Below are 72,089 nucleotides of genomic sequence, written 5' to 3' on the forward strand. Positions count from 1 at the left end.
TTAAATACTTCATTTTCAATCAACCATTTGTTTCTCGTTAAAATACTGAGTTGGATATTGAAAAGGGGAGAAGTTCGGTTTTTATTGCATATATCGACGTTTCAGTCGGATTATATCGGTTTTACGTGTACATCTTCCGTCGGTAATATAAACGGAAAATCAGGAACATTTTAGTTATTTCTAATGAAAACACATTAGTTTTATCATTTGTATTGGAAACAACATTGTCATATGTCTTTTCTTGGATCTAAATAATACGAAACCTCGCTCTATGATTTGAAGTTAAAATCCTCAAATATGGTAAAATAGTGACTTTTTTCACGTTTTTCATGTACTTTGATATTACGTATATATATTCATTTTTACCAATACTTCGATACTATTTCATGTAGTATCACGATATGTGATTTGGCCTTCAAATCTCAGAATTTCGCATAATATTGCATTTTAAGCAAGTTTTCTTGCATTTTGTTTCGTACGAAAAATCATCGAATTTAGCAATATTTTGACGTTTATCATCTCCTTTTCCTTTATGTGATTTAAACAAAATATCATCGAATTAGGCAATATTTTGCCGTTTTTCCACGTTTTTGTGAATTTTCTGTCTATGGGTATTAATTCATTATATATACGATAAAAATGATGCAAACACATAATTGATTAGATAATAACCTTAAATACTTCAGTTTCAATCATCTATTTGTTTCTCGTTAAAATACTGAGTAAGATATTGCAAAGGGGAGAAGTTCGGTTTTTATTGCATATATCGACGTTTCAGCCGGATTAGAGCGGTTTTACGTGTACATCTTCCATCGGTAATATAAACGGAAAATCAAGAACATTTTAGTTAATTCTAATGAAAACACTGTTTTTTATCATTTGTATTGGAAACAACATTGCCATATGTCTTTTCTTGGATCTAAATAATACGAAACCTAGCTCTATGATTTGAAGTTAAAATCCTCAAATATGATAAAATAGTGACTTTTTCACGTTAATCATGTAGTTTGATATTACGTAAATATATTCATTATTACCAATATTTCGATGCTATTTCATGAAGTATCACGATATATGATTTGGCCTTTAAATCTCAGAATGTCGCATTATATTGCATTTTAAGCAAGTTTTCTTGCATTTTGTTTCGTACGAAAAATCATCGAATTTAGCAATATTTTGACGTTTATCATCCCCTTTTCCTCTATGTGATTTAAACAAAATATCATCGAATTAGGCAATATTTCGCCGTTTTTCCACGTTTTTGTGAATTTTCAGTCTATGGGTATTAATTCATTATGTATACGATAAAAATGATGCAAACACATAATTGATTAGATAGTAACCTTAAATACTTCATTTTCAATCATCTATTTGTTTCTCGTTAAAATACTGAGTAAGATATTGAAAAGGGGAGAAGTTCGGTTTTTATTGCATATATCGACGTTTCAGCCGGATTAGAGCGGTTTTACGTGTACATCTTCCATCGGTAATATATAAACAGAAAATCAAAAACATTTTAGTTAATTCTAATGAAAACACATTTATTTTTATCGTTTGTATTTGAAACAACATTGTCATATGTCTTTTCTTGGATCTAAATAATACGAAACCTCGCTCTATGATTTGAAGTTAAATTCCTCAAATATTGTTAAATAGTGACTTTTTTCACGTTTTTCATGTAGTTTGATATTACGTAAATATATTCATTTTTACTAATATTTCGATACTATTTCAAGTAGTATCAAGATATGTGATTTCGCCTTCAAATCTCAGAATGTCGCATAATATTGCAATTTAAGCAAGTTTTCTTGCATTTTGTTTCGTACGAAAAATCGTCGAATTTAGCAATATTTTGACGTTTATCATCCCTTTTCCTTTATGTGATTTAAACAAAATATCATCGAATAAGGCAATATTTTGCCGTTTTTCCACGTTTTTGAGAATTTTCAGTTTATTGTTATTAATTCATTAAATATACGATAAAAATGATGCAAACACATAATTGATTAGAAATTTACCTTAAATACTTCATTTTCAATCAACCATTTGTTTCTCGTTAAAATACTGAGTTGGATATTGAAAAGGGGAGAAGTTCGGTTTTTATTGCATATATCGACGTTTCAGTCGGATTTTAGCGGTTTTACGTGTACATCTTCCATCGGTAATATAAACGGAAAATCAGGAACATTTTAATTAATTCTAATGAAAACACATTAGTTTTATCATTTGTATTGGAAACAACATTGTCATATGTCTTTTCTTGGATCTAAATAATAGGAAACCTCGCTCTATGATTTGAAGTTAAAATCCTCAAATATGGTAAAATAGTGACTTTTTTCACGTTTTTCATGTACTTTGATATTACGTATATATATTCATTTTTACCAATATTTCGATTCTATTTCATGTAGTATCACGATATGTGATTTGGCCTTCAAATCTCAGAATTTCGCATAATATTGCATTTTAAGCAAGTTTTCTTGCATTTTGTTTCGTACGAAAAATCATCGAATTTAGCAATATTTTGACGTTTATCATCTCCTTTTCCTTTATGTGATTTAAATAAAATATCATCTAATTAGGCAATATTTTGCCGTTTTTCCACGTTTTTGTGAATTTTCTGTCTATGGGTATAAATTCATTATATATACGATAAAAATGATGCAAACACATAATTGATTAGATAATAACCTTAAATACTTCATTTTCAATCAACCATTTGTTTCTCGTTAAAATACTGAGTTGGATATTGAAAAGGGGAGAAGTTCGGTTTTTATTGCATATATCGACGTTTCAGCCGGATTAGAGCGGTTTTACGTGTACATCTTCCATCGGTAATATAAACGGAAAATCAAGAACATTTTAGTTAATTCATGTTTGAAAACTGCAGAGAAGGTTTGGGCCAAATGTGATCCATCGCAGTTTCAGTAATTGGCATACTTTCGGTATAAAAAGTCCTAATTTCAAAATGCGAATACATGCAAAGAGCCAAAATTTGGCTCCAAAACATAGCTTAAGGATCGAATTTGGGATGTTTGAGATATTTTGGAGCGGCGATAGATCACATTTTGCCCAAACCCTCCCTGCAGGTTTCAGAGGCCTAAAAGGGTGATGACGAGGCTCAAGAGAGTGATGCAGACGCTCAAGAGAGGGATGCAGGAGCTCAAGAGAGTGATGCAGAGGCTCAAGAGAGTGATTCAGAGGCTTACGAGAGTGATGCAGAGGCTTAAGAGAGTGGTGCAGAGGCTTAAGAGAGGGATGCAGAGGATCAAGAGAGTGATGTAGAGGCTCAAGAGAGGGATGCAGAGGCTCAAGTGAGGGATGCAGAGGCACAAAAGAGTGATGCAGAGGTTTAAAAGAGGGATGCAGAGGCTCTTGAGAGTGATGCAGAGGCTCAAGAGAGGGATGCAGAGGCTCAAGAGAGGGATGCAGATGCACAAGAGAGGGATGCAGAGGCTCTTGAGAGTGATGCAGAGGCTCAAGAGAGGGATGCAGAGGCTCAAGAGAGTAATGCAGAGGCTCAAGAAAGTGATGCAGAGGCTCAACGGACTAAAGGACTAGCAACGGGAGGGAGGAAAAACAGAGGGAAGGGCGAGAGTGAGAAGCGGCGGAAGGAATGAGAACGAAGGGATGGATCTGCGGCGAGAGGGAAGACGATGGGAAGGGCGGGATGGGATAGGGGCGGGAGTGGGAAGGGCAGAAGGATGGAGGATGAGCAGGTTTATGAGAGGGAGGAAAAGGGAAGGAGAAGGTGCCAGAACGTATGGAGGGAGTTTGGTAGTAAAATAGGAGAGGGAGTGGGGAGGGTGTTGATAGATGGTTATGATAAATGGATAGATTAATGGAAAATTTATATAGGTAGATAGATGGATGGATACATTGATTGCTAAATATTGACGGATAGACGGATGCATAGATGAGTTGATGGACGGAAAGACAGATGACCATATGGATGGATAGAAAGATGAGTAAATGGTTGGTTTAATGGGAAGATAGATTGATGGATTGACAGATATAAGTAGATAGATAGATGGATACATTGATGGATACATTTGTGCTAGGTGAACAGTCGAATCAGGTTAAAGAATATCTTTTGATTTGCTATTGCATCAACCGGGATTCGATCGGGGACCATTAGGATTATAACCATCGAACTCTCTCCATTTAGACGCTAGGCCTCCAGTTTATGTGTGTGTGTGTGTGTGTGTGTGTGTGTGTGTGTGTGTGTGTGTGTGTGTGTGTGTATGTGTGTGTGTGTGTTTGTGTGTGTGTTAGTTAGAGAGAAATAGATGTAGTAGATATAAAAGAGGATAAATACATTTATTTGATAGGCGGGGTCCAAGAGCTAATAACTCGATTCTGCAGATACATATAGTAAATATAAGGATAAAACACACACACACACTCTCACACACACACACACACACACACACACACACACACACACACACACACACACACACACACACACACACACACACACACACGTGTCCTATTGTCATGACCGACAGACACGTGAAGCTGTATGTGTTTATGTGTACCTGTAATTAAACTGACATGTGTACGGTAACTATCTGTATGTGTCCATTTTAAAGGTACATATTTGTGAATGTTTATTTATGTAAATTGATTGACATATGTACGTATGCGCACGTTTAGTGTTACTGTAATTTATATGGTTAACATGTATACGTTTGAATGACATAGTTTCCCATTATTGTCACATTTTTTGTTACTGTTTCGCTGTTCACTCTCACTCTCTGACCCCCGTCGACTAATTGTGCTCACGTGTGTTTGTTCAAGGTACGGTAACCATTGGCTTTTTACCCAATAATTTGCAACTATTTGCAAACAAACATTTCTAAAGAATATCTATGTTTCTGATAAATATTCTTTTTCCTAACATACAAGTCAATCACACAGTACCTAACCTCAGTCAGAAACACTTTTCTTACTATCTCTCACAACGTCTTTTGCATATATATCCTATCTTAATCAATTTATAATTTAAATTCATAACTGGCAACCCTCTTCCAGCGCCTTAAAGGCCACCAAACATCATTCCTTTCCATTAACCTCTCCCAAATTATTTTTTGCACCAATACACACACTAGGGGGCTTTATAGCTGAGTGGACAGCGCTCTCGACTCGTAATCCTAGGGTCAAAGTTCGATCCCCCGGTGATGGCGCAAACGAAAATCAGCAGAGTTTCATTCATTCTGATGCTCCTCTTACCTAGCAGTACATAGGTACTTGGGCATTAGACACCTGTTATGGGCTGCTTTCTGGGTGTGTGTATGTGGAATTTTTTTTATTAGATAGTAAAAATTGATTGATTCACAGTTGAGAGGCGGGCTGAAAGAGCAGAGCTCAACCCTCGCCAGAACAACTAGGTGAACACAACTAGATAAATACTAACTAACCACGATCTCGTATAATCTACTATACACGCTACCACCTCCCCCCACTCCCTAAATCACTCTACATAAGTCATTAAAAATATAAAACAAATCAATTAATACACCAAAAATACCAACTATAAATAAAGGAACCAAATTTTAATGTTCGAACTTACTGAAACAATTGAAGATACTACTTCATCTTGTCTCTCTATTTGTGATTTGGCCTACAAATCTCAGAGTTTCACATAATATTGCGTTTTTAAGCAAGTTTTCTTGCATTATGCCTTGTACATAAAATCATCGAATTTAGCAATATTTTGAGGTTTTTCATCGTTGTTTTCTTTATGAGATTTCATCCAAATATCAACAATTTAGGTCATATTTGGTCGTTTTTCCACGTTTTCAAACATTTTCGGTTTATTGTCATTAATTCATTAAATTTACGATAAATATGATGCAAACACGTAATGAATTGCAAATTACCCTTAAATATTTGATTTTCAATCAACTATTTGTACCTCGTTAAAATAGTGAGTAAGATATTGATTAGGAGAGATTTTGTGTTTTTATTGTATATTTCGACGTTTCAGCCGGATTAAAGCGGTTTTACGAGTACCTCTTCTTTCGGTAATATAAACGGAAATTCAGGAACATTTTAGGTAATTCTAAAGAAAGCTCATTGATTTTTATCATTTGAATTGGAAACAATGTTTCCATATGCCTTTTTAATGATCAAAATAATTCGCAACCTCGCTCTATGATTTGATGTAAAAATCCTCAAATTTGGTATTATAGTGACTTTTTTCACGTTTCCACGTAGAGTGAATATAGGTAAAAATGTTCGAATTTATTAATAGTTTGATACTACTTCATTTTGTCTCTCTATTTGTGATTTGGACTACAAATATCAGAGTTTCACATAATATTGCGTTTTTAAGCAAGTATTCTTGCATTGTGCTTTGTATATAAAATCATCGAATTTACCTATACTTTGAGGTTTTTCATCGTTGTTTCCTTTATAAGATTTCATCCATACATCAACGATTTTGACAATATTTGGCCGTTTTTCCGCGTTTTCAATAATTTTCTTTTTTTTTGCCATTAATTCAATAAATTTACGACTTATATGATTCAAACACGTAAATAGTTGCAAATTAACCTTAAATACAAGATTTTCAATCAACTATTTGTACCTTGTTAAAATAGTGAGTTAGGTATTGATTAGGAGTGAAATTCTGTTTTATTGCATAATATCCCAAACATCGAAAATTCCATATATTGTAGCCAAATTCTGGTTCTCTGCACGTATTCGCAGTTTGAAATTAGGACTTTTATTCCGAATATATGCCAATTACTGAAAGCAGCGATGGATCACATTTTGCCCAAACCCTCCCTGCAGTTTTCAAAATATCCCAAACATCCCAAATTCGACGCTTGAGCCATATTTAGGAGCCAAATTCTGGCTCTCTGCAAATATCTGCTGTTTGAAATTACGGCTTTAATACCGAAAATATGTCAATTACTGAGAGCAGCGATAGGTCACATTTTGCCCAATCCCACCCTGCAGTTTTTAAAATACCAGAAACATCCCAAATTCGACGCTTGAGCCATATTTTGGAGCCAAATTCGGGTTCTCTGTACGTATTTGCAGTTTGAAATTACGTCTTTTTTTACCGAAAATATGTCAATTACTTAGAGCGGCGATGGTTCACATTTTACCCCCCCCCCTTAAGTTTTCAAAATATCGCAAACATCCAAAATTCGACGCTTGAGCCATAATTTATAGCCAAATTATTGCTCTCTGCACGCATTACCAGTTTGAAATTTCGACTTTTTATGCCGAAATAATACCAATTACTGTGAGCAGCGAAGGGTCACGTTTTAACCAAAACCCCCTTCAGCTTTCAATATATCCCAAACATCCCAAATTCGATGATTGAGCCTTATTTTAGAGCCAAATTCTAGCTCTCTGCACGTATTCGCAGTTTTAAATTACGAATTTTATTCAAAAAATATGCAAATTACTGAAAGCAGCGATAGATCACATTTTGCCCAAACCCTCCCTACAGTTTTCAAAATATCCCAAACAACCCAAATTGGACGCTTGAGCCACATTTTGGAGTCAAATTCTGGCTCTCTGCAAATATTTGCTGTTTGAAATTACGACTTTAATACCGAGAATATGTCAATTACTGAGAGCAGCGATAGGTCACATTTTGGCCAAACCCCCCCTGCAGTTTTTAAAATACCCGAAACATCCCAAATTCGGCGCTTGAGCCATATTTTGGAGCCAAATTCGGGTTCTCTGTACGTATTCGCAGTTTGAAATTACATCTTTTTTTACCGAAAATATGCCAATTACTGAGAACGGCGATGGATCACATTTTGCCCAAACCCTCCCTGCAGTTTCCAAAATATCCCAAACATCCCAAATTCGAATCTTGAGCAATATTGTGGAGCCAAATTCTGGCTCTCTGCACATATTCGCAGTTTGAAATTACGACTTTAATACCGAAAATAATTCAATTACTGAGAGCTGCGATATGTCACATTTTGCCCCTTCCCCCTGCAGTTTTTGAAAGATCTCGTCGTAACAACCACACTTTCCCATCCTCATCACTTTGTAATTTTCTAGCACTCCTTAGTACTTCTTCCATCTCCATGTGTGTGTGTGTGTGTGTGTGTGTGTGTGTGTGTGTGTGTGTGTGTGTGTGTGTGTGTGTGTGTGTGTGTGTGTGTGTGTGTGTGTGTGTGTGTGTGTGTGTGTGTGTGTGTGTGTGTGTGTGTGTGTGTGTGTGTGTGTGTGTGTGTGTGTGTGTGTGTGTGTGTGTGTGTGTGTGTGTGTTTGCGTGTGTGTTACCATCTGTGAAGAAAATGTCTGTAACCATTTGTCATTCCATTTTCTTTCTGCCTGCCTGCCTGCCTGCTAAAACTTACCCACTCAATATGCTGTTGAATATCAATCTCCAGTGCTCACTTACCGTTAATTCATTCAATATTAAACAAATGAAGTCATTAAAAAATCTTTAAACATTTCCAGCACCTACATTCTTTTTAACATGAATCACAGTAACTAATATACTCAACTCAGTCACAAATACTTTTCTTATTCCTTCCTAAACACCTCACCGTACATAACCTATCTCAAAAAATTAAGTTTTAATACCAAACTGCCAACCCTCCCTCCCTTCCCCCCCCCCCCCACCAACCCAGGATGACCCACGGTAGCTCCTCTGGACCCCGCCCTACCAACAACCTCCCCACAACGGTGGCCGCCATATCCCTACCCCCATTTCACCCCCAGTGTTACCCCCCCCCCTCTCCGTCAAACAGAGAAAATGGCGCCGATAACGCTATACAAACTCAGCCAAAACGTTCGCCTCATTTGGACATACAACACAAAATATTAATTAATACAAACGTTTAAACATTCACATGTCAGTAAGCTAGCCTAAATTCTCCTATATTCATTCATTCATGACACTGCTTCACTGGACTGCAACCTCATCGAATAACGCTGCCATTTATTTCTAACTGTCATCACAAACTCACAATTTCACATGTCAATCATTGCAATTGTTTATAAATAGACACTAACTAACCCTGCTTGCTCTGAGGTATAAATACAGGTGCCAAATTTTATTCACAAGGCAACTCCAGCGTGGCCTAGTCGGATAGAACATGTTCTTAATCCGGATAGACCTGCGTTCGAGCCTGTCGCAACGGATGCAACTACAGGGCACAGATAGATTTCTGTGATGTCCTCTCCTGTAGGAGCATCAGTTTCGATAGATTCTCTGGATAGCCGAAGATTGATTGACTGATCCCTTGGAATGTGGGGAAGGGTTGAAATCCGGGGGCCCACGGACGGATACCTGGATCCACTGACCTCGGGCAGGTCTTTCAATTCACCTGGATTTCAGGTGAGGAGAAGGGAGGCAATTTGGGTCGACACAAATGGCTTCCTGGACCCAGAACTCCATGGATACACGTGTCCGTGTATCCTTGGATACATGTCCGTGTATCACAGACAAGCATAGATAGTCACACGGGTTGATCACACGGATACATTTCCGTGTGATCCGTGAATCCGTGTGATACTTGATTCGAACCTAGGTGGGTGGGGGAGGTGATAAGGGAGGCAGTTTGAGGGGACACAAATAGCTTCCTGGACCCAGAACCCCATGGATAACTATAAACATAAACAGGTTACGAAATCCCATAAGATAAGATACACGGACATACATAATATACACGGAAATCCCTCGGATCGGATCGGATCGGATCGGATCGGATCGGATAGGTTCGTGTCACAGGTAACAGGGGCGACGGAAGGGAGGGAGGAAGAGAGGGAGGGTATAATTAAATTTCAATTATCAATTTTATTAATTACAATTAAATCAATTTAAATTAATTTAACTCAATTTAATTGGATTAACATCTAGTTAAATTTAGGATTTAAGTCTTAATTTAAATGAGTTTAAATCTAGGGAGGGAAGGAGGGAGGGAGGATTATTTTCTGTTGTTAGGTCAGCATAGGCCAACATATGCTAACCTAACCAACCTAAACTAACCTAACTAATATAACCACCCTTTTTTAAACCTTTTTATCCTGCTGGATCGAGCATTAATGTGCATTAAATTATAAAATTTAATTAAATTATTAAATTATTAAATTATTAGCATTAAAGCATGAATGGGATCTATGTGTGTGTACTCACACATAGGTGAGTACACATAAATGAATGGTTTATTCTTCCTTTTCCTTTTAAGTTCCTTCTCGTCTCACAATCGGGGATTCAAGGGTTCGAATCCTGGTCGGACAGGGTTGTAATTGTTGGTAGCGTTTCCTTTCACCCAATGCCGCTATTCACCTAGAAGTAAATAGTGAGTTACTTACATCCTGGTGAGTGAGTGAGGGTTAGTCACTAGTTGGACCTTGTTGTTATAAGCCTAACATATGTATATATAAACTGCTTGTTTCACGACTTTTACATGTGTTGACTAAATGAAGCCTAAGAGAGCATATCCAAGAACTAAAATTTGCCCATTTTAGTTTATTTTTACTTTTAAATTATTTGAATTTATGCTAAGGCCATTTATGCTTTGAAGAGATTTGCTTAGGTTCTTTAATTACCGGTAGGTTGGTGGCATTTATATGCAATTTGAGCGAGATCAATAGCATCCCAACATTTCCATTTTGGAGAAATACTCCATTTGTTGTTGGTTTGAGTAAATAGTTGCTATAAGCACTATCATTAATGGAGAATTGGCTGGTATGTGTGAGTAAACTCCATTATGCAGTTTTAGGTTAGTTTGGGATACAGGTTAAGTTAGGTTTTAGGTGACGGTGTTCAGGTTTGGTTAGGTGAAAGGTTGATGATTAGGTGACACACACAACCCTGTGCGTGTGTGTGTGTGTGTGTGTGTTTGTGTATGTGTGTGTGTGTGTGTGTGTGTGTATACTCACCTTGTTGTACTCACCTAGTTGTGCTTGCGGGGGTTGAGCTCTGGTTCTTTGGTCCCACCTCTCAACCGTCAATCAACAGGTGTACAGGTTCCTGAGCCTATTGGGCTCTATCATATCTACACTTGAAACTGTGTATGGAGTCAGCCTCCACCACAATACTTCCTAATGCATTCCATTTGCCAACCACTCTGACACTAAAAAAGTTCTTTCTAATATCTCTGTGGCTCATTTGGGCACTCAGTTTCCACCTGTGTCCCCTAGTGCGTGTGCCCCTTGTGTTAAATAGTCTGTCTTAATCAACCCTGTCGATTCCCTTGAGAATCTTGAATGTGGTGATCATGTCCCCCCTAACTCTTCGGTCTTCCAACGAAGTGAGGTTCAATTCCCGTAGTCTCTCCTCGCAGCTCATACTTCTCAGCTCGGGTACTAGTCTGGTGGCAAACCTTTGAACCTTTTCCAGTTTAGTCTTATGCTTGACTAGATATGGACTCCATGCTGGAGCCGCATACTCCAGGATTGGTCTGACATATGTGGTATATAATGTTCTGAAAGATTCCTTACACAAGTTTCTAAAGGCCGTGCTTATGTTAGCCAACTTGGCATATGCTGCTGATGTTATCCTCTGTATATGAGCTTTAGGGGACAGGTCTGGCGTGATATCAGCCCCCAGGTCTTTCTCTCTCTCTGACTCTTGAAGTATTTCATCTCCCAAGTGATACCTTGTATCTGGTCTCCTGCTTACTACCCCTATCTTCATTACATTACATTTGCTTGGGTTAAACTCTAACAGCCATTTGTTCGACCATTCCTGCAGCTGGTCCAGGTCTTCTTGAAGCCTCAAGCTGTCCTCCTCTGTCTTAGTCCTTCTCATAATTTTGGCGTCGTCAGCAAACATTGAGAGGAATGAGTCTATACCCTCTGGGAGATCATTTACGTATATCACAAACAAGATAGGTCCAAGCACAGAGCCCTGTGGGACTCCACTGGTGACTTCACGCTATTCTGAGGTCTCACCCCTCACTATAACTCTCTGCATCCTATTTCTTAGGTACTCCCTTATCCACTGGAGCGCCCTACCAGTTACTCCTGCCTGTTTCTCCAGCTTATGCATTAACCTTTTATGGGGTACTGTGTCAAAGGCTTTCCGACAGTCCAAAAAAATGCAGTCCGCCCATCCTTCTCTTTCTTGCTTAATCTTTGTCACCTGATCGTAGAATTCTATCAAGCCTGTAAGGCAAGATTTACCTTCCCTGAACCCATGTTGATGGGTTGTCACGAAGTCTCTTCTCTCCAGATGTGTTACTAGGTTTTTTCTCACAATCTTCTCCATCACCTTGCATGGTATACAAGTTAAGGACACTGGCCTGTAGTTCAGTGCCTCTTGTCTGTCACCCTTTTCAAATATTGCTACTACATTAGCAGTCTTCCATATTTCTGGTAGGTTTCCCGTTTCCAGTGACCTACTATACACTATGGAGAGTGGCAAGCAAAGTGCTCCTGCACACTCTTTCAATACCCATGGTGAGATTCCATCCGGCCCAACAGCTTTTCTCACATCCAGCTATAATAGGTGCTTCTTGACCTCATCTCTTGTAATTTCGAACCATTCCAAGGTCACCTGGTTTGCTGCCACCTCTCCTAGCGCCGTGACTTCTCCCTGTTCTATTGTAAAGACCTCCTGGAACCTTTTGTTGAGTTCTTCACACACCTCTTTGTCATTCTCTGTGTACCTGTCCTCGCCCACCCTAAGTTACATCACCTGTTCCTTCACTGTTGTCTTCCTCCTGATGTGACTGTGTAGTAGCTTTGGTTCGGTCTTGGCTTTATTAGCTATATCATTTTCATACCTTTTCTCAGCTGCTCTTCTCACACTAACATACTCGTTCCTGGTTCTCTGGTTTCTCTCTCTACTTTCTGGTGTTCTGTCATTACGGAAGTTCCTCCATGCCTTTTTGTTCAGCTCCTTTGCTTTCATACATTCCCTATTAAACCACGGATTCTTCCTTTGCTTCTCTGTTTTGTCCTGTTGGGCTGGGACAAACCTGCTTACAGCCTCCTGACATTTTTGGGTGACATAGTCATGTCTTGTACGGACTTGGTTCCGAGTTCTGTGTCCCAATGTATATCCCATAGGAATTTATTCATCTCCTCATAGTTTCCCTTTCGGTACGCCAGCCCTTTGTTTCCCAGTTCTTTTTTAGGGGTGATAATTCCTAGCTCAACCAGGTACTCAAAGCTCAATACACTGTGATCACTCATTCCCAAGGGGGCTTCCAACTTAACTTCCCTTATATCCAACTCATTTAGGGTAAATATCTGATCAAGCAAAGCTGGTTCATCCCCTCCTCTCGTTCTTGTCGGTCCCTTGACGTGTTGACTTAAAAAGTTTCTTGTTGCCACATCCAGCAGCTTAGCTTTCCATGTGTCTGGGCCTCCATGTGGGTCTCTGTTCCCCCAATCTATCTTTTCATGGTTGAAGTCTCCCATGATTAGTAACCTGGATCCGTTCCTGCAAGCCACAGAAGCTGCTCTCTCTATTATATTGATGGTGGCCAAGTTGTTTCTATCATATTCCTGTCTGGGTCTTCTGTCATTCGGTGGGGGGTTATATATGACTACTACTATAATTTGGTCAATGGGCAAATCAATCAAAAGCACAGATGGGCAAAATGGACCTATCGCCGCTCTCAGTAATTGGCATATTTTCAGTATAAAAGGACGTAATTTCAAACTGCGAATACGTACAGAGAGCCAGAATTTGGCTCCAAAATATGGCTCAAGGGTCAAATTTGGGATGTTTAGCTTATTTTGAAAACTGTAGAGAGGGTTTGCGCAAAATGTGACCCATCGCCTCTGTCAGTAATTGGCATATTTTCGGTATAAAAAGTCGTAATTTCAAACTGCGAATACATGCAGAAATCCAAAATGTGGCTCCAAAATATGGCTCAAGGGTCGAATTTGGGATGTTTGGGATATTTCGAAAACTGCTGGGAGTGTTTAGGGAAAATGTGATCCTTCGCCACTCTCAGTAATTGGCATATTTTCCGTATAAAAATTCGTAATTTTAAACTGCGAATACGTGCAGAGAGACAGAATTTGGCTCCAAAATATGGCTCAAGCTTCCAATTAGGGATGTTCGGGATATTTTGAAAACTGCTCGGAGGATTTGGGCAAAATGTGATCTATCGCTGCTTTCAGTAATTGGCATATTTTTGGTATCAAAATTCGAAATTTCAAACTGCGAATACGTGCAGAGAGCCAGAATTAGGCTCCAAAATATGGCTCAAGGGTCGAATTTGGGATTTTTGGGATATTTTGAAAACTGCAGTGGGGTTTGGGCAAAATGTGACCCATCGCCGCTCTCAGTAATTGGCATATTTTCGGTATAAAACGTTATAATTTCAAACTGCGAATACATGCAGAGTGCCAAAATTTGGCTCCAAAATATGGCTCAAGGGTCGAATTTGGGATTTTTGGGATATTTTGAAAACTGCAGTGGGGTTGGACAAAATGTGACCTATTGCCGCTCGCAGTAGTTGGCATATTTTCGGTATAAAAATTCGTAATTTCAAACTGCGAATACGTGCAGAGAGCCAGAATTTGGCTCCAAAATATGGCTCAAGCGTCCAATTTGGGATGTTTGGGATATTTTGAAAACTGTAGGGAGAGAGATGCAGAGGATCAAGAGAGGGATGCTGAGGCTCAAGTGAGGGATGGAGAGGCTTAGAAGAATGATGCAGAGGCTCAAGAGAGGGATGCAGAGTCTCAAGTGAGGGATGCAGAGGCACAGGAGAGGGATGCAGAGGCTCAAGAGAGTGATGCAGACGCTTAATAGAGGGATGCAGAGGTTCAAGAGAGTGATGCAGAGGCTTAAGAGAGTGACGCAGAGGCTGAAGAGAGTGATGCAGAGGCTCAAGAGAGTGATGAAGAGGCTTAAGAGAGGGTTGCAGAGGCTAAAGAGAGTGATGCAGAAGCTTAAGAGCGGGATGCATAGGCTCAAGAGAATGATGAAGAGGCTCAAGAGAGTGCTGCAGAGGCTCAAAAGAGGGATGCTGAGGCTCCAGAGAGGGATGCAGAGGCTCAAGAGAGTGATGCAGAGGCTCAAGAGAGAGACGCAGAAGGTTAAGAGAGTGATGCAGTGGATTAAGAAAGGGATGCAGGGGCTTAAGAGAGTGATGCAGAGGCTCAAGAGAGTAATGCAGAGGATCATGAGAATGATGCAGAGGCTCAAGAGAGAGATGCAGAGGATCAAGAGAGGGATGCTGAGGCTCAAGTGAGGGATGGAGAGGCTTAGAAGAATGATGCAGAGGCTCAAGAGAGGGATTCAGAGGCTCAAGAGAGTGATACAGAGGCTCAAGAGAGTTATGCATAGGCTCAAGAGAGTGATGCAGAGGCTCAAGAGACGGATGCAGAGGCTGAAGACAGTGATGCAGAGGCTCAAGAGAGTGATGCAGAGGCTAAAGAGAGTGATGCAGAGGCTTAAGAGAATGATGCAGAGGCTTAAGAGAGGGATGCAGAGGCTTAGGAGAGGGATGCAGAGGCTCAAGAGAGTGATGCAGAGGCTCAAGCGAGTGATGCAGATGCTTAGGAGAATGATGCAGAGGCTCAAGAGAGGGATGCAGAGGCTCAAGAGAGTGATGCAGAGGCTTACGTGAGTGATGCAGAGGCTTAAGAGAGGGATGCAGAGGCTCAAGAGAGTGATGTAGAGGCTCAAGAGAGTGATGCAGAGGCTCAAGAGAGTGATGCAGAGGATCATGAGAGTGATGCAGAGGCTCAAGAGAGTGATGCAGAGGATCAGGAGAGGGAAGCAGAGGTTTAAGAGAGTGATGCAGAGGCCGAATAGAGTGATGCAGAGGCTTAAGAGAGTGATGAAGAGGCTGAAGAGAGTGATGCAGAGGCTCAAAAGAGTTATTCAGAGGCTAAGGAGAGTGATGCAGAGGCCACAAGAGAGTGATGCAGAGGCTGAAAAGAGTGTTGCAGAGGCTCAAGAGAGTGATGCAGAGGCTCAAGAGAGGGATGCAGAGGCTCAAGAGAGGGATTCAGGAGCTCAAGAGAGTGATACAGAGGCTCAAAAGAGTGATGCATAGGCTCAAGAGAGTGATGCAGAGGCTGAAGAGAGGGATGCAGAGGCTGAAGAGAGTGATGCAGAGGCTCAAAAGAGTGATGCAGAGGGTAAAGAGATTGATGCAGAGGCTTAAGAGAGTGATGCAGAGGCTTAAGAGAGGGATGCAGAGGCTTAAGAGAGGGATGCAGAGGCTCAAGAGAGTGATGCAGAGGCTCAAGTGAGTGATGCAGATGCTTAGGAGAATGCTGCAGAGGCTCACGAGAGGGATGCAGAGGCTGAAGAGAGTGATGCAGAGGCTTAAGTGAGTGATGCAGAGGCTTAAGAGAGGGATGCAGAGGCTCAAGAGAGTGATGTAGAGGCTCAAAAGAGTGATGCAGAGGCTCAAGAGAGTGATGCAGAGGATCATGCGAGTGATGCAGAGGCTCAAGAGAGTGATGCAGAGGATCATGAGAGGGAAGCAGAGGCTTAAGAGAGTGATGCAGAGACCGAAGAGTGTGATGCAGAAGCTTAAGAGAGTGATGAAGAGGCTGAAGAGAATGATGCAGAGGCTTATGAGAGTGATGCAGAGGCTCAAGAGAGGGATGCAGAGGCTCAAGAGAGTGATGCTGACGCTTAATAGACGGATGCAGAGGCTCAAGAGAGTGATGCAGAGGCTTAAGAGAGGGATGCAGTGGCTCAAGAGAATGATGCAGAGGCTCAAGAGAGTGCTGCAAAAGGCTCAAGAGAGGGATGCTGATGCTCCAGAGAGGGATGCAGAGGCACAAGAGAGTGATGCAGAGGCTCAAGAGAGAAAGGCAGGGGCTTAAGAGAGTGATGCAGAGGTTCAAGAGAGAAAGGCAGAGGCTTAAGAGAGTGATGCAGAGGCTCAAGACAGTGATGCAGAGGATCAAGAGAATGATGCAGATGCTCAAGAGAGTGATGCAGAGGATCAAGAGAGTGATGCAGAGGCTCTAGAGAGTGATGCAGAGGCTTAAGAGAAGGATACAGAGGCTCAAGAGAGGGATGTAGACTCTCAAGAGAGTGATGCAGAGAATTAAGAGAGGGTTGCTGAGGCTCCAGAGAGGGATGCAGAGGATCAAGAGAGAAAGGCAGAGGCTTAAGTGAGTGATACAGAGGATCAAGAGAGGGAAGCAGAGGCTTAAATTAAGAGAGTGATGCAGAGGCCGAAGAGAGTGATGCAGAGGCTGAAGAGAGTGTTGCAGAGGCTTAAGAAAGTGATGCAGAGGCTCAAGAGAGGGATGCAGAGGCTCAAGAGAGTGATGCAGACGCTTAATAGAGAGATGCAGATGTTCAAGAGTGATGCAGAGGCTTACGAGAGGGATGCAGAGGCTCAAGAGAATGATGCAGAGGCTCAAGAGAGGGATGCAAAGGTTGAAGAGAGTGATTCAGAGGCTTATGAGAGTGATGCAAAGGATCAGGAGAGGGATGAAGAAGCTGAAAAGAGTGATGCAGAGGCTCAAGAGAGGGATGCAGAGGCTCAAGAGAGTGATTCAGAGGCTTACGAGAGTGATGCCGAGGCTTAAGAGAGTGAGGTTGAGGCTTAGGAGAGGGATGCAGAGGCTTAAGAGGGTGATGCAGAGGCTCAAGAGAGTGATGCAGAGGCTAAAGAGAGGGATGCAGAGGCTCAAGATAGTGATGCAGAGGCTCAAGAGAGTGATTCAGAGGCTTAAGAGCGTGATGCAGAGGCTTAAGAGAGTGATGCAGAGGCTTAAGAGAGGGAGGCAGAGGCTCAAGAGAGGGATGCAGAGGCTCAAGAGGGGGATGCAGAGGCTCAAGAGAGGGATGCAGAGGCTCAAGTGAGGGATGCAGAGGAACAAGAGAGGGATGCAGAGGCTCAAGAGAGTGATGCAGACGCTTAATAGAGTGATGCAGAGGCTTAAGAGAGTGACGCAGAGGCTGAAGAGAGTGATGCAGAGGCTCAAGAGAGTGATGAAGAGGCTTAAGAGAGGGTTGCAGAGGCTAAAGAGAGTGATGCAGAAGCTTAAGAGCGGGATGCATAGGCTCAAGAGAATGATGAAGAGGCTCAAGAGAATGCTGCAGAGGCTCAAAAGAGGGATGCTGAGGCTCCAGAGAGGGATGCAGAGGCTCAAGAGAGTGATGCAGAGGCTCAAGAGAGAGATGCAGAAGGTTAAGAGAGTGATACAGTGGATTAAGAAAGGGATGCAGGGGCTTAAGAGAGTGATGCAGAGGCTCAAGAGAGTAATGCAGAGGATCATGAGAATGATGCAGAGGCTCAAGAGAGAGATGCAGAGGATCAAGAGAGGGATGCTGAGGCTCAAATGAGGGATGGAGAGGCTTAGAAGAATGATGCAGAGGCTCAAGAGAGGGATTCAGAGGCTCAAGAGAGTGATACAGAGGCTCAAGAGAGTTATGCATAGGATCAAGAGAGTGATGCAGAGGCTCAAGAGACGGATGCAGAGGCTTAAGAGAATGATGCAGAGGCTTAAGAGAGGGATGCAGAGGCTTAGGAGAGGGATGCAGAGGCTCAAGAGAGTGATGCAGAGGCTCAAGCGAGTGATGCAGATGCAGAGGTTCGAGAGAGTGATGCAGAGGCTCGGGAGAGTTATGCAGAGGCCTCAAGAGAGGGATTCAGAGGCTTAAGAGAGGGATGCAGAGGCTGAAGAGTGTGTTGCAGAGACTCAAGAGAGGGATGCAGAGGCTCAAGAGAGGGATGCTGAGGCTCAAGTGAGTGATGCAGAGGCTCAAGAGAGTGATGCAGGGGATCAAGAGAAGAAAGCAGACGCTTACGAGAGTGATGCAGGAGTTCAAGAGAGGGATGCAGAGGCTCAGGAGAGTGATTCAGAGGCTGAAGAGAGGGATGCAGAGGCTTTAGAGAGGGATCCAGAGGCTAAGGAGAATGATGAATAGGCTCCAGAGAGAGATTCAGAGGCTCCAGAGAGTGATGTAGAGGCTTAAGAGAGGGATGCAGAGGTTCAAGAGAATGATGCAGAGGCTTAAGAGAGGGGGTAGGGACGCAGAGGCTCAAGAGAATGATGCAGAGGCTCAAGAAAGGGATGCTGAGGCTCCAGAGAGGAATGCAGAGGCTTAAGAGAGTGATGCAGAGGCTGAAGAGAGATATTGCTAAATTCGATGATTTTTAGTACGAAACAAAATGCAAGAAAACTTGCTTAGAGTGCAATATTATGCGAAATTTTGAGATTTGAAGGATAAATCACATATCGTGATACTACATGAAATAGTATCGAAATATTGGTAAAAAACGAATTAATTTACGTAATATTAAACTACATGAAAAACGTGAAAAAAGTCACTATTATACCAAATTTAAGGATTTTAACTTAGAATCATAGAGCGAGGTTTCGTATTATTTAGATCCAAGAAAAGACATATGACAATGTTGTTTCCAATACAAATGATTAAAATGAATGTGTTTTCATTAGAATTAACTAAAATGTTCCTGATTTTCCGTTTATATTACCGATGGAAGATCTACACGTATAACCGCTTTATTCCGGCAGAAACGTCGATATATGCATTAAAAACCGAACTTCTCCCCTTTTCAATACCTTAATCAGTATTTTAACGAGAAACAAAGAGTTGATTGAAAATGAGGTTTTTAAGGTTAATTTCTAATCAATTATGTGTTTGCATGATTTTTGTCATATATTTAATGAATTAATACTAATAAACTGAAAATTCACAAAAACGTGGAAAAACGGCAAAATATTACCTAATTCGATGATATTTTGATTAAATCACATAAAGGATGATAAATGATGATAAACGTCAAAATATTGCTAAATTCGATGATCTTTAGTACGAAACAAAACGCAAGAAAACTTGCTTAAAATGCAATATTATGCGAAATTCTGAGATATGAAGGCCATATCACATATCGTGATACTACATGAAATAGTATCGAAATATTAGTAAAATGAATATATTTACGTAATATCAAACTACATGAAAAACGTGAAAAAAGTCACTATTATACCAAATTTGTGGATTTTAACTTCGAATCATAAAGCGAGGTTTCGTATTATTTAGATCTAAGAAAAGACATATGACAATGTTGTTTCCAATACAAATGATAAAAATCAATATGTTTTCATTAGAATTAACTAAAATGTTCCTGATTTTCCGTTTATATTACCGATGGAAGATGTACGCGTAAAACCGCTCTAATCCGGCTGAAACGTCGATATATGCAATAAAAACAGAACTTCTCCCCTTTTCAATATCTTACTCAGTATTTTAACGAGAAACAATTAGTTGATTGAAAATGAAGTATTTAAGGTTAATTTCTAATCAATTACGTGTTTGCAGCATTTTTATCGTATATTTAATGAATTATTAACAATAAACGGAAAATTCACAAAAACGTGGAAAACGGTAAAATCTTGCCTAATTCGATGATATTTTGTTTAAATCACATAAAGGAAAAGGGGGATGATAAACGTGAAAATATTGCTAAATTCGATGATTTTTCGCACGAAACAAAACGCAAGAAAACTAGCTTAAAATGCAATATTATGCGAAATTCTGAGATTTGAAGGCTAAATCACATATCGTGATACAACATGAAATAGTATCGAAATATTGGTAAAAAAATTAATATATTTACGTAATATCAAACAAAATGATAAATGTGAAAAAGTCGCTATTATACCAAATTTGAGGATTTTAACTTCGAATCATATAGCGATAAAAATCAATGTGTTTCCATTAGAATTAACTAAAATGTTCATGATTTTCCGTTTAAATTACCGATGGAAGATTTACACGTATAACCGCTCTATTCCGGCTGAAACGTCGATATATGCAATAAAAACCGAACTTCTCCCCTTTTCTATACCTTAATCAGTATTTTAACGAGAAACAAATAGTTGATTGAAAATGAGGTATATAATGTTAATTTCTAATCAATTATGTGTTTGCATGATTTTTGTCATATATTTAATGAATTAATACTAATAAACTGAAAATTTACAAAAATGTGGAAAAAGGGCAAAATATTGCCTAATTCGATGATATTTTGATTAAATCACATAAAGGAAAAGGGGATGATTAACGTCAAAATATTGCTAAATTCGATGATTTTTAGTTCGAAACAAAATGGAAGAAAACTTGCTTAAAATGCAATATTATGCGAAATTCTGATATTTGAAGGCCAAATCACATATCGTGATACTACATGAAATAGTATCGAAATATTGGCAAAAATGAATATATTTACGTAATATCAAACTACATGAAAAACGTGAAAAAAGTAACTATTATACCAAATTTGAGGATTTTACCTTCGAATCAAAAGCGAGGTTTCGTATTATTTAGATCCAAGAAAAGACATATGACAGTGTTCTTTCCAATACAAATGATAAAAATCAATGTGTTTTCATTAGAATTAACTAAAATGTTCCTGATTTTTCGTTTATATTACCGATAGAAGATGTACACGTAAAACCGCTCTATTCCGGCTGAAAAGTCGATATATGGAATAAAAACCGAACTTCTCCCCTTTTTAATATCTTACTCAGTATTTTAACGAGAAACAAATAGTTGATTGAAAATGAAGTATTTAAGGTTAATTTCTAATCAATTATGTGTTTGCATCATTGTTATCGTATATTTAATGAATTAATAACAATAAACGGAAAATTCACAAAAAAGTGGAAAAACGGTAAAATATTGCTTAATTCGATGATATTTTGTTTAAATCACATAAAGGAAAAGGGGATGATAAACGTCAAAATATTGCTAAATTCGATGATTTTTCGTACGAAACAAAACGCAAGAAAACTTGCTTAAAATGGAATATTATGCGAAATTCTGAGATTTGAAGGCTAAATCACATATCGTGATACTACGTAAATAGTATCGAAATATTGGTAAAGAAATGAATATATTTACGTAATATCAAACTAAATGATAAACGTGAAAAAAGTCACTTTTATACCAAATTTGAGGATTTTAACTTAGAATCATAAAGCGAGGTTTCGTATTATTAAGATCCAAGAAAACACATATGACAATGTTGTTTCCAATACAAATGATAAAAATCAATGTGTTTTCATTAGAATTAACATTTTTATATGGTTTTCTATATGTCTCTATATGTCTTTCTTTCTTATCATCCCCTTTTCCTTTATGTGATTTAAACAAAATATCATCGAATAAGGCAATATTTTGCCGTTTTTCCACGTTTTTGTGAATTTTCAGTTTATTGGTATTAATTCATTAAATATACGATTAAAATGATGTAAACACATACTTGAATGGAAATTAACATTAAATCCTTTATTTTCAATCAAATATTTGTTTCTCATTAAAATACTGAGTAAGATATTGAAAAGGGGAAAAGTTCTGTTTTTATTGCATATATCGACGTTTCTGCCGGAATAGAGCGGTTTTCGTGTACATCTTCCATTGGTAATATAAACGGAAAATCAGGAACATTTTAGTTAATTCTAATGAAAACACATTGATTTTTATCATTTGTATTGGAAACACATTTTTATATGTCTTTTCAAGGATCTATATAATACGAAACCTCGGTTTATGACTTGAAGTTAAAATCCTCAAATTTGGTAATATAGCGATTTTTTTAACATTTTTAATGTAGTGTGACTTTACGTAAATATATTCGTTTTACCAATATTTCGATACTACTACATGTTTTCTCACGATATGTGATTTGGCCTTCATCAGAATATCGCAAATTTTGCATTTTTAAGCAAGTTTTCTTGCATTTTGTTTTGTACTAAAAATCATCGAATTTAGCAATATTTTGACATTTATAAATATATAAACAAAATATCATCAAATTAGGCATTATTTTGCCGTTTTTCCACGTTTTTGTGAAATTTTAGTTTATTGTTATTAATTCATTATATATACGATTAAAATGATGCAAACACATAATTGATTAGAAAATAACCTTAAGTACTTCATTTTCCATCAACTATTTGTTTCTCGTTAAAATACTGTGTAAGACATTGAAAAAGGGGGAAAATTCTGTTTTTATTGCATATATCGACGTTTCAGCCGGATTAGAGCGGTTTTACGTGTACATCTTCCATCGGTAATATAAACGGAAAATCAGGAACATTTTAGTTAATTCTAATGAAAACTAATTGATTTTTATCATTTGTATTGGAAACAACATTGTCATATGTCTTTTCTTGGATCTAAAAATTACGAAACCTCGCTTTATGATTTGAAGTTAAAATCCTCAAATTTGGTAAAATAGTGACATTTTTCACGTTTTTCATGTAGTGTGTTTTTCCGTAAATATATTCGTTTTTACCAATTTTTCGATACTATTTCGTGTAGTATCACAATATGTGATTTGGCCTTCATATATCAGAATTTCGCATAATATTGCATTATAAGCAAGTTTTCTTGCATTTTGTTTCGTACTAAAAATCATCGAATTTAGCAATATTTTGACTTTTATCATCCCCTTTTCCTTTATGTGATATAAACAAAATGTAATCGAATTAGACAATATTTTGCCGTTTTCCCACGTTTTTGTTCCACAATTCGACCCTTTAGCCACATCTTGGAGGCAAATTCTGGCTCTCAGCACGTAATCGAAGTTTGAAATTGCGACATTTTATACCGACAATACGCCAATTACTGTGAACTACGATGGGTCACATTTTGCCCAAACTCTCCCTGCAGTTTTCAAAATATCCCAACCATCCCAAATTCGACTCTCGAACCATATTTTGGAGGCAAATTTTGGCTCTCAGCAGGTATTCGCAATTTGAAATTACGACTTTTTATACCGATTATATGCCTATTACTGACAGCGGCGATGTTTCACATTTTGCCTAAACCCCACTGCAGTTTTCAAAATATCCCAAAAAATCCAAAATTCGACGCTTGAGCCGTATTTTGAAGCCAAATTCTTGCTCTCTGCACGTATTCGCACTGTGAAATTACGACTTTTTATACCGAAAATATGCCAATTACTGAGAGCAACGATGGATCATATTTTGCCCAAACACTCTCTGCAGTTTTCAAAATATCCCAAACATCTCAAATTCGACCCTTGATCCATATTTTGGAGCCAAATTCTGGCGTTCTGCACGTATTCGCAGTTTGAAATTACGACTTTAATACCGAAAATATGTCAATTACTGAGAGCTGCGATAGGTCACATTTTGCTCATACCCCCTCCCCCCTGCAGTTTTTAAAATATCCTAAACATCCCAAATTCGACGCTTGAGTCATATTTTGGAGCCAAATTTGGGCTCTCTGCACGTATTCGCAGTTTGAAATTACGTCTTTTTATACCGAAAATATGCCAATTAATTAGAGCGGCGATGGGTGACATTTTGACCAACCCCCCCCCCCCCCCCTCTGCAGTTTTCAAAATATCGCAAACATCCCAAAATCGAAGCTTGAGCCATATTTTGGAGCCAAATTTTGGCCCTCTGCACGTATTAGCAGTTTGAAATTACGTCATTTTATACTGAAATAATGCCAATTACTGTGAACAGTGAAGGGTCACATTTTGCCCAAAACCCCCTGCAGTTTTCAAAATATCCCAAACATCCCAAGTTCCTCCCTTGAGCCATGTTTTGGATCCAAATTCTGGCTCTCTGCACGTATTCGCAGTTTTAAATTAGGACTTTTTATACCGGAAATATGCCAATTACTGAGAGCGGCGATGGATCACATTTTGCCCAAACCCTCCCTACATTTTTCACAATACCCCAAACATCCCAAATTCGACCCTCGAACTATATTTTGGAGCCGAATTCTGGCTCTCTGCACGTATTCGCGGTTTGAAATTACGTCATTTTATACCGAAAATATGCCAATTACTGAGATCGGCGAAGAGTCACAAATTGCCTAAACCCCCCACACCAAGAGTGTGTGAAGTGGGCGATTACCCTCGTTGTGTCAACAACTCAATAGTCTCTCCTCTAAGTTACAATACAATGCTGTTTTCTCAAACAGGCCCATGTGCCTTTTAGAGAAAACGGAAATTTAATGGCAAACATTTTCATACTAACCCCAAGTCAATCGAATATGAATTGGATTTTATATGTTGTTTTTTAGATCGGCCGGCTATTTACGACGCGGGCGCGGAACCCATTGGCCGAGTTGGCCGTATATTTACGGTTTGGTTGCATCAAAGTGTTTCAAAATAGTGTGTATGATATTGATTAGGAGAGATTTTCTGTTGTTATTGCATATTTCGACATTTCAGCCGAATTAAAGCGGTTTTACGAGTACACGAAAATTCAGGAACATTTTAGGTAATTCTAAAGAAAACACATTGATTTTTATCATTTGAATTGGAAACAACGTTTTCATATGCCTTTTTAATGATCAAAATAATACGCAACCTCCCTCTATGAATTTATGTAAAAATCCTTGAATTTGGTATTGTAGTGACTTTTTTCACGTTTTTCATGTAGAGTGATTTTAGGTAAAAATGTCCCAACTTACTAATATTTTGGTAATACTTCATGTTGTCCCACTATATGTGATTTGGCCTACAAATCTCAGAATTTCACATAATATTGCGTTTTTAAGCAAGTTTTCTTGCATTGTGCTTTGTACATAAAATCATCGAGTTTTGCAAAACTTTGAGGTTTTTCACCGTTGTTTTCTTTATAAAATTTCATCCAAATATCAACGATTTAGGCAATATTTTGCCGTTTTTTCCGCGTTTTCAAGCCTTTTCGGTTTATTGCCATTAACTCAATAAATTTACGTTAAATATGATGCAAACACGTAATTAATTGCAAATTAAAATCAAATACTTCATTTTAAATCAACTATCTGTACCTCGTTAAAATAGTGAGTAAGATATTGATTAGGAGAGAATTTCAGTTTTTATTGCATATTTCAACGTTTCAGCCAGATTAGAGCAGTTTTACGAATTCAGAAATAAACGGAAATTCAGGAACATTTTAGGTAATTCTAAAGTAAACACATTGATTTTTATCATTTGAATTGAAAACATCGTTTTCATATGCCTTTTTAATGATCAAAATAATACGCAACCTCTATGATTTGAGGTAAAAATCCTCGAATTTGGTAATATAGTGACTTTTTTCACGTTTTTCAAGTAGGGTGATTTTAGGTAAAAATGTTCGAACTTACTGAAACAATTGAAGATACTACTTCATCTTGTCTCTCTATTTGTGATTTGGCCTACAAATCTCAGAGTTTCACATAATATTGCGTTTTTAAGCAAGTTTTCTTGCATTGTGCCTTGTACATAAAATCATCGAATTTAGCAATATTTTGAGGTTTTTCATCGTTGTTTTCTTTATGAGATTTCATCCAAATATCAACAATTTAGGTCATATTTGGTCGTTTTTCCACGTTTTCAAACATTTTCGGTTTATTGTCATTAATTCATTAAATTTACGATAAATATGATGCAAACACGTAATGAATTGCAAATTACCCTTAAATATTTGATTTTCAATCAACTATTTGTACCTCGTTAAAATAGTGAGTAAGATATTGATTAGGAGAGATTTTGTGTTTTTATTGTATATTTCGACGTTTCAGCCGGATTAAAGCGGTTTTACGAGTACCTCTTCTTTCGGTAATATTAACGGAAATTCAGGAACATTTTTGGTAATTCTAAAGAAAGCTCATTGATTTTTATCATTTGAATTGGAAACAATGTTTCCATATGCCTTTTTAATGATCAAAATAATTCGCAACCTCGCTCTATGATTTGATGTAAAAATCCTCAAATTTGGTATTATAGTGACTTTTTTCACGTTTCCACGTAGAGTGAATATAGGTAAAAATGTTCGAATTTATTAATAGTTTGATACTACTTCATTTTGTCTCTCTATTTGTGATTTGGACTACAAATATTAGAGTTTCACATAATATTGCGTTTTTAAGCAAGTATTCTTGCATTGTGCTTTGTATATAAAATCATCGAATTTACCTATACTTTGAGGTTTTTCATCGTTGTTTCCTTTATAAGATTTCATCCATACATCAACGATTTTGACAATATTTGGCTGTTTTTCCGCGTTTTCAATAATTTTCTTTTTTTTTGCCATTAATTCTATAAATTTACGACTTATATGATTCAAACACGTAAATAGTTGCAAATTAACCTTAAATACAAGATTTTCAATCAACTATTTGTACCTTGTTAAAATAGTGAGTTAGGTATTGATTAGGGGTGAAATTCTGTTTTATTGCATAATATCCCAAACATCCAAAATTCCATATATTGTAGCCAAATTCTGGTTCTCTGCACGTATTCGCAGTTTGAAATTAGGACTTTTATTCCGAATATATGCCAATTACTGAAAGCAGCGATGGATCACATTTTGCCCAAACCCTCCCTGCAGTTTTCAAAATATCCCAAACATCCCAATTTCGACGCTTGAGCCATATTTAGGAGCCAATTTCTGGCTCTCTGCAAATATTTGCTGTTTGAAATAACGACTTTAATACCGAAAATATGTCAATTACTGAGAGCAGCGATAGGTCACATTTTGCCCAATCCCACCCTGCAGTTTTTAAAATACCAGAAACATCCCAAACTCGAGGCTTGAGCCATATTTTGGAGCCAAATTTGGGTTCTCTGTACGTATTTGCAGTTTGAAATTACGTCTTTTTTTACCGAAAATATGTCAATTACTTAGAGCGGCGATGGTTCACATTTTACCTCCCCCCCCCACCTTAAGTTTTCAAAATATCCCGAACATCCCAAGTTCGACGCTTGAGCCTTATTTTGGAGCCAAATTCTGGCTCTCTGCATGTAATCGCAGTTTGAAACTACGACTTTTTATACCGAAAAAATGCAAATTATTGAAAGCGGCAATGAATCACATTTTGCCCAAACCCTCCCTGCAGTTTTCAAAATATCCTAAACATCCCAAATTCGACGCTTGAACCATATTTAGAAGCCAAATTTTGGTTCTCTGCACGTGTTCGCAGTTTGAAATTACGACATTTTATAACGAAAATATGCCAATTACTGAGAGCAGCGATGGATCACATTTTGCCCAAACTCTCCCTGCAGTTTTCAAAAGATCCAAAACTTCCCAAATCCGACCCTTGAGCTATAATTTGGAGCCAAATTCTTGCTCTCTGCACGTATTCGCAGTTTGAAATTACGAAGTTTTATACTGAAAATATGCTAATTACTGAGAGCGGCGATGGGTCACATTTGGCACGAACCCCCTCTGCAGTTTTCAAAATATCCCAAACGTCCCAAATTCGACGCTTGAGCTATATTTTGGAGCCAAATTCTGGCTTTCTTCACATATTCGCAGTTTGAAATTACGACTTTTTATACCGAAAATATGCCAAGTACTGAAAGCAGCGATAGATCACATTTAGCGCAAACCCTCCTTGCAGTTTTCAAAATATCACAAACATCCCAAATTCGACGCTTGAGCCATATTTTGGAGTCAAATTCTCGCTCTTTGCAAGTATTCGCAGTTTGAAATTACGACTTTTTATACCAAAGTACGGGAATTACTGAGAGCGGCGATGGGTCACATTTTGGCCAACCCCCCCCCCCCCCTGCAGTTTACAAAATATCCAAAACATCCCAAATGCGACCCTTGACCATCACCCTCTTAAGCTTCTGCATCTCTTTTTTGAGCCTCTGCATCACTTTCTTAAGCTTCTTAATCCCCTTTTCCTCTATGTGATTTAAACAAAATATCGTCGAATTAGGCAATATTTTGCCGTTTTTCCACGTTTTTTTTTTAATTTTCAGTTTATTGTTATTAATTCATTAAATATACGATAAAAAATGATGCAAACACATAATTGATTAGAAATTAACCTTAAATACTTCATTTTCAATCAACCATTTGTTTTTCGTTAAAATACTGAGTAGGATATTGAAAAGTGGAAAAGTTCGGTTTATATTGCATATATCGACGTTTCAGCCGGATTAGAGCGGTTTTACGTGTACATCTTCCATCGGTAATATAAACAGAAAATCAGGAACATTTTAGTTAATTCTAATGAAAAACACATTGGTTTTATCATTTGTATTGGAAACAACATTGTCATATGTCTTTTCTTGGATCTAAAGAATACGAAACCTCGCTCTATGATTTGAAGATAAAATCCTCAAATATGGTAAAATAGTAACTATTTTCACGTTTTTCATGTAGTTTGATATTACGTAAATATATTCATTTTACCAATATTTCGATACTATTTCATGTAGTATCACGATATGTGATTTGGCCTTTAAATCTCAGAATGTCGCATTATATTTCATTTTAAGCAAGTTTTCTTGCATTTTGTTTCCTACGAAAAATCATCGAATTTAGCAATATTTTGACGTTTATCATCCCCTTTTCCTCTATGTGATTTAAACAAAATATCATCGAATTAGGCAATATTTTGCCGTTTTTCCACGTTTTTGTGAATTTTCAGTCTATGGGTATTAATTCATTATATATATACGATAAAAATGATGCAAACACATAATTGATTAGATAATAACCCTAAATACTTCATTTTATATCATCTATTTGTTTCTCGTTAAAATACTGACTAAGATATTGAAAAGGGGAGAAGTTCGGTTTTTATTGCATATATCGACGTTTCAGCCGGTTTAGAGCGGTTTTACGTGTACATCTTCCATCGGTAATATAAACGGAAAATCAGGAACATTTTAGTTAATTCTAATGAAAACACATTGGTTTTATCGTTTGTATTGGAAACAACATTGTCATATGTCTTTTCTTGGATCTAAATAATACGAAACCTCGCTCTATGATTTGAAGTTAAATTCCTCAAATATGGGTAAATAGTGACTTTTTTCACGTTTTTCATGTTGTTTGATATTACGTAAATATATTCATTTTTACCAATATTTCGATACTATTTCATGTAGTATCAAGATATGTGATTTGACCTTCAAATCTCAGAATTTTGCATAATATTGCATTTTAAGCAAGTTTTCTTGCATTTTGTTTCGTACGAAAAATCATCGAATTTAGCAATATTTTGACTTTTATCATCCCCTTTTCCTTTATGTGATTTAAACAAAATATCGCCGAATTAGGCAATATTTTGCCGTTTTTCCACGTTTTTGGGAATTTTCAGTTTATTGTTATTATTCATTATATATACGATAAAAATGATGCAAACACATAATTGATTAGAAATTTACCTCAAATACTTCATTTTCAATCAACCATTTGTTTCTCGTTAAAATTCTGAGTTGGATATTGAAAAGGGGAGAAGTTCGATTTTTATTGCATATATCGACGTTTCATTCGGATTATAGCAGTTTTACATGTTCAATCGGTAATATAAACGGAAAATCAGGAACATTTAATTAATTTTAATGAAAACACATTGGTTTTATCATTTGTATTGGAAACAACATTGTCATATGTCTTTTCTTGGATCTAAATAATACGAAATCTCGCTGAATGATTTGAAGGTAAAATCCTCATATATGGAAAAATAGTAACTTTTTTCATGTTTTTCATGTAGTTTGATATTACGTAAATATATTCATTTTTACCAATATTTCGATACTATTTCATGTAGTATCACGATATGTGATTTCGCCTTCAAATCTCAGAATTTCGCACAATATTGCTTTTTAAGCAAGTTTTCTTGCATTTTTTTCGTACGAAAAATCATCGAATTTAGCAATATTTTGACGTTTATCATCCCCTTTTCCTCTATGTGATTTCAACAAAATATCATCGAATTAGGCAATATTTTGCCATTTTTCCACGTTTTTGTGAATTTTCAGTCTATGGGTATTAATTCATTATATATACGATAAAAATGATGCAAACACATAATTGATTAGATAATAACCTTAAATACTTCATTTTCAATCATCTATTTGTTTCTCGTTAAAATAATGAGTAAGATATTGAAAAGGGGAGAAGTTCGGTTTTTATTGCATATATCGACGTTTCAGCCGGATTAGAGCGGTTTTACGTGTACATCTTCCATCGGTAATATATAAACAGAAAATCAAGAACATTTTAGTTAATTCTAATGAAAACACATTTATTTTTATCGTTTGTATTGGAAACAACATTGTCATATGTCTTTTCTTGGATCTAAATAATACGAAACCTCGCTCTATGATTTGAAGTTAAATTCCTCAAATATGGGTTAATAGTGACTTTTTTCACGGTTTTCATGTAGTTTGATATTACGTAAATATATTCATTTTTACCAATATTTCGATACTATTTCAAGTAGTATCAAGATATGTGATTTCGTCTTCAAATCTCGGGATTTCGCATAATATTGCATTTTAAGCAAGTTTTCTTGCATTTTGTTTCGTACGAAAAATCGTCGAATTTAGCAATATTTTGACGTTTATCATCTCCTTTTCCTTTATGTGATTTAAACAAAATATGATCGAATTAGGCAATATTTTGCCATTTTTCCACGTTTTTGTGAATTTTCAGTTTATTGTTATTAATTCATTAAATATACGATAAAAATGATGCAAACACATAATTGATTAGAAATTTACCTTAAATACTTCATTTTCGATCAACCATTTGTTTCTCGTTAAAATACTGAGTTGGATATTGAAAAGGGGAGAAGTTCGGTTTTTATTGCATATATCGACGTTTCAGCCGGATTAGAGCGGTTTTACGTGTACATCTTCCATCGGTAATATAAACGGAAAATCAGGAACATTTTAGTTAATTCTAATGAAAACACATTGGTTTTATAATTTGTATTGGAAACAACATTGTCATATGTCTTTTCTTGGATCTAAATAATACGAAACCTCGCTCTCTGATTTGAAGTTAAAATCCTCAAATATGGTAAAATAGTGACTTTTTTCACGTTTTTCATGTACTTTGATATTACGTATATATATTCATTTTTACCAATATTTCGATACTATTTCATGTAGTATCACGATATGTGATTTGGCCTTCAAATCTCAGAATTTCGTATAATATTGCATTTTAAGCAAGTTTTCTTCCATTTTGTTTCGTATGAAAAATCATCGAATTTAGCAATATTTTGACGTTTATCATCTCCTTTTCCTTTATGTGATTTAAATAAAATATCATCGAATTAGGCAATATTTTGCTATTTTTCTACGTTTTTGTGAATTTTCTGTCTATGGGTATTAATTCATTATATATACGATAAAAATTATGCAAACACATAATTGATTAGATAATAACCTTAAATACTTCAGTTTCAATCATCTATTTGTTTCTCGTTAAAATACTGAGTAAGATATTGCAAAGGGGAGAAGTTCGGTTTTTATTGCACATATCGACGTTTCAGCCGGATTAGAGCGGTTTTACGTGTACATCTTCCATCGGTAATATAAACGGAAAATCAGGAACATTTTAGTTAATTCTAATGAAAACACATTGGTTTTATAATTTGTATTGGAAACAACATTGTCATATGTCTTTTCTTGGATCTAAATAATACGAAACCTCGCTCTATGATTTGAAGTTAAAATTCTCAAATATAGTAAAATAGTGACTTTTTTCACGTTTTTCATGTACTTTGATATTACGTATATATATTCATTTCTACCAATATTTTGATACTATTTCATGTAGTATCACGATATGTGATTTGGCCTTCAAATCTCAGAATTTCGCATAATATTGCATTTTAAGCAAGTTTTCTTCCATTTGTTTCGAACGAAAAATCATCGAATTTAGCAATATTTGGCGTTTATCATCTCCTTTTCCTTTATGTGATTTAAATTAAATATCATCGAATTAGGCAATATTTTGCCATTTTTCCACGTTTTTGTGAATTTTCTCTCTATGGGTATTAATTCATTATATATACGATAAAAATTATGCAAACACATAATTGATTAGATAATAACCTTAAATACTTCAGTTTCAATCATCTATTTGTTTCTCGTTAATTGATTAGATAATAACCTTAAATACTTCATTTTCAACACATCTATTTGTTTCTCGTTAAAATACTGAGTAAGATATTGAAAAAGGGAGAAGTTCGGTTTTTATTGCATATATCGACGTTTCAGCCGGATTAGAGCGGTTTTACGTGTACATCTTCCATCGGTAATATATAAACAGAAAATCAAAAACATTTTAGTTAATTCTAATGAAAACACATTTATTTTTATCGTTTGTACTGGTGCCATTGTCATATGTCTTTTCTTGGATCTAAATAATACGAAACCTCGCTCTATGATTGGAAGTTAAATTCCTCAAATATGGTTAAATAGTGACTTTTTTCACGTTTTTCATATAGTTTGATATTACGTAAATATATTCATTTTTACCAATATTTCGATACTATTTCAAGTAGTATCAAGATATGTGATTTCGTCTTCAAATCTCGGAATTTCGCATAATATTGCATTTTAAGCAAGTTTTCTTGCATTTTGTTTCGTACGAAAAATCGTCGAATTTAGCAATATTTTGACGTTTATCATCCCCTTTTCCTTTATGTGATTTAAACAAAATATCATCGAATAAGGCAATATTTTGCCGTTTTTCCACGTTTTTGTGAATTTTCAGTTTATTGTTATTAATTCATTAAATATACGATAAAAATGATGCAAACACATAATTGATTAGAAATTTACCTTAAATACTTCATTTTCAATCAACCATTTGTTTCTCGTTAAAATACTGAGTTGGATATTGAAAAGGGGAGAAGTTCGGTTTTTATTGCATATATCGACGTTTCAGCCGGATTAGAGCGGTTTTACGTGTACATCTTCCATCGGTAATATAAACGGAAAATCAGGAACATTTTAGTTAATTCTAATGAAAACACATTGGTTTTATAATTTGTATTGGAAACAACATTGTCATATGTCTTTTCTTGGATCTAAATAATACGAAACCTCGCTCTATGATTTGAAGTTAAAATCCTCAAATATAGTAAAATAGTGACTTTTTTCACGTTTTTCATGTACTTTGATATTACGTATATATATTCATTTCTACCAATATTTCGAAAGTATTTCATGTAGTATCACGATATGTGATTTGGCCTTCAAATCTCAGAATTTCGCATAATATTGCATTTTAAGCAAGTTTTCTTCCATTTTGTTTCGTACGAAAAATCATCGAATTTAGCAATATTTTGACGTATATCATCTCCTTTTCCTTTATGTGATTTAAATAAAATATCATCGAATTAGGCAATATTTTGCCATTTTTCCACGTTTTTGTGAATTTTCTGTCTATTGGTATTAATTCATTATATATACGATAAAAATTATGCAAACACATAATTGATTAGATAATAACCTTAAATACTTCAGTTTCAATCATCTATTTGTTTCTCGTTAAAATACTGAGTAAGATATTGCAAAGGAGAGAAGTTCGGTTTTTATTGCATATATCGACGTTTCAGCCGGATTAGAGCGGTTTTACGTGTACATCTTCCATCGGTAATATAAACGGAAAATCAGGAACATTTTAGTTAATTCTAATGAAAACACATTGGTTTTACCATTTGCATTGGAAACAACATTGTATTATGTCTTTTCATGGATCTAAATAATACGAAACCTCACTCAATGATATGAAGTTAAAATCCTCAAATATGGTAAAATAGTGACTTTTTCACGTTAATCATGTAGTTTGATATTAGGTAAATATATTCATTTTTACCAATATTTCGATGCTATTTCATGAAGTATTACGATATGTGATTTGGCCTTTAAATCTCAGAATGTCGCATTATATTGCATTTTAAGCAAGTTTTCTTGCATTTTGTTTCGTACGAAAAATCATCGAATTTAGCAATATTTTGACGTTTATCATCCCCTTTTCCTCTATGTGATTTAAACAAAATATCATCGAATTAGGCAATATTTTGCCGTTTTTCCACGTTTCTTTGAATTTTCAGTCTATGGGTATTAATTCATTATATATACGATAAAAATTATGCAAACACATAATTGATTATATAATAACCTTAAATACTTCATTTTCAATCATCTATTTGTTTCTCGTTAAAATACTGATTAAGATATTTAAAAGGGGAGAAGTTCGGTTTTTATTGCATATATCGACGTTTCAGCCGGATTAGAGCGGTTTTACGTGTACATCTTCCATCGGTAATATATAAAGAGAAAATCAAAAACATTTTAGTTAAATCTAATGAAAACACATTTATTTTTATCGTTTGTATTGGAAACAACATTATCATATGTCTTTTCTTGGATCTAAACAATACGAAACCTCGCTCTATGATTTGAAGTTAAATTGCTCAAATATGGTTGAATAGTGACTTTTTCACGTTTTTCATGTAGTTTGATATTACGTAAATATATTCATTTTTACCAATATTTCGATACTATTTCAAGTAGTATCAAGATATGTGATTTCGCCTTCAAATCTCAGAATTTCGCATAATGTTGCCTTTTAAGCAAGTTTTCTTGCATTTTGTTTCCTACGAAAAATCGTCGAATTTAGCAATATTTTGACGTTTATCATCCCCTTTTCCTTTATGTGATTTAAACAAAATATCATCGAATAAGGCAATATTTTGCCGTTTTTCCACGTTTTTGTGAATTTTCAGTTTATTGTTATTAATTCATTAAATATACGATAAAAATGATGCAAACACATAATTGATTAGAAATTTACCTTAAATACTTCATTTTCAATCAACCATTTGTTTCTCGTTAAAATAAGGAGTTGGATACTGAAAAGGGGAGAAGTTCGGTTTTTATTGCATATATCGACGTTTCAGTCGGATTATAGCGATTTTACGTGTACATCTTCCATCGGTAATATGAACGGAAATTCAGGAACATTTAATTAATTCTAATGAAAACACATTGGTTTTATCATTTGTATTGGAAACAACATTTTCATATGTCTTTTCTTAGATCTAAATAATACGAAACCTCGCTCTATGATTTGAAGATAAAATCCTCAAATATAGTAAAATAGTGACTTTTTTCACGTTTTTCATGTAGTTTGATATTACGTAAATATTTTCATTTTTACCAATATTTCGATACTATTTCATGTAGTATCACGATATGTGATTTGTCTTCAAATCTCAGAATTTCGCATAATATTATGTATACAAATATATATATATACAGAAACATTTAAGCAAGTTTTCTTGCATTTTGTTTCGTACGAAAAATCATCGAATTTAGCAATATTTTGACGTTTATCATCTCCTTTTCCTTTATGTGATTTAAACAAAATATCATCGAATTAGGCAATATTTTGCCGTTTTTCCAAGTTTTTGTGAATATTCAGTCTATGGGTATTAATTCATTATATATACAATAAAAATGATGCAAACACATAATTGATTAGATAATAACCTTAAATAATTCATTTTCAATCATCTATTTGTTTCTCGTTAAAATACTGAGTAAGATATTGAAAAGGGGAGAAGTTCGGTTTTATTGCATATATCGACGTTTCAGCCGGATTAGAGCGGTTTTACGTGTACATCTTTCATCTGTAATATAAACGGAAAATCAGGAACATTTTAGTTAATTCTAATGAAAACACATTGGTTTTATCATTTGTATTGGAAACAACATTGTCGTATGTCTTTTCTTGGATCTAAATAATACGAAACCTCGCTCTATGATTTGAAGTTAAAATCCTCAAATATGGTAAAATAGTGACTTTTTTCACGTTTTTCATGTACTTTGATATTACGTATATATATTCATTTTTACCAATATTTCGATACTATTTCATGTAGTATCACGATATGTGATTTGGCCTTCAAATCTCAGAATTTCGCATAATATTGCATTTTAAGCAAGTTTTCTTCCATTTTGTTTCGTACGAAAAATCATCGAATTTAGCAATATTTTGACGTTTATCATCTCCTTTTCCTTTATGTGATTTAAATAAAATATGATCGAATTAGGCAATATTTTGCCATTTTTCCACGTTTTAGTGAATTTTCTGTCTATGGGTATTAATTCATTATATATACGATAAATATTATGCAAACACATAATTGATTAGATAATAACCTTAAATAATTCATTTTCAATCATCTATTTCTTTCTCGTTAAAATACTGAGTAAGATATTGAAAAGGGGAGAAGTTCGGTTGTATTGCATATATCGACGTTTCAGCCGGATTAGAGCGGTTTTACGTGTACATCTTCCATCGGTAATATAAACGGAAAATCAGGAACATTTTAGTTAATTCTAATAAAAACACATTGGTTTTATCATTTGTATTGGAAACAACATTGTCATATGTCTTTTCTTGGATCTAAATAATACGAAACCTCGCTCTATGATTTGAAGTTATAATCCTCAAATATGGTAAAATAGTGACTTTTTTCACGTTTTTCATGTACTTTGATATTACGTATATATATTCATTTTTACCAATATTTCGATACTATTTCATGTAGTATCACGATATGTGATTTGGCCTTCAAATCTCAGAATTTCGCATAATATTGCATTTTAAGCAAGTTTTCTTCCATTTTGTTTCGTACGAAAAATCATCGAATTTAGCAATATTTTGACGTTTATCATCTCCTTTTCCTTTATGTGATTTAAATAAAATATGATCGAATTAGGCAATATTTTGCCATTTTTCCACGTTTTTGTGAATTTTCTGTCTATGGGTATTAATTCATTATATATACGATAAAAATTATGCAAACACATAATTGATTAGAGAATAACCTTATATACTTCAGTATCAATCATCTATTTTTTTCTCGTTAATTGATTAGATATTTACCTTAAATACTTCATTTTCAATCATCTATTTGTTTCTCGTTAAAATATTGAGTAAGATATTGAAAAGGGGAGAAGTTCGGTTTTTATTGCATATATCGACGTTTCAGCCGGATTAGAGCGGTTTTACGTGTACATCTTCCATCGGTAATATATAAACAGAAAATCAAAAACATTTTAGTTAATTCTAATGAAAACACATTTTTTTTATCGTTTGTATTGGAAACAACATTGTCATATGTCTTTTCTTGGATCTAAATAATACGAAACCTCGCTCTATGATTTGAAGTTAAATTCCTCAAATATGGTTAAATAGTGACTTTTTCACGTTTTTCATGTAGTTTGATATTACGTAAATGTATTCATTTTTACCAATATTTCGAGACTATTTCAAGTAGTATCAAGATATGTGATTTCGCCTTCAAATCTCAGAATTTCGCATAATGTTGCATTTTAGCAAGTTTTCTTGCATTTTGTTTCGTACGAAAAATCGTCGAATTTAGCAATATTTTGTCGTTTATCATCCTCTTTTCCTTTATGTGATTTAAACAAAATATCATCGAATAAGGCCATATTTTGCCGTTTTTCCACGTTTTTGTGAATTTTCAGTTTATTGTTATTAATTCATTAAATATACGATAAAAATGATGCAAACACATAATTGATTAGAAATTTACCTTAAATACTTCATTTTCAATCAACCATTTGTTTCTCGTTAAAATACTGAGTTGGATATTGAAAAGGAGAGAAGTTCGGTTTTTATTGCATATATCGACGTTTCAGCCGGATTAGAGCGGTTTTACGTGTACATCTTCCATCGGTAATATGAACGGAAAATCAGGAACATTTAATTAATTCTAATGAAAACACATTGGTTTTATCATTTGTATTGGAAACAACATTGTCATATGTCTTTTCTTAGATCTAAATAATACGAAACCTCGCTCTATGATTTGAAGATAAATTCCTCAAATATGGTAAAATAGTGACTTTTTTCCCGTTTTTCATGTAGTTTGATATTACGTAAATATTTTCATTTTTACCAATACTTCGATACTATTTCATGTAGTATGACGATATGTGATTTGGCCTTCAAATCTCATAATTTCGCATAATATTGCATTTTAAGCAAGTTTTCTTGCATTTTGTTTCGTACGAAAAATCATCGAATTTAGCAATATTTTGACGTTTATCATCTCCTTTTCCTTTATGTGATTTAAACAAAATATCATCGAATTAGGCAATATTTTGCCGTTTTTCCACGTTTTTGTGAATTTTCAGACTATGGGTATTATTTCATTATATATACGATAAAAATGATGCAAACACATAAATGATTAGATAATAACCTTAAATACTTCATTTTCAATCATCTATTTGTTTCTCGTTAAAATACTGAGTAAGATATATAAAAGGGGAGAAGTTCGGTTTTTATTGCATATATCGACGTTTCAGCCGGATTAGAGCGGTTTTACGTGTACATCTTCCATCGGTAATATAAACGGAAAATCAGGAACATTTTAGTTAATTCTAATGAAAACACATTGGTTTTATCATTTGTATTGGAAACAACATTGTCATATGTCTTTTCATGGATCTAAATAATACGAAACCTCACTCTATGATTTGAAGTTAAAATCCTCAAAAATATTGAAATAGTGACCTTTTCACGTTAATCATGTAGTTTGATATTACGTAAATATATTCATTATTACCAATATTTCGATGCTATTACATGAAGTATCACGATATGTGATTTGGCCTTTAAATCTCAGAATGTCGCATTATATTGCATTTTAAGCAAGTTTTCTTGCATTTTGTTTCGTACGAAAAATCATCGAATTTAGCAATATTTTGACGTTTATCATCCCCTTTTCCTCTATGTGATTTAAACAAAATATCATCGAATTAGGCAATATTTTGCCGTTTTTCCACGTTTCTTTGAATTTTCAGTCTATGAGTATTAATTCATTATACATACGATAAAAATGATGCAAACACATAATTGATTAGATAATAACCTTAAATACTTCATTTTCAATCATCTATTTGTTTCTCGTTAAAATACTGAGTAAGATATTGAAAAGGGGAGAAGTTCGGTGTTTATTGCATATATCGACGATTCAGCCGGATTAGAGCGGTTTTACGTGAACATCTTCCATCGGTAATATATAAACAGAAAATCAAAAACATTTAAGTTAATTCTAATGAAAACACATTTATTTTTATCGTTTGTACTGGTGCCATTGTCATATGTCTTTTCTTGGATCTAAATAATACGAAACCTCGCTCTCTGATTTGAAGTTAAAATCCTCAAATATGGTAAAATAGTGACTTTTTCACGTTTTTCATGTACTTTGATATTACGTATATATATTCATTTTTACCAATATTTCGATACTATTTCATGTAGTATCACGATATGTGATTTAGCCTTCAAATCTCAGAATTTCGCATAATATTGCATTTTAAGCAAGTTTTCTTCCATTTTGTTTCGTACGAAAAATCATCGAATTTAGCAATATTTTGACGTTTATCATCTCCTTTTCCTTTATGTGATTTAAATAAAATATGATCGAATTAGGCAATATTTTGCCATTTTTTCACGTTTTTGTTAATTTTCTGTCTATGGGTATTAATTCATTATATATACGATAAAAATTATGCAAACACATAATTGATTAGATAATATCCTTAAATACTTCAGTTTCAATCATCTATTTGTTTCTCGTTAATTGATTAGATAATAACCTTAAATACTTCATTTGCAATCATCTATTTGTTTCTCGTTAAAATACTGAGTAAGATATTGAAAAGGGGAGAAGTTCGGTTTTTATTGCATATATCGACGTTTCAGCCGGATTAGAGCGGTTTTACGTGTACATCTTCCATCGGTAATATATAAACAGAAAATCAAAAACATTTTAGTTAATTCTAATGAAAACACATTTATTTTTATCGTTTGTATTGGAAACAACATTGTCATATGTCTTTTCTTGGAATCAAAATACTACGAAACCTCGCTCTATGATTTGAAGTTAAATTCCTCAAATATGGTTAAATAGTGACTTTTTCACGTTTTTCATGTAGTTTGATATTACATAAATATATTCATTTTTACCAATATTTCGATACTCTTTCAAGTAGTATCAAGATATGTGATTTCGCCTTCAAATCTCAGAATTTCGCATAATGTTGCATTTTAGCAAGTTTTCTTGCATTATGTTTCGTACGAAAAATCGTCGAATTTAGCAATATTTTGACGTTTATCATCCCATTTTCCTTTATGTGATTTAAACAAAATATCATCGAATAAGGCAATATTTTGCCGTTTTTCCACGTTTTTGTGAATTTTCAGTTTATTGTTATTAATTCATTAAATATACGATAAAAATGATGCAAACACATAATTGATTAGAAATTTACCTTAAATACTTCATTTCCAATCAACCATTTGTTTCTCGTTAAAATACTGAGTTGGATATTGAAAAAGGGAGAAGTTCGGTTTTTATTGCATATATCGACGTTTCAGTCGGATTATAGCGGTTTTACGTGTACATCTTCCATCGGTAATATGAACGGAAAATCAGGAACATTTAATTAATTCTAATGAAAACACATTGGTTTTATCATTTGTATTGGAAACAACATTGTCATATGTCTTTTCTTAGATCTAAATAATACGAAACCTCGCTCTATGATTTGAAGATAAATTCCTCAAATATGGTAAAATAGATACTTTTTTCCCGTTTTTCATGTAGTTTGATATTACGTAAATATTTTCATTTTTACCAATATTTCGATACTAATTTCATGTAGTATCACGATATGTGATTTGGCCTTCATATCTCAGAATTTCGCATAATATTGCATTTTAAGCAAGTTTTCTTGCATTTTGTTTCGTACGAAAAATCATCGAATTTAGCAATATTTTGACGTTCATCATCTCCTTTTCCTTTATGTGATATAAACAAAATATCATCGAATTAGGCAATATTTTGCCGTTTATCCACGTTTTTGTGAATTTTCAGTTTATGGGTATTAATTCATTATATATACGATAAAAATGATGCAAACACATAAATGATTAGATAATAACCTTAAATACTTCATTTTCAATCATCTATTTGTTTCTCGTTAAAATACTGAGTAAGATATTGAAAAGGGGAGAAGTTCGGTTTTTATTGCATATATCGACGTTTCAGCCAGATTAGAGCGGTTTTACGTGTACATCTTCCATCGGTAATATATAAACAGAAAATCAAAAACATTTTAGTTAATTCTAATGAAAACACATTTATTTTTATCGTTTGTATTGGAAACAACATTGTCATATGTCTTTTCTTGGATCTAAATAATACGAAACCTCGCTCTATGATTTGAAGTTAAATTCCTCAAATATGGTAAAATAGTGACCTTTTCACGTTAATCATGTAGTTAGATATTACGTAAATATATTCATTATTACCAATATTTCGATGCTATTACATGAAGTATCACGATATGTGATTTGGCCTTTAAATCTCAGAATGTCGCATTATATTGCATTTTAAGCAAGTTTTCTTGCATTTTGTTTCGTACGAAAAATCATCGAATTTAGCAATATTTTGACAATTATCATACCCTTTTCCTCTATGTGATTTAAACAAAATATCATCGAATTAGGCAATATTTTGCCGTTTTTCCACGTTTGTGTGAATTTTCAGTCTATGGGTATTAATTCATTATATATACGATAAAAATGATGCAAACACATAATTGATTAGATAATAACCTTAAATACTTCATTTTCAATCATCTATTTGTTTCTCGTTAAAATACTGAGTAAGATATTGAAAAGGGGAGAAGTTCGGTTTTTATTGCATATATCGACGTTTCAGCCGGATTCGAGCGGTTTTACGTGTACATCTTCCATTGGTAATATATAAACAGAAAATCAAAAACATTTTAGTTAATTCTAATGAAAACACATTTATTTTTATCGTTTGTACTGGTGCCATAGTCATATGTCTTTTCTTAGATCTAAATAATACGAAACCTCGCTCTATGATTTGAAGATAAATTCCTCAAATATGGTAAAATAGATACTTTTTTCCCGTTTTTCATGTAGTTTGATATTACGTAAATATTTTCATTTTTACCAATATTTCGATACTAATTTCATGTAGTATCACGATATGTGATTTGGCCTTCATATCTCAGAATTTCGCATAATATTGCATTTTAAGCAAGTTTTCTTGCATTTTGTTTCGTACGAAAAATCATCGAATTTAGCAATATTTTGACGTTCATCATCTCCTTTTCCTTTATGTGATATAAACAAAATATCATCGAATTAGGCAATATTTTGCCGTTTATCCACGTTTTTGTGAATATTCAGACTATGGGTAATATTTCATTATATATACGATAAAAATGATGCAAACACATAATTGATTAGATAATAACCTTAAATACTTCATTTTCAATCATCTATTTGTTTCTCGTTAAAATACTGAGTAAGATATTGAAAAGGGGAGAAGTTCGGTTTTTATTGCATATATCGACGTTTCAGCCAGATTAGAGCGGTTTTACGTGTACATCTTCCATCGGTAATATATAAACAGAAAATCAAAAACATTTTAGTTAATTCTAATGAAAACACATTTATTTTTATCGTTTGTATTGGAAACAACATTGTCATATGTCTTTTCTTGGATCTAAATAATACGAAACCTCGCTCTATGATTTGAAGTTAAATTCCTCAAATATGGTTAAATAGTGACTTTTTCACGTTTTTCATGTAGTTCGATTTTACGTAAATATATTCATTTTTACGAATATTTCGATACTATTTCAAGTAGTATCAAGATATGTGATTTCGCCTTCAAATCTCGGAATTTCGCATAATGTTGCATTTTAGCAAGTTTTCTTGCATTTTGTTTCGTACGAAAAATCGTCGAATTTAGCAATATTTTGACGTTTATCATCCCCATTTCCTTTATGTGATTTAAACAAAATATCATCGAATAAGGCAATATTTTGCCGTTTTTCCACGTTTTTGTGAATTTTCAGTTTATTGTTATTAATTCATTAAATATACGATAAAAATGATGCAAACACATAATTGATTAGAAATATACCTTAAATACTTCATTTTCAATCAACCATTTGTTTCTCGTTAAAATACTGAGTTGGATATTGAAAAGGGGAGAAGTTCGGTTTTTATTGCATATATCGACGTTTCAGTCGGATTATAGCGGTTTTACGTGTACATCTTCCATCGGTAATATGAACGGAAAATCAGGAACATTTAATTAATTCTAATGAAAACACATTGGTTTTATCATTTGTATTGGAAACAACATTGTCATATGTCTTTTCTTAGATCTAAATAATACGAAACCTTGCTCTATGATTTGAAGTTAAAACCCTCAAATATGATAAAATAGTGACTTTTTCACGTTTTTCATGTAGTTTGATATTACGTAAATATATTCATTTTTACCAATATTTCGATACTATTCATGTAGTATCACGATATGTGATTTGGCCTTCAAATCTCAGAATGTCGCATAATATTGCATTTTAAGCAAGTTTTCTTGCATTTTGTTTCGTACGTAAAATCATCGCATTTAGCAATATTTTGACGTTTATCATCCCTTTTTCCTCTATGTGATTTAAACAAAATATCATCGAATTAAGCAATATTTTGCCGTTTTTCCACGTTTTTGTGAATTTTCAGTTTATGGGTATTAATTCATTATATATACGATAAAAATGATGCAAACACATAAATGATTAGATAATAACCTTAAATACTTCATTTTCAATCATCTATTTGTTTCTCGTTAAAATACTGAGTAAGATATATAAAAGGGGAGAAGTTCGGTTTTTATTGCATATATCGACGTTTCAGCCGGATTAGAGCGGTTTTACGTGTACACCTTCCATCGGTAATATAAACGGAAAATCAGGAACATTTTAGTTAATTCTAATGAAAACACATTGGTTTTATCATTTGTATTGGAAACAACATTGTCATATGTCTTTTCATGGATCTAAATAATACGAAACCTCACTCTATGATTTGAAGCTAAAATCCTCAAATATGGTAAAATAGTGACCTTTTCACGTTAATCATGTAGTTAGATATTACGTAAATATATTCATTATTACCAATATTTCGATGCTATTACATGAAGTATCACGATATGTGATTTGGCCTTTAAATCTCAGAATGTCGCATTATATTGCATTTTAAGCAAGTTTTCTTGCATTTTGTTTCGTACGAAAAATCATCGAATTTAGCAATATTTTGACAATTATCATACCCTTTTCCTCTATGTGATTTAAACAAAATATCATCGAATTAGGCAATATTTTGCCGTTTTTCCACGTTTGTGTGAATTTTCAGTCTATGGGTATTAATTCATTATATATACGATAAAAATGATGCAAACACATAATTGATTAGATAATAACCTTAAATACTTCATTTTCAATCATCTATTTGTTTCTCGTTAAAATACTGAGTAAGATATTGAAAAGGGGAGAAGTTCGGTTTTTATTGCATATATCGACGTTTCAGCCGGATTCGAGCGGTTTTACGTGTACATCTTCCATTGGTAATATATAAACAGAAAATCAAAAACATTTTAGTTAATTCTAATGAAAACACATTTATTTTTATCGTTTGTACTGGTGCCATAGTCATATGTCTTTTCTTGGATCTAAATAATACGAAACCTCGCTCTATGATTTGAAGTTAAATTCCTCAAATATGGTTAAATAGTGACTTTTTTCACGTTTTTCATGTAGTTTGATATTACGTAAATATATTCATTTTTACCAATATTTCGATACTAGATCAAGTAGTATCAAGATATGTGATTTCGTCTTCAAATCTCAGAATTTCGCATAATATTGCATTTTAAGCAAGTTTTCTTGCATTTTGTTTCGTACGAAAAATCGTCGAATTTAGCAATATTTTGACGTTTATCATCCCCTTTTCCTTTATATGATTTAAACAAAATATCATCGAATAAGGCAATATTTTGCCGTTTTTCCACGTTTTTGTGAGTTTTCAGTTTATTGTTATTAATTCATTAAATATACGATAAAAATGATGCAAACACATAATTGATTAGAAATTTACCTTAAATACTTCATTTTCAATCAACCATTTGTTTCTCGTTAAAATACTGAGTTGGATATTGAAAAGGGGAGAAGTTCGGTTTTTATTGCATATATCGACGTTTCAGCCGGATTAGAGCGGTTTTACGTGTACATCTTCCATCGGTAATATAAACGGAAAATCAGGAACATTTTAGTTAATTCTAATGAAAACACATTGGTTTTATCATTTGTATTGGAAACAACATTGTCATATTTCTTTTCTTGGATCTAAATAATACGAAACCTCGCTCTATGGTTTGAAGTTAAAATCCTCAAGTATGGTAAAATAGTGACTTTTTTCACGTTTTTCATGTACTTTGATATTACGTATATATTTTAATTTTTACCAATATTTCGATACTATTTCATGTAGTATCACGATATGTGATTTGGCCTTCAAATCTCAGAATTTCGCATAATATTGCATTTTAAGCAAGTTTTCTTGCACTTTGTTTCGTACGAAAAATCATCAAATTTAGCAATATTTTGACGTTTATCATCTCCTTTTCCTTTATGTGATTTAAATAAAATATCATCGAATTAGGCAATATTTTGCCATTTTTCCACGTTTTTGTGAATTTTCTGTCTATGGGTATTAATTCATTATATATACGATAAAAATTATGCAAACATATAATTGATTAGATAATAACCTTAAATACTTCATTTTCAATCATCTATTTGTTTCTCGTTAAAATACTGAGTAAGATATATAAATGGGGAGAAGTTCGATTTTTATTGCATATATCGACGTTTCAGCCGGATTAGAGCGGTTTTACGTGTACATCTTCCATCGGTAATATAAACGGAAAATCAGGAACATTTTAGTTAATTCTAATGAAAACACATTGGTTTTATCATTTGTATTGGAAACAACATTGTCATATGTCTTTTCATGGATCTAAATAATACGAAACCTCACTCTATGATTTGAAGTTAAAATCCTCAAATATGGTAAAATAGTGACCTTTTCACGTTAATCATGTTAATTACGATAAAAATGATGCAAACACATAATTGATTAGATAATAACCTTAAATACTTCATTTTCAATCATCTATTTGTTTCTCGTTAAAATACTGAGTAAGATATTGAAAAGGGGAGAAGTTCGGTTTTTATTGCATATATCGACGTTTCAGCCGGATTAGAGCAGTTTTACGTGTACATCTTCCATCGGTAATATATAAACAGAAAATCAAAAACATTTTAGTTAATTCTAATGAAAACACATATATTTTTATCGTTTGTACTGGTGCCATTGTCATATGTCTTTTCTTGGATCTAAATATTACGAAACCTCGCTCTATGATTTGAAGTTAAATTCCTCAAATATAGTTAAATAGTGACTTTTTTCACGTTTTTCATGTAGTTTGATATTACGTAAATATATTCATTTTTACCAATATTTCGATACTATTTCAAGTAGTATCAAGATATGTGATTTCGTCTTCAAATCTCAGAATTTCGCATAATATTGCATTTTAAGCAAGTTTTCATGCATTTTGTTTCGTACGAAAAATCGTCGAATTTAGCAATATTTTGACGTTTATCATCCCCTTTTCCTTTATGTGATTTAAACAAAATATCATCGAATAAGGCAATATTTTGCCGTTTTTCCACGTTTTTGTGAATTTTCAGTTTATTGTTATTAATTCATTAAATATACGATAAAAATGATGCAAACACATAATTGATTAGAAATTTACCTTAAATACTTAATTTTCAATCAACCATTTGTTTCTCGTTAAAATACTGAGTTGGATATTGAAAAGGGGAGAAGTTAGGTTTTTATTGCATATATCGACGTTTCAGCCGGATTAGAGTGGTTTTACGTGTACATCTTCCATCGGTAATATAAACGGAAAATCAGGAACATTTTAGTTAATTCTAATGAAAACACATTGGTTTTATCATTTGTATTGGAAACAACATTGTCATATGTCTTTTCTTGGATCTAAATAATACGAAACCTCGCTCTATGATTTGAAGTTAAAATCCTCAAATATGGTAAAATAGTGACTTTTTTCACGTTTTTCATGTACTTTGATATTACGTATGTATATTCATTTTTACCAATATTTCGATACTATTTCATGTAGTATCACGATATGTGATTTGGCCTTCAAATCTCAGAATTTCGCATAATATTGCATTTTAAACAAGTTTTCTTGCATTTTGTTTCGTACGAAAAATCATCGAATTTAGCAATATTTTGACGTTTATCATCTCCTTTTCCTTTATGTGATTTAAATAAAATATCATCGAATTAGGCAATATTTTGCCATTTTTCCACGTTTTTGTGAATTTTCTGTCTATGGGTATTAATTCATTATATATACGATAAAAATTATGCAAACACATAATTGATTAGATAATAACCTTAAATACTTCAGTTTCAATCATCTATTTGTTTCTCGTTAAAATACTGAGTAAGATATTGAAAAGGGGAGAAGTTCGGTTTTTATTGCATATATCGACGTTTCAGCCGGATTAGAGCGGTTTTACGTGTACATCTTCCATCGGTAATATATAAACAGAAAATCAAAAACATTTTAGTTAATTCTAATGAAAACACATTTATTTTTATCGTTTGTACTGGTGCCATAGTCATATGTCTTTTCTTGGATCTAAATAATACGAAACCTCGCTCTATGATTTGAAGTTAAATTCCTCAAATATGGTTAAATAGTGACTTTTTTCACGTTTTTCATGTAGTTTGATATTACGTAAATATATTCATTTTTACCAATATTTCGATACTATTTCAAGTAGTATCAAGATATGTGATTTCGTCTTCAAATCTCAGAATTTCGCATAATATTGCATTTTAAGCAAGTTTTCTTGCATTTTGTTTCGTACGAAAAATCGTCGAATTTAGCAATATTTTGACGTTTATCATCCCCTTTTCCTTTATATGATTTAAACAAAATATCATCGAATAAGGCAATATTTTGCCGTTTTTCCACGTTTTTGTGAATTTTCATTTTATTGTTATTAATTCATTAAATATACGATAAAAATGATGCAAACACATAATTGATTAGAAATTTACCTTAAATACTTCATTTTCAATCAACCATTTGTTTCTCGTTAAAATACTGAGTTGGATATTGAAAAGGGGAGAAGTTCGGTTTTTATTGCATATATCGACGTTTCAGCCGGATTAGAGTGGTTTTACGTGTACATCTTCCATCGGTAATATAAACGGAAAATCAGGAACATTTTAGTTAATTCTAATGAAAACACATTGGTTTTATCATTTGTATTGGAAACAACATTGTCATATGTCTTTTCTTGGATCTAAATAATACGAAACCTCGCTCTATGATTTGAAGTTAAAATCCTCAAATATGGTAAAATAGTGACTTTTTTCACGTTTTTCATGTACTTTGATATTACGTATATATATTCATTTTTACCAATATTTCGATACTATTTCATGTAGTATCACGATATGTGATTTGGCCTTCAAATTTCAGAATTTCGCATAATATTGCATTTTAAGCAAGTTTTCTTGCATTTTGTTTCGTACGAAAAATCATCGAATTTAGCAATATTTTGACGTTTATCATCTCCTTTTCCTTTATGTGATTTAAATAAAATATCATCGAATTAGGCAATATTTTGCCATTTTTCCACGTTTTTGTGAATTTTCTGTCTATGGGTATTAATTAATTATATATACGATAAAAATTATGCAAACACATTATTGATTAGATAATAACCTTAAATACTTCAGTTTCAATCATCTATTTGTTTCTCGTTAAAATACTGAGTAAGATATTGCAAAGGGGAGAAGCTCGGTTTTTATTGCACATATCGACGTTTCAGCCGGATTAGAGCGGTTTTACGTGTACATCTTCCATCGGTAATATAAACGGAAAATCAAGAACATTTTAGTTAATTCTAATGAAAACATTGTTTTTTATCATTTGTATTGGAAACAACATTGTCATATGTCTTTTCTTGGATCTAAATAATACGAAACCTCGCTCTATGATTTGAAGTTAAAATCCTCAAATATGATAAAATAGTGACTTTTTCACGTTTTTCATGTAGTTTGATATTACGTAAATATATTCATTTTTACCAATATTTCGATACTATTCATGTAGTATCACGATATGTGATTTGGCCTCCAAATCTCAGAATGTCGCATAATATTGCATTTTAAGCAAGTTTTCTTGCATTTTGTTTCGTACGAAAAATCATCGAATTTAGCAATATTTTGACGTTTATCATCCCTCTTTTCCTTTATGTGATTTAAACAAAATATCATCGAATTAAGCAATATTTTGCCGTTTTTCCCCGTTTTTGTGAATTTTCAGTTTATGGGTATTAATTCATTATATATACGATAAAAATGATGCAAACACATAAATGATTAGATAATAACCTTAAATACTTCATTTTCAATCATCTATTTGTTTCTCGTTAAAATACTGAGTAAGATATATAAATGGGGAGAAGTTCGATTTTTATTGCATATATCGACGTTTCAGCCGGATTAGAGCGGTTTTACGTGTACATCTTCCATCGGTAATATAAACGGAAAATCAGGAACATTTTAGTTAATTCTAATGAAAACACATTGGTTTTATCATTTGTATTGGAAACAGCATTGTCATATGTCTTTTCATGGATCTAAATAATACGAAACCTCACTATGATTTGAAGTTAAAATCCTCAAATATGGTAAAATAGTGACCTTTTCACGTTAATCATGTAGTTTGATATTACGAAAATATATTCATTATTACCAATATTTCGATGCTATTACATGAAGTATCACGATATGTGATTTGGCCTTTAAATCTCAGAATGTCGCATTATATTGCATTTTAAGCAAGTTTTCTTGCATTTTGTTTCGTACGAAAAATCATCGAGTTTAGCAATATTTTGACGTTTATCATCCCCTTTTCCTCTATGTGATTTAAACAAAATATCATCGAATTAGGCAATATTTTGCCGTTTTTCCACGTTTGTGTGAATTTTCAGTCTATGGGTATTAATTCATTATATTTACGATAAAAATGATGCAAACACATAATTGATTAGATAATAACCTTAAATACTTCATTTTAAATCATCTATTTGTTTCTCGTTAAAATACTGAGTAAGATATTGAAAAGGGGAGAAGTTCGGTTTTTATTGCATATATCGACGTTTCAGCCGGATTAGAGCAGTTTTACGTGTACATCTTCTATCGGTAATATATAAACAGAAAATCAAAAACATTTTAGTTAATTCTAATGAAAACACATATATTTTTATCGTTTGTACTGGTGCCATTGTCATATGTCTTTTCTTGGATCTAAATAATACGAAACCTCGCTCTATGATTTGAAGTTAAATTCCTCAAATATAGTTAAATAGTGACTTTTTTCACGTTTTTCATGTAGTTTGATATTACGTAAATATATTCATTTTTACCAATATTTCGATACTATTTCAAGTAGTATCAAGATATATGATTTGGCCTTCAAATCTCAGAATTTCGCATAATATTGCATTTTAAGCAAGTTTTCTTGCATTTTGTTTCGTACGAAAAATCGTCGAATTTAGCAATATTTTGACGTTTATCATCCCCTTTTCCTTTATGTGATTTAAACAAAATATCATCGAATAAAGCAATATTTTGCCGTTTTTCCACGTTTTTGTGAATTTTCAGTTTATTGTTATTAATTCATTAAATATACGATAAAAATGATGCAAACACATAATTGATTAGAAATTTACCATAAATACTTCATTTTCAATCAACCATTTGTTTCTCGTTAAAATACTGAGTTGGATATTGAAAAGGGGAGAAGTTCGGTTTTTATTGCATATATCGACGTTTCAGTCGGATTATAGCGGTTTTACGTGTATATCTTCCATCGGTAATATGAACGGAAAATCAGGAACATTTAATTAATTCTAATGAAAACACATTGGTTTTATCATTTGTATTGGAAACAACATTGTCATATGTCTTTTCTTAGATCTAAATAATACGAAACCTCGCTCTATGATTTGAAGATAAAATCCTCAAATAAGAGGATAGGCATAAGAGAGTGATGCATAGGCTTAAGAGAGAGATGCAGAAGCTCAAGAGAGGGATGCAGAGGTCAAGACAGGGATGCAGGGGCTCACGAGAGGGATGCAGAGGCTCAAGTGAGGGATGCAGAGGCTCTTGAGAGTGACGCAGAGGCTCTTGAGAGTGACGCAGAGGTTCAAGAGAGGGATGCAGAGGCTTAAGAGAGTGATGCAAAGGCTCAGGAGAGGGATGCAGAGGCTCATGACAGGGATGCAGGAGTTCAAGAGAGTGATGCAGAGGCTCAAAAAAGGGATGCAGAGGCTTAAGAGGGAGATGCAGAGGCTCAACAGAGTGATGCAGAGGCTTAAGAGAGTGATGCAGAGGCTCATGAGAGTGATGCAAAAGATCAAGAGAGTGATGCAGAGGCTCGAGAGAGTGATGCAGAGGCTGAAGAGAGGGATTCAGAGGCTCAAGAGAGTAATGCAGAGGCCTCAAGAGAGTGTTGCAGAGGATCAAGAGAGGGATGCAGAGGCTTAAGAGAGTGATGCAGAGGCTGAAGAGAGTGTTGCAGAGGCTTTAGAGAGGGATGCAGAGGCTCAAGAGAGTGATGCAAAGGCTCAAGAGAGTGATGCAGAGGCTCAACACAGGGGATGCAGAGGCATAAGAGAGAGATGCAGAGACTCAAAAGAGTGATGCAGAGGCTCAAGAAAGGGATGCAGAGGCTTAAGAGATTGATGCAAAGGCCCAAGAGAGGGATGCAGAGGCTCATGAGAGGGATGCAAAGGCTCAAGTGAGGGATGGAGAGGCTTAGGAGAATGATGCAGAGGCTCAAGAGAGGGATGCAGAGGCTCAAGAGAGTGATGCAGAGGCTGAAGAGAGTGATGCATGGGCTCAAGAGAGTGATGCAGAGGCTTAAGAGAGTGATTGAGAGGCTCAAGAGAGTGATGCAGAGGCTCAAGAGAGTGATGCAGGGGCTAACGAGAGTGATGCAGAGGCTTAAGAGAGTGATGCAGAGGCTTAAGAGAGGGATGCAGAGGCTCAAGAGAGTGATGCAGAGGCTCAAGAGAGTTATGCAGAGGCTTAGGAGAATGATGCAGAGGCTCAATAGACGGATGCAGATGCTGAAGAGAGTGATGTAGAGGCTCAAGAGAGTGATGCAGAGGCTCAAGAGAATGATGTACAGGCTAAATTAAGAGAGGGATGCAGAGACTTAAGAGAATGATGCAGAGGCTCAGAAGAATGATGCAAGGGATCAAGAGCGGGATGCAGAGGCTTAAGAGAGTGATGCAGAGATTCAAGAGAGTGATACAGAGGCTAAAGAGAGTGATAGAGACGCTCAAGAGAGTGATGCAGAGGCTCAAGCGAGTGATACAGACGATCAAGAGAGTGATGCAGAGGCTCAAGAGAGTGCTGCAAAAAACTAAAGAGAGTGATGCAAAGGCTCAAGAGAGTGATGTAGAGGCTCAAGAGAGTGATGCAGAGGATTAGTAGAGTGATGCAGAGGCTTAAGAGAGGGATGCAGAAGCTCAAGAGAGGGATGCAGAGGTCAAGACAGGGATGCAGGGGCTCACGAGAGGGATGCAGAGGCTCAAGTGAGGGATGCAGAGGCACAAGAGAGGGATGCAGAGGCTCTTAAGAGTGACGCAGAGGTTCAAGAAAGGGATGCAGAGGCTTAAGAGATTGATGCAAAGGCTCAGGAGAGGGATGCAGAGGCTCATGAGAGTCATGCAGAGGCTAAAGAGAGTGATGCAGAGGCTTTAGAGAGTGATGCAGAGGCTTAAGAGAGGGATGCAGAGGATCAAGAGAGCGATGCAGTGGCTCAAGAGAGTGATGCAGGTGTTCAGGAGAGTGATGCAGTATCTCATGAGAGGGATGCAGAGGCTTAAGAGAGTAATGGAGAGGCTCAAGAGAGTGATGCAGAGGCTCACGAAAGTGATGCAGAGGCTAAAGAGAGTGATGCAGAGGCTTAAGAGAGTGATGCTGAGGCTTAAGAGAGGGATGCAGAGGCTCAAGAAAGTGATGCAGAAGCTCATGAGAGTGATGCAGAGGCTTAGGAGAATGATGCAGAGGCTCAAAAGAGGGATGCAGAGATTGAAAAGGGTGATGAAGAGGGTCAAGAGAGTGATGCAGAGGCTTAGGAGAGAGATGCAGAGGCTCATGAGAGGGATGCAGAGGCTCAATAGAGGGAGGCAGAGGCTCAAGAAAGGGATGCAGAGGCTTAAAAAAGTGATGCAGAGGCTCAAAATAGGGATGCAGAGGCTTAAGAGAGTGATGCAGAGGATCAAGAGAGTGATGCAGAGGCTCAAGAGAGGGATGCAGAGGCTCAAGAGAGTGATGCAGAGACTGAAGAGAGTTATTCAGAGGCTCAAGAGAGTGGTGCAGAGGCTTAAGAGAGGGATGCAGAGGTTCAAAAGAGGGATGCAGAGGTTCAAGAGAGGGATGCAGGGGCTCAAGAAAGGGATGCAGAGGCTCAAGAGAGGGATGCAGAGGCTCTTGAGAGTAATGCAGAGGCTCAAGAGAGGGATGCAGAGGCTTTAGAGAGTGTTGCAAAGGCTCAAGAGAGGGATGCAGAGGCTCATGCGAGGGATGCAGGAGTTCACGAGAGGGATGCAGAGGCTCAAAAGAGTGATGCAGAGGCTTAAGTGAGGGATGCAGAGGCTCACGAGAGTGATGCAGAGGCTTAAGAGAGGAATGCAGAGGCTGAAGAGAATGATGCAGAGGCTTAAGAGAGGAATGCAGAGGCTGAAGAGAATGATGCAGAGGCTTAAGAGAGGGAAGCAGAGACTGAAGAGAGTGATGCAGAGGCTGAAGAGAATGATGCAGAGGCGTAAAAGAGTGATGCAGAGGCTCATGAGAGTGATGCAGAGGCTCAAGAGAGTGATGCAGAGGCTGAAGAGAATGATGCAGAGGCTAAATTTTGGAGCCAAATTCTAGCTGTCTGCACGTATTCGCAGTTTGAAATTACGACTTTTTATACCGAAAAAATGCCAATTACTGAGAGTGGCGATGGATCACATTTTGCCCAAACCCTCCCTGCAGTTTTCAAAATATCCAAAACTTCCAAAAGTCGACGCTTGAGTCATATTTTGAAGCCAAATTCTCGCTCTCTGCACGAATTCGCAGTTTCAAATTACGACTTTTTATACCGAAAATATGCCAATTACTGAGAGCAGCGATGGATCACATTCTGCCCAAACCCTAACTGCAGTTTTCAAAATATCCCAAACATAACAAATTTGACGCTTGAGCAATATTTTTTAGCCAAATTTTGGCTCTCTGCACGTATTCGCAGTTTGAAATTACGACTTTTTTTTACCGAAAATATGCCAATTACTGAAAGCGGCGATGGATCACATTTTGCCCAAACACTCCCTGCAGTTTTTAAAATTTCCCAAACATCCCAAATTCGACGCTTGAGTCATATTTTGGAGCCAAATTCTGGCACTTTGCACGTATTCGCAGTTTGAAATTTCGAATTTGTATACCGAAAATATGCCAATTACTGAGAGCGACGTTGGATCACATTTTGCCCAAACCCTCCCTGCAGTTTTCAAAATATCCCAACATCCCAAATTCGACCCTTGAGCCTAGTTTTGGAGCCAAATTCTGGCTCTCTGCACGTATTCGCAGTTTGAAATTACGAATTTTTATACTGAAAATATGCCAATTACTAAAGGAACGAAGGGTCACATTTTGCTCAAACCCCCTGCAGTTTTCAATATATCCCAAACATCCTAAATTCGATCCTTGAGCCATATTTTGGAGCCGAATTCTGGCTCTCTGCACGTATTCGCAGTTTGAAATTACGACTTTTTATACTGAAAATATGCCAATTACTAAAGGAACGATGGGTCACATTTTGCTCAAACCCCCTGTAGTTTTCAAAATATCACAAACATCCCAAATTCGACGCTTGAGCTATATTTTTGAGCCAAATTCCGGCTCTCTGCACGTATTCGCAGTTTGAAATTACGTCTTTTTATACCGAAAAAATGCCAATTACTGAGAGCGGCGATGGATCACATTTTGCCCAAACCCTCCCTGCAGTTTTCAAAATATCCAAAACTTCCAAAAGTCGACGCTTGAGTCATATTTTGAAGCCAAATTCTCGCTCTCTGCACGAATTCGCAGTTTCAAATTACGACTTTTTATACCGAAAATATGCCAATTACTGAGAGCAGCGATGGATCACAATCTGCCCAAACCCTAACTGCAGTTTTCAAAATATCCCAAACATAACAAATTTGACGCTTGAGCAATATTTTTTAGCCAAATTTTGGCTCGCTGCACGTATTCGCAGTTTGAAATTACGACTTTTTTTCACCGAAAATATGCCAATTACTGAAAGCGGCGATGGATCACATTTTGCCCAAACACTCCCTGCAGTTTTTAAAATATCCCAAACATCCCAAATTCGACGCTTGAGTCATATTTTGGAGCCAAATTCTGGCACTTTGCACGTATTCGCAGTTTGAAATTACGAATTTGTATACCGAAAATATGCCAATTACTGAGAGTGACGTTGGATCACATTTTGCCCAAACCCTCCCTGCAGTTTTCAAAATATCCCAAACATCTCAAATTCGACCCTTGAGCCTAGTTTTGGAGCCAAATTCTGGCTCTCTGCACGTATTCGCAGTTTGAAATTACGACTTTTTATACTGAAAATATGCCAATTACTAAAGGAACGAAGGGTCACATTTTGCTCAAACCCCCTGCAGTTTTCAAAATATCCCAAACATCCTAAATTCGATCCTTGAGCCATATTTTGGAGCCGAATTCTGGCTCTCTGCACGTATTCGCAGTTTGATATTACGACTTTTTATACTGAAAATATGCCAATTACTAAAGGAACGATGGGTCACATTTTTCTCTAACCCCCTGCAGTTTTCAAAATATCACAAACATCCCAAATTCGACGCTTGAGCTATATTTTTGAGCCAAATTCCGGCTCTCTGCACGTATTCGCAATTTGAAATTACGACTTTTTATTCCAAAAATGTGCTAATTACTGAGAGCGGCGATGGACCACATTTTGCTCAAACCCTCCCTGCAGTTTTCAAAATATCCCAAACATTCCAAATTCGACACTTGAGTCATATTTTAGAGCCAAATTCTGGCTCTCTGCACGTATTCGCAGAGATATATTATATGTATTCGCACGTATTCGCAGAGATATATTATATGTATTCGCACGTATTCGCAGAGCACGTATACTCTGCACTCTCTTGAGCCCCTGCATCCCTCTCTTGAGCCTCTGCATCACTCTCTTGAGACTCTGCATCACCCTCTTAAGCCTCTGCATCACTCTCGTAAGCCTCTGAATCACACTCTTGAGCCTCTGCATCCCTCTCTTGAACTCCTGCATCCCTCTCGTGAGCCTCTGCATCCCTCTCTTGAGCACCTGCATCCCTCTCTTGAGCCTATGCATCCCTCTCTTGAGCCTCTGCATCCCTCTCTTAAGCCTATGCATCACTCTCTTATGCCTCTGCATCACTCTCTTAAGCCTCTGCATCACTCTCGTAAGCCTCTGAATCACTCTCTTGAGCCTCTGCATGCCTCTCTTGAGCCACTGCATCCCTCTCTAAAGCCTCTGCATCACTCTCTAAAGCCTCTGCATCACTCTCTCAAGCCTCTGCTGCCCTCTCTTGATCCTCTGCATCACTCTCTTGAGCCTCTGCATCACTCTCTTGTTCGTCTGCATCACTCTCATGAGCCTCTGCATCCCTCTCATGAGCCTCTGCATCACTCTCATGAGCCTCTGCATCACTCTCTTGAGCCTCTGCATCACCCTCTTAACCCTCTGCATCACTCTCTTGAGCCTCTGCATCCCTCTCCGAAGCCTGTGCCTCACTCTCTTAAGCGTCTGCATCACTCTTGTAAGCCTCTGAATCACTCTCTTGAGCCTCTGCATCTCTCTCTTGAGCCTCTGCATCACTCTCTTCAGCCTCTTCATCCCTCTCTTGGGCCTCTGCAACACTCTCTTCAGCCTCTGCATCACTCTTTTGATCCTCTGCATCACTCTCATAAGCCTCTGAATCACTCTATTGAGCCTCTGCATCCCTCTCTTCAGTCTCTGCATCCCTCTCTTAAGCCTCTGCATCACTCTCCTAATCCTCTGCATCACTCTCTTGAGCCTCTGCATCACTCTCTTGAGCCTTTGCATCACTCTCTTGAGCCTTTTGCAGCACTCTCTTGAGCCTCTGCATCACTCTCTTGATCGCCTGCATCACTCACTTGAGCCTCTGCATCACTCTCTTGAGCCTCTCTATCACTCTCTTTAGCCTCTGCATCACTCTCTTGAATCTCTGCATCACTCTCATAAGCCTCTGCATCCCGCTCTTGATCCTTTGCATCACTCTCTTGAGCCTCTGCATCATTCTAATTGAGCCTCTGCCTTTCTCTCTTGAGCCTCTGCATCACTCACTTCAGCCTCTCCATCCCTCTTTGGAGCCTCACCATACCTCTCTTGAGCCTTTTGCAGCACTCTCTTGAGCCTTTTGCAGCACTCTCTTGAGCCTCTGCATCACTCTCTTAAGCCTCTACATCACTCTCTAGAGTCTCTGTATGACTCTCTTCAGCCTCTGCGTCCCTCTCTTCAGCCTTTGCATCACTCTCTTAAGCCTCAGCATTCCTCTCATGAGCCTCTGCATCCCTCTCTTGAGCCTATTCATCCCTCTCCTGAGCCTCTGCATCCCTCTCTTGAGCCTCTGCATCACTCTCTTAAGCCTCTGCATCACTCTCGTAAGCCTCTGCATCACCCTCTTAAGCCTCTGCATCACTCCCGTAAACCTCTGAATCACTCTCTTGAGCCTCTCCATCACTCTCTTGAGCCCCTGCATCCCTCTATTGTGCCTCTGCACCACTCTCTTGATCATCTGCATCACTTTCTTAAGCCTCTGCATCCCTTTCATGAGCCTTTGCATCTCTCTCTCTTGAACTCCTGCATCCCTCTTATGAGCCTCTGTTTCCCTCTCTTGAGTCATTGCATCCCTCTCTTAAGCCTTTGCATCCCTGTCTTGAGCCTCTGCATCCCTCTCTTAAGCCTCTGCATCACTCTCTTAATCCTCTGCATCACTCTCGTAAGCCTCTGAATCACTCTCTTGAGCCTCTGCATCCCTCTCTTGAGCCTCTGAATCATTCTCTTCAGCCTCTTCATCACTCTCTTGAGCCTCTGCATCATTCTCTTGAGCCTCTGCATCACTCTCTTCAGCCTCTGCATCACTCTCTTAAGCCTCTGCCTTTCTCTCTTGAGCCTCTGCATCACTCACTTGAGCCTCTGCATACCTCTCTGGAGCCTCAGCATACCTCTCTTGAGCCTTTTGCAGCACTCTCTTGAGCCTCTGCATCACTTTCTTAAGCCTCAACATCACTCTCTAGATTCTCTGCATCACTCTCTTCAGCCTCTGCATTCCTCTCTTGTGCCTCTGCATCACTCTCAAGTGCCTCTGCATCTTTCTCTTGTGCCTCTGCATCACTCACTTTAGCCTCTGCATCCCTCTCATGAGCCTCTGCTACCCTCTCTTGAGCCTATTCATCCCTCTCTTGAGCGTCTGCATCCCTCTCTTGGGCCTCTGCATCACTCTCTTAAGCCTCTCCATCACTCTCTTGAGCCCCTGCATCCCTCTATTGAGCCTCTGCACCACTCTCTTGAGCCTCTGCATCACCCTCTTAAGCCTCTGTATCCCTCTTTTGAGCCTCTGCATCACTTTCTTAGGCCTCTGCATCCCTTTCATGAGCGTTTGCATCTCTCTCGTGAACTCTTGCATCCCTCTTATGAGCCTCTGCATCCCTCTCTTGAGCCTTTGCATCACTCGCTTAAGCCTCTGCATCCCTCTCTTGAGCCTCTGCATCACTTTCTTAAGCCTCTGCATCCCTCACTTGGGCCTCTGCATCCCTAACTTGAGCCTCTGCATCCCTCTCTTGGGCCATTGCATCCCTCTCTTGAGCCTCTGCATCCCTCTCTTGAGCCTCTGCATCCCTCTCTTAAGCCTCTGCATCACTCTCTTGAGCCTCTGCATCCCTCTCTTGAGCCTCTGCATCACTCTCTTAAGCCTCTGCATCACTCTCTTTAGCCTCTGCATCACTCTCTTGAGCCTCTGCATCTCTCTCTTGAGCCTCTCAATCACTCTCTTCAGCCTCTGCATCACTCTCTTGAGCCTCTGCATCCCGCTCTTGAGCCTCTGCATCATTCTCCTAAGCCTCTCCATCCCTCACTTGAGCCTCAGCATCCCTCTCATGAGACTCTGCATCCCTCTCTTGAGCCTTTGCATCACTCTCTTAAGCCTCTGCGTCCCTTTCTTGAGCCTCTGCATCACTCTTTTGAGTCTCTGCATCCCTCTCTTAAGCCTCTGCATCCCCTGTGTTGAGCCTCTGCATCACACTCTTGAGCCTTTGCATCACTCTCTTGAGCCTCTGCATCCCTCTCTTAAGCCTCTGCAACACTCTCTTCAGCCTCTGCATCACTCTCTTAAGCCTCTGCATCTCTTGATCTCTGCAACACTCTCTTGAGGCCTCTGATTCCCTCTCTTGAGCCTCTGCATCACTCTCTCGAGCCTCTGCATCACTCTCTTGATCTTTTGCATCATTCTCATGAGCCTCTGCATCACTCTCCTAAGCCTCTGCATCACTCTCTTGAGCTTCTGCATCACCCTCTTAAGCCTCTGCATCCCTTTTTTGAGCCTCTGCATCACTTTCTTAAACCTATGCATCCCTTTCTTGAGCCTCTGCATCACTCTCTTGAACTCCTGCATCCCTTTCATGAGCCTCTGCATCCCTCTCCTGATCCTTTGCATCACTCTCTTAAGCCTCTGCATCCCTCTCTTGAGTCTCTGCGTCACTCTCAAGAGCCTCTGCATCTCTCTCTTATGACTCTGCATCCCTCACTTGAGCCTCTGCATCCCTCACTTTAGCCTCTGAATCCCTCTCTTGACCTCTGCATCCCTCTCTTGAGCTTCTTCATCCCTCTCATAAGCCTATGCATCACTCTCTTGTGCCTCAGCATCACTCTCTTGAGCCTCTGAATCACTCTCTTGAGCCTCTGCGTCACTCTCTTGAGCCCCTGCATCCCTCTTTTGAGCCTCTGCATCACTCTCTTGAGCCTTTGCATCACTCGCTTTAGCCTCTGCACCCCACTCCTAAGCCTCTGCCTCACTCTCTTAAGCCTCTGCATCACTCTTGTAAGCCTCTGAATCACTCTCTTGAGCCTCTGCATCTCTCTCTTGAACTCCTGCATCCCTCTCATGAGCCTCTGCATCTTTTTCGTGAGCCTCTGCATCCCTCTCTTGAGCCTCTGCATCCCTCTCTTGAGCCTCTGCATCCCTCTCTTGAGCCTCTGCATCCCTCTCTTGAGCCTCTGCATCCCTTTCATAAGCCTATGCATCACTCTCTTATGCCTCTGCATCACTCTCTTAAGCCTCTGCATCACTCTCGTAAGCCTCTGAATCACTCTCTTGAGCCTCTGCATCCCTCTCTTGAGCCTCTGCATCCCCTCTCTTAAGCCTCTGCTTCACTCTCTTAAGCCTCTGCATCACTCTCTAAAGAATCTGCATCACTCTCTTCAGTCTCTACATCACTCTCTAGAGTCTCTGTATGACTCTCTTCAGCCTCTGCGTCCCTCTCTTCAGCCTTTGCATCACTCTCTTAAGCCTCAGCATTCCTCTCATGAGCCTCTGCATCCCTCTCTTGACCCTATTCATCCCTCTCCTGAGCCTCTGCATCCCTCTCTTGAGCCTCTGCATCACTCTCTTAAGCCTCTGCATCACTCTCGTAAGCCTCTGCATCACCCTCTTAAGCCTCTGCATCACTCCCGTAAACCTCTGAATCACTCTCTTGAGCCTCTCCATCACTCTCTTGAGCCCCTGCATCCCTCTATTGAGCCTCTGCACCACTCTCTTGAGCCTCTGCATCACTTTCTTAAGCCTCTGCATCCCTTTCATGAGCCTTTGCATCTCTCTCTCTTGAACTCCTGCATCCCTCTTATGAGCCTCTGTTTCCCTCTCTTGAGTCATTGCATCCCTCTCTTAAGCCTTTGCATCCCTGTCTTGAGCCTCTGCATCCCTCTCTTAAGCCTCTGCATCACTCTCTTAATCCTCTGCATCACTCTCGTAAGCCTCTGAATCACTCTCTTGAGCCTCTGCATCCCTCTCTTGAGCCTCTGAATCACTCTCTTCAGCCTCTTCATCACTCTCTTGAGCCTCTGCATCATTCTCTTGAGCCTCTGCATCACTCTCTTCAGCCTCTGCATCACTCTCTTAAGCCTCTGCATCACTCTCTTAAGCCTTTGCATCCCTCTCTTGATCTCTGCAACACTCTCTTGAGGCCTCTGATTCCCTCTCTTGAGCCTCTGCATCACTCTCTCGAGCCTCTGCATCACTCTCTTGATCTTTTGCATCACTCTCATGAGCCTCTGCATCACTCTCCTAAGCCTCTGCATCACTCTCTTGAGCTTCTGCATCACCCTCTTAAGCCTCTGCATCCCTTTTTTGAGCCTCTGCATCACTTTCTTAAACCTATGCATCCCTTTCTTGAGCCTCTGCATCACTCTTTTGAGTCTCTGCATCCCTCTCTTAAGCCTCTGCATCCCCTGTGTTGAGCCTCTGCATCACTCTCTTGAGCCTTTGCATCACTCTCTTGAGCCTCTGCATCCCGCTCTTAAGCCTCTGCAACACTCTTCAGCCTCTGCATCACTCTCTTAAGCCTCTGCATCCCTCTCTTGATCTCTGCAACACTCTCTTGAGGCCTCTGATTCCCTCTCTTGAGCCTCTGCATCACTCTCTCGAGCCTCTGCATCACTCTCTTGATCTTTTGCATCACTCTCATGAGCCTCTGCATCACTCTCCTAAGCCTCTGCATCACTCTCTTGAGCTTCTGCATCACCCTCTTAAGCCTCTGCATCCCTTTTTTGAGCCTCTGCATCACTTTCTTAAACCTATGCATCGCTTTCTTGAGCCTCTGCATCACTCTCTTGAACTCCTGCATCCCTTTCATGAGCCTCTGCATCCCTCTCCCGATCCTTTGCATCACTCTCTTAAGCCTCTGCATCCCTCTCTTGAGTCTCTGTGTCACTCTCAAGAGCCTCTGCATCTCTCTCTTATGACTCTGCATCCCTCACTTGAGCCTCTGCATCCCTCACTTTAGCCTCTGAATCCCTCTCTTGACCTCTGCATCCCTCTCTTGAGCTTCTGCATCCCTCTCATAAGCCTATGCATCACTCTCTTGTGCCTCAGCATCACTCTCTTGAGCCTCTGAATCACTCTCTTGAGCCTCTGCGTCACTCTCTTGAGCCCCTGCATCCCTCTTTTGAGCCTCTGCATCACTCTCTTGAGCCTTTGCATCACTCGCTTTAGCCTCTGCACCCCACTCCTAAGCCTCTGCCTCACTCTCTTAAGCCTCTGCATCACTCTTGTAAGCCTCTGAATCACTCTCTTGAGCCTCTGCATCTCTCTCTTGAACTCCTGCATCCCTCTCATGAGCCTCTGCATCTTTTTCTTGAGCCTCTGCATCCCTCTCTTGAGCCTCTGCATCCCTCTCTTGAGCCTCTGCATCCCTCTCTTGAGCCTCTGCATCCCTCTCTTGAGCCTCTGCATCCCTTTCATAAGCCTATGCATCACTCTCTTATGCCTCTGCATCACTCTCTTTAGCCTCTGCATCACTCTCGTAAGCCTCTGAATCACTCTGTTGAGCCTCTGCATCCCTCTCTTGAGCCTCTGCATCCCCTCTCTTAAGCCTCTGCTTCACTCTCTTAAGCCTCTGCATCACTCTCTAAAGAATCTGCATCACTCTCTTCAGCCTCTGCATCACTCTCTCAAGCCTCTGCTTCCCTCTCTTGATCCTCTGCATCACTCTCTTTAGCCTCTGCATCATCCTCTTAAGCCTCTGCATCACTCTCTTGAGCCTCTGCATCCCTCTCCTAAGCCTCTGCCTCTCTCTCTTAAGCCTCTGCATCACTCTGGTAAGCCTCTGAATCACTCTCTTGAGCCTCTGCATCCCTCTCTTTGTAATATCCCTGATTGTGATAACTCGCCTTATATCTATCTCGACCGAGCACTCCGCTACTACCACTGAGCTAACCGTGCAATCTCCGCTCTTTCTATGGTAATAACAGATGCTATACCGATCATATAAGATGTTAACACTCGGGCCGTCATACGAAGACGTAAACCAGTGCACAGTGGAAGGAGAGAGAGAGAGAGGAAGAGGGAGGCAGAGCGAGAGGAGAGAGAGAGGAGAGAGCGAGAACGAGAGCAAGGGAGGGAGAACGAGAGCGAGTGAGGGCGAGGGAGAGTGAGACACTAGTGAGGGAGAGTGAGACAGAAAGATAGAGGTGATCGTAGTCACAACCTATCGTATGAGTTACCGAGTGACGCTGCCACCACCCTGAGTTACCGGACAGGGGACCGGAGTGAGATTCGTAGGTCTTGTAGATGGAATAACCTACCAGGACAGGTGTAGGGGACAATTGAACGGTACAAGGATCCTGGCCTGACACTCGAATAATCCTGACCACTTGGGAACTATAGTGTACACAAGAATAAGGCGGGACACACCAATACTAACACCTCAACACGGAAGACGAACGGGGGGAGGAGTACTGAATAATTAAGAGCACTAGGTCACTAGGGCAAAGGGGACGGTAGGCCCAATATCACTAGGCAAGGAACCATTAATACACATTTAATAACACTTAATATCTGACTTTATTAAAAATAATTAAATAAGACACTCCCTAACTATATTCCCTACTAGAGGCCAAGGGTACTGAATGAGGTGCTTTAGTACAAGAGAGCCGTACTTACTCGTATGTTGTTCCACCGTTTCCGGGAAATGATGTTCCTTCCCCGGGTCCACACACACCTTCCTACTGGGCTGCGCCCACTGTACTGACTCCCCTGATCTCCTGCTCCTCAGCTGAACATGAGGGTTTTGCATTTGTTGTTTAGGGGTTAATCCCTGAAGATTACCATAACGGCATCAATTCTGACCTCTTTGTGATTCGGTGACCGTTGACCTGACTCTATGGCTAACTTGTACAGAGGTGTAACTTTTACATTGTCTGCCGCCGCCTGTCTGGCGCCTGTGGGTTGTTCATCCTCCACGTGGCCTGTTCATGCTGTTATGATGTTCATGTACTATGTACTGCTCTCTTGTTACATCTTGAGCCTCTGCATCACTCTCCTCAGCCTCTTCATCCCTCCCTTGGGCCTCTGCAACACTCTCTTCAGCCTCTGCATCACTCTCTTGATCCTCTGCATCACTCTCGTAAGCCTTTGAATCACTCTCTTGAGCCTCTGCATCCTTCTCTTGGGCCTCTGCATCCCTCTCTTAAGCCTCTGCATCACTCTCTTAATGCTCTGCATCACTCTCTTGAGCCTCTGTATCACTCTCTTGAGCCTTTGCATCACTCTCTTAAACCTTATGCAACACTCTCTTGAGCCTCTGCATCACTCTCTTGATCGTCTGCATCACTCTCTTAAGCCTCTGCATCACTCTCTTGAGCCTCAGCATCACTCTCTTGAACCTCTGCATCACTCTCTTGAGCCTTTGCATCACTCTCTTGAGCCTTATGCAGCACTCTCTTGAGCCTCTGCATCACTCTCTTGATCGTCTGCATCACTCTCTTGAGCCTCTGCATCACTCTCTTGAGCCTCTCTCTCACTCTCTTTAGCCTCTGCATCACTCTCTTGATCGTCTGCATCACTCTCTTGAGCCTCTGCATCACTCTCTTTAGCCTCTCTATCACTCTCTTTTGCCTCTGCATCACTCTCTTGAATTTCTGCATCACTCTCTTAAGCCTCTGCATCCCGCTCTTGATCCTTTGCATCACTCTCTTGAGCCTCTGCATCATTCTCTTGAGCCTCTGCATCACTCTTTTGAGCCTCTGCATCACTCTCTTAAGCCTCTGCCTTTCTCTCTTGAGCCTCTGCATCATTCACTTGAGCCTCTGCATCCCTCTCTGGAGCCTCAGCATACCTCTCTTGAGCCTTTTGCAACACACTCTTGAGCCTCTGCATCACTCTCTTAAGCCTCTGCATCACTCTCTAGAGTCTCTGCATCACTCTCTTTAGCCTCCGCATCCCTCTCTTGAGCCTCTGTCTCCCTTTCTTGAGCCTATTCATCCCTCTCTTGAGCCTCAGCATCCCTCTCTTGAGCCTCTGCATCACTTTCTTAAGCCTCTGCATCACTCTCGTAAGCCTCTGCATCACTCTCTTAAGCCTCTGCATCACTCCCGTAAACCTCTGAATCACTCTCTTGAGCCTCTCCATCACTCTCTTGAGCCCCTGCATCCCTCTATTGAGCCTCTGCACCACTCTCTTGAGCTTCTGCATCACCCTCTTAAGCCTCTGTATCCCCTCTTTTGAGCCTCTGCATCACTTACTTAAGCCTCTGCATCCCTTTCATGAGCCTTTGCATCTCTCTCTTGAACTCCTGCATCCTTCTTATGAGCCTCTGCCTCCCTCTCTTGAGCTTTTGCATCACTCGCTTAAGCCTCTGCATCCCTCTCTTGAGCCTCTGCATCACTTTCTTAAGCGTCTGCATCCCTCTCTTGGACCTCTCCGTCCTTCACTTGAGGCTTTGCATCCCTCTCGTGAGCCATTGCATCCCTCTCTTGAGCCTCTGCATCCCTCTGTTGAGCCCCTGCATCCCTCTATTGAGCCTCTGCACCACTCTCTTGAGCCTCTGCATCACTCGCTTAAGCCTCTGCATCCCTCTCTTGAGCCTCTGCATCACTTTCTTAAGCCTCTGCATCCCTCTCTTGGACCTCTGCGTCCTTCACTTGAGCCTTTGCATCCCTCTCGTGAGCCATTGCATCCCTCTCTTGAGCCTCTGCATCCCTCTGTTGAGCCTCTGCATCCCTCTCTTAAGCCTCTACATCACTCTCGTAAGCCTCTGCATCACTCTCGTAAGCCTCTGAATCACTTTTTTGAGCCTCTGCATCCCTCTCTTGAGTCTCTGAATCACTCACTTCAGCCTCTGCATCCCTCTCTTGAGCCTCTGCATCACTCTCTTGGGCCTATACATCCCTCTCTTAAGCCTCTGCATCCCTCTCTTGAGCCTCTGCATCACTCTCTTGGGCCTATACATCCCACTCCTGACCCTCTGCATCCATTCTGAAGCCTCTGCAACACTCTCTTCAGCCTCTACATCACTCTCATAAGCCTCTGCTTCCCTCTCATGGTCCTCTGCATCACTCTCTTGAGCCTCTGCATGACTCTCTTGATCCTCTGCATCACTCTCTTGAGCCTCTGCATCACTCTCCAGAGCCTCTACATCACTCTCTTGAGCCTCTACATCACTCGCTTCAGCCTCTGCATCATTCTCTTGGCCTCTGCATCTCTCTCTTCAGCCTCTGCATCCATCTCTTGAGCCTCTGCATCCGTCTCTTAAGCCTCTGCATCACTCTCTTAAGCCTCTGCATCACTCCCGTAAACCTCTGAATCACTCTCTTGAGCCTCTCCATCCCTCTCATAAGCCTCTGCATCACTCTCTTAAGCCTCTGCATCACTCTCGTAAGCCTCTGCATCACTCGCTTAAGCCTCTGCATCACTCCCGTAAACCTCTGAATCACTCTCTTGAGCCTCTGCATCCCTCTCTTGAGCCTATGCATCTTTCTCTAAAGCCTCTGCATCACTCTCTAAAGCCTGTGCATCACTCTCTCAAGCCTCTGCTTCCCTCTCTTGATCCTCTGTATGACTCTCTTGAGCCTCTGCATCACTCTCCTGATCGTCTGCATCACTCTCATGAGCCTCTGCATCACTCTCTTGAGCCTCTACATCACCCTCCTAAGCCTCTGCATCACTCTCTTGAGCCTCTGCATCCCTCTCCTAAGCCTGTGCCTCACTCTCTTAAGCCTCTGCATCACTCTTGTAAGCCTCTGAATCACTCTCTTGAGCCTCTGCATCTCTCTCTTGAGCCTCTGCATCACTCTCTTCAGCCTCTTCATTACTCTCTTAGGCCTCTGCAACACTCTCTTCAGCCTCTGCATCACTCTCTTGATCCTCTGCATCACTCTCGTAAGCCTTTGAATCACTCTCTTGAGCCTCTGCATCCCTCTCTTCAGCCTCTGCATCCCTCTCTTAAGCCTCTGCATCACTCTCCTAATCCTCTGCATCACTCTCTTGAGCCTCTGCATCACTCTCTTGAGCCTTTTGCAGCACTCTCTTGAGCCACTGCATCACTGTCTTGATCGTCTGCATCACTCTCTTGAGCCTCTGCATCACTCTATTGAGCCTCTCTATCACTCTCTTTAGCCTCTGCATCACTCTCTTGAATCTCTGCATCATTCGCTTAAGCCTCTGCATCCCGCTCTTGATCCTTTGCATCACTCTCTTGAGCCTCTGCATCATTCTCTTGAGCCTCTGCCTTTCTCTCTTGAGCCTCTGCATCACTCACTTCAGCCTCTGCATCCCTCTCTGGAGCCTCAGTATACCTCTCTTGAGCCTTTTGCAGCACACTCTTGAGCCTCTGCATCACTCTCTTAAGCCTCTACATCACTCTCTAGAGTCTCTGCATCACTCTCTTCAGCCTCTGCATCCCTCTCTTGAGCCTTTGCATCACTTTTTAAGCCTCAGCATTCCTCTCATGAGCCTCTGCATCCCTCTCTTGAGCCTTATCATCCCTCTCTTGAGCCTCTGCATCCCTCTCGTAAGCCTCTGCATCACTCTCTTAAGCCTCTGCATCACTCCCATAAACCTCTGAATCACTCTCTTGAGCCTCTCCATCACTCTCTTGAGCCCCTGCATCCCTCTATTGAGCCTCTGCACCACTCTCTTGAACCTCTGCATCACCCTCTTAAGCCTCTGTATCCCCCTTTTGAGCCTCTGCATCACTTTTGTAAGCCTCTGCATCCCTTTCATGAGCCTTTGCATCTCTCTCTTGAACTCCTGCATCCCTCTTATGAGCCTCTGCATCCCTCTCTTGAGCCTTTGCATCACTCGCTTAAGCCTCTGCATCCCTCTCTTGAGCCTCTGCATCACTTTCGTAAGCCTCCTCATCCCTCTCTTGGGCCTCTGCATCCCTCACCTGAGCCTCTGCATCCCTCTCTTGAGCCATTGCTTCCCTTTCTTGAGCCTCTGCATCACTCTCTTGAACCTCTGCAATAAAAACCGAATTTCTCCCCTTTTCATTATCCTACTCAGTATTTTGACGAGAAACAAATAGATGATTGAAAATGAAGTATTTAAGGTTATTATTTAATCATTTATGTGTATGCATCATTTTTATCGTATATATAATGAATTAATACCCATAGACAGAAAATTCACAGAAACGTGGAAAAACGGCAAAATATTGCCTAATTCGATGATATTTTGTTTAAATCACATAGAGGAAAAGGGGATGATAAACGTCAAAATATTGCTAAATTTGATCATTTTTCGTACGAAACAAAATGCAAGAAAACTTGCTTAAAATGCAATATAATGCGACATTCTGAGATTTAAAGGCCAAATTACATATCGTGATACTTCATGAAATAGCATCGAAATATTGGTAATAATGAATATATTTACGTAATATCAAACTACATGAGTAACGTGAAAAAGTCACTATTTTACCATATTTGAGGATTTTAACTTCAAATCATAGAGTGAGGTTTCGTATTATTTAGATCCATGAAAAGACATATGACAATGTTGTTTCCAATACAAATGATAAAACCAATGTGTTTTCATTAGAATTAACTAAAATGTTCCTGATTTTCCGTTTATATTACCGATGTAAGATGTACACGTAAAACCGCTCTAATCTGGCTGAAACGTCGATATATGCAATAAAAACCGAACTTCTCCCCTTTTCAATATCTTACTCAGTATTTTAACGAGAAACAAATAGATGATTGAAAATGAATTATTTAAGGTTATTATCTAATCAATTATGTGTTTGCATCATTTTTATCGTATATATAATGAATTAATAATCATAGACTGAAAATTCACAGAAACGTGGAAAAACGGCAAAATATTGCCTAATTCGATGATATTTTGTTTAAATCACATAGAGGAAAAGGGGTTGATAAACGTCAAAATATTGCTAAATTCGTTCATTTTTCGTACGAAACAAAATGCAAGAAAACTTGCTTAAAATGCAATATAATGCGAAATTCTGAGATTTGAAGGCCAAATCACATATCGTGATACTACATGAAATAGTATCGAAATATTGGTAAAAATAAATATATTTACGTAATATCAAACTACATGAAAAAGGTGAAAAAAGTCACTATTTTACCATATTTGAGGATTTTAACTTCAAATCATAGAGCGAGGTTTCGTATTATTTAGATCCAAGAAAAGACATATGACAATGTTGTTTCCAATACAAATGATAAAACTAATGTGTTTTCATTAGAATTAACTAAAATGTTCCTGATTTTCCGTTTATATTACCGATGGAAGATGTACACGTAAAACCGCTCTAATCCGGCTGAAACGTCGATATATGCAATAAAAACCGAACTTCTCCCCCTTTTCAATATCCAACTCAGTATTTTAACGAGAAACAAATGGTTGATTGAAAATGAAGTATTTAAGGTAAATTTCTAATCAATTATGTGTTTGCATCATTTTTATCGTATATTTAATGAATTAATAACAATAAATTGAAAATTCACAAAAACGTGGAAAAACGGCAAAATATTGCTTTATTCGATGATATTTTGTTTAAATCACATAAAGGAAAAGGGGATGATAAACGTCAAAATATTGCTAAATTCGATGATTTTTCGTACGAAACAAAATGCAAGAAAACTTGCTTAAAATGCAATATTATGCGAAATTCTGAGATTTGAAGGCCAAATCATATATCTTGATACTACTTGAAATAGTATCGAAATATTGGTAAAAATGAATATATTTAAGTAATATCAAACAACCTGAAAAACGTGAAAAAAGTCACTATTTAACCATATTTGAGGAATTTAACTTCAAATCATAGAGCGAGGTTTCGTATTATTTAGATCCAAGAAAAGACATATGACAATGTTGTTTCCAATACAAACGATAAAAATAAATGTGTTTTCATTAGAATTAACTAAAATGTTTTTGATTTTCTGTTTATATATTACCGATGGAAGATGTACACGTAAAACCGCTCTCATCCGGCTGAAACGTCGATATATGCAATAAAAACCGAACTTCTCCCCTTTTCAATATCTTACTCAGTATTTTAACGAGAAACAAATAGATGATTGAAAATGAAGTATTTAAGGTTATTGTCTAATCAATTATGTGTTTGCATCATTTTTATCGTATATATAATGAATTAATACCCATAGACTGAAAATTCACAAAAACGTGGAAAAACGGAAAAATATTGCCTAATTCGATGATATTTTGTTTAAATCACATAGAGGAAAAGGGGATGATAAACGTCAAAATATTGCTAAATTCGATGATTTTTCGTACGAAACAAAATGCAAGAAAACTTGCTTAAAATGCAATATAATGCGACATTCTGAGATATAAAGGCCAAATCACATATCGTGATACTACATGAAATAGCATCGAAATATTGGTAATAATGAATATATTTACGTAATATCAAACTACATGATTAACGTTAAAAAGGCACTATTTTACCATATTTGAGGATTTTAACTTCAAATCATAGAGCGAGGTTTCGTATTATTTAGATCCAAGAAAAGACAGATGACAATGTTGTTTCCAATACAAATGATAAAACCAATGTGTTTTCATTAGAATTAACTAAAATGTTCCTGATTTTCCGTTTATATTACTGATAGAAGATGTACACGTAAAACCGCTCTAATCCGGCTGAAACGTCGATATATGCAATAAAAACCGAATTTCTCCCCTTTTCAATATCCTACTCAGTATTTTAACGAGAAACAAATGGTTGATTGAAAATGAAGTATTTAAGGTTAATTTCTAATCAATTATGTGTTTGCATCATTTTTTATAGTATATTTAATGAATTAATAACAATAAACTGAAAATTCACAAAAACGTGGAAAAACGGCAAAATATTGCCTTATTCGATGATATTTTGTTTAAATCACATAAAGGAAAAGAGGATGATAAACGTCAAAATATTGCTAAATTCGACGATTTTTCGTACGAAACAAAATGCAAGAAAACTTGCTTAATATGCAATAGTATGCGAAATTCTGAGATTTGAAGGCGAAATCACATATCTTGATACTACTTGAAATAGTATCCAAATATTGATAAAAATGAATATATTTACGTAATATCAAACTACATGAAAAACGTGAAAAAGTCACTATTTAACCATATTTGAGGAATTTAACTTCAAATCATAGAGCGAGGTTTCGTATTATTTAGATCCAAGAAAAGACATACGACAATGTTGTT

Source organism: Procambarus clarkii, chromosome 66 (assembly GCF_040958095.1).
Source record: "Procambarus clarkii isolate CNS0578487 chromosome 66, FALCON_Pclarkii_2.0, whole genome shotgun sequence".
Classification (NCBI taxonomy): Eukaryota; Metazoa; Arthropoda; class Malacostraca; order Decapoda; family Cambaridae; genus Procambarus; species Procambarus clarkii.